This window comes from Crocuta crocuta, unplaced genomic scaffold (genome assembly GCF_008692635.1).
Source record: "Crocuta crocuta isolate KB4526 unplaced genomic scaffold, BGI_CrCroc_1.0 scaffold31, whole genome shotgun sequence".
In the NCBI taxonomy this organism is placed as follows: domain Eukaryota; kingdom Metazoa; phylum Chordata; class Mammalia; order Carnivora; family Hyaenidae; genus Crocuta; species Crocuta crocuta.
In genome coordinates this window covers 15,235,863-15,303,638 of record NW_027528362.1, presented here as the reverse complement: position 1 = coordinate 15,303,638, position 67,776 = coordinate 15,235,863, and the positions used below count along the sequence as shown (strand labels likewise).

The window sequence follows — 67,776 nt, the reverse complement described above, 5'->3', positions numbered from 1 at the left end:
CTCCCTCCTCCCCCCACCGGGGCCCATGATGCTCCACGTCCAGCGTTGCAGCCCTCTGTCCCAGGGAATCTGGAACCTGGTAGTGCTGCTCGACGGAAAGCGGAGGCGGCCCCTGGCAGCCTGGCCTTGGGTGGGTCTGGGAGGGGCGAAGGGTGGAAAGGCCTCTCCCACTAGTCGGGCAGCGGGAAGTTAGGGACCAGAGCACGTTTGGCTACATGTTCCTGAGAAATACATACACGTGCTTCACAAAGTACTTACAGCTATTATTTTCCAACGAAATCTGAACGTTTTATCAGAGAACAGCAATTACACCTCAGAAAAATGAAGGGGTTGGCAGACAGCACTAATGGATACTCGGCCTTTCCCTACGGAGTAGAATAAGTGCTTCGCAGTTGGGAGCAGAAAGTGACCGGCCCGGAAAGGGTTTATTCACCTCCAATTCCCGCATTCCAGGGACGAGTGCGCTACTCAGACCCATGGCACTCACAAAACTGGGCCTCAAGGATTTGCAGTAATTTTTACGCAATTGGTCGAAGCTATTAATGGGACAGCAGCCAAACCTGGTTCTCATTTTTTGAGAGAGGGAGACCGAGCACGAGTGAGAGACGGAGAGACAAAGAATCCAAAGCAGACTCCACGCTCTGAGCTGTCAGCACAGAGCCTGAGGCAGGGCTGGAACCCAAGAACCATGAGATCATGATCTGAGCCGAAATCGGACGCTTAACCGAGTTACCCAGGTGCCCTGTAAGGTCTTCATTTTTAAATGCCACGTTTTTTCATATTTTCTCACATTTTTTCCTTAATTTCATTGGCTGTATTTGTCATTCATACCATCTTTCTCCCAAGAACTTACAAGTACAGAGACTAGAGAATGAAGTAACTGACTTTAAGAGATAAACGGAGTCAGTGTCATACTGAAGGTAAGTTCAGGCCTAACTCTAGTGCTTTATCCTTAAACTACTCGCTACCAATGAACACACTGGAAATGTGACTTTTAAATGAGCCAAGACTCAAAAACCAGTTCCAAAGCAGTTTCCTAAAACCCCATGAAGGGGGCAAGGAGCAGTTGTCAGTATTTCATAAACCTAAAGGAATCCTATTAGAAACACACCTATGATAAGGTTGCCCAGACTGGCTCCACGGTTTCCTTTTTTATTTATATTTTTTGTCTCAAATCAATGTTAGGGTAAGATAAAAAATTTTGGTGTTTAAGGAAGCATTTCATGTGTCAGGAAAATTCATTGCTGTACAGTATTAATAATGCTCTGAATAAATGTCTCAGAAACCGCAAAAATGTAGGATAATAGATCTGGTGAAGTCAGGATGAAGGCTTGCAAGGGTTTCAACAAATGAAGCATATAATCCTATCCCTTTATTATATGACATATTTAAAGCTCTGAAAGAGAAACACTGTCAACCAAAAATTTTTCTGGCTAAACCCTTCCTCAAGAAGGAAGGGGAAATTAAGGCATCCCCAATAAAGAGAGGTTAAGGGAGTCTATCACTGGTAGACTAGTACAAGTGCCCTTTAAGAGATCCCGGAGGGAGCCCTTCAAGCTGAAATGAAGGAAGGCTAAACAACAATTTGGAATCCTATCAAGAAATAAAGAACAATAGTAATGATAACAACGTAGGTAAATATAAAAGCCAGTATCAGTGTACTTGTAGTTTTTGGTTTCTAACTCCTTTTTTCTTGCATGATTTAGAAAGCAAATGAATAAAATAGTAATTATAAATCAATGTTAATGGGAACAATGAAAAAAATGTAATCTGTGATAATAACTATTAAGAAAGGGAGGGAGGTGTATAGCAACAGTGTATGTATGCTACAAAAACTAAATTGGTATTACTCATATTAGTATGAGTATACTCAATTGGTATTACTCAAATTTACTCATAAATTTAAGTCATAAATTATAATCCCCAGAGTAGCCATGAGGGAAAAAAGCTTAAAAAAAAAAGAAAAGAATAGTAGAGTATCATAATGACACATCACACACACACAAAATCAACTATAAGGTAGTAAAAGAGGAACTGAAGAGCAAAAAATATGTAACATATTGAAAACAAATAGTTGTATGGCAGCTCAAGATAAATTTCTTATCAGTAACTACTTTGAATGTAAATGATCAAACTCTTCATATACGAACCAGAATGGATTTTAAAAAATGTTCCATTAGTATGCTGTCTATAGGAAACTTGCTTTAGATTCAAAGATACAAAAGGGTGAAAGTAAAAGGATGGAAAAGATTATTCCATGTAAATAGTAATGGAGAGAGCTGGGCTGGCAAAACTGTTATGAGAGACAAAAAGGACATTATATGTTGATAAAAGGGCCAAAAGCTGTAACAAATATAAATATATACATGCATCCAATAAAAGAGCCCCAAAATACACGAAGCAAAAATTGGCAGAACTAAGGGAGAAACACACAGTTCTACAATAATAGTTTCAGACATCAACACCTTATTTTCAATAATGGAATAAGTAGGCAGAAGATCAATGAGGAAATAGAATACTTGAAAACACCAAAAACCGGACACCTGGTAGCTTAGTTAAGTGTCTGACTTTGGCTTAGGTCATGATCTTGCAGTTTGTGGGTTTGAGCCCTGCATTGGGCTCTGGGCTGATAGCTCAGAGCCTGGAGCCTGCTTCAGATTCTGTGTCTCTGTGTCTCTCTCCCCTCCCCCACTCACACTCTCTCTCTCTCTCTCTTTCTCAAAAATAAACATTTAAAAAATAAAAAAACAATAATAAAAAAACACTATAAACCAATTAGACCTAACAGACATACAGACCACTCCACCCAACAAAAGCAGAATACACAATCTTCTCCAGTGAACAGGGTATATTCTCCAGGAAGGACCATAAATTACACCACAAGAAAAGTCTTAAACATTTAGAGTTAACTCACACAAAGTATTCTTTCCAACTACAATGGAATAAAACTAGAAATCCATAATAGAGGAAAAACTCGAAAGCTCACAAATATGTGGTAAATTAAAGAACGCACTCTTAACCAATGAGTCAAAGAAGATATCACAAGGAAAATTAGCAAATACCTTAACACAAATGAGAACACAACATAACACTTAGGGGATGCAGCAAAAAGAGTGCTCAGAGGGAAATTTATAGCTATAAATGCTTGTGTCAAAAATAAAATCTTGGGGTGCCTGGGTGGCTCAGTCGGTTGAGCATCTGACTTCGGCTCAGGTCATGATCTCACGGTTCATGGGTTTGAGCCCCACATCGGGTTCTGTGCTAGCAGCTCAGAGCCTGGAGCCTGTTTGGGATTCTGTGTCTCCCTCTCTCTCTCTGCCCCTCCCCCGCTCATGCTCGGTCTCAAAAATAAACTATTAAAATTTTTCTTTAAATCTTGTTTCAATAAAACTCTATACCTTAAGGAAATAGAAAAAGAATAGCAAACTAAAACCGAAGCTAGCAGAAGGAAATAATAAATATTTGAGTGGAAATGAAATAGAAACTAGAAAAACAACAGAGAAAGTCAACATGATCAAAAGTTAGTTGTTTTTTTTTAATGTATGTTTATGTTTGAGAGAGAGCAACAGAGAGAGTGAGCAGGGAGGGCAGAGAGAAGGAGACAGAGAATCTGAAGCAAGCTCCAGGCTCTGAACAATCAGCACAGTGCCCAATGCGGGGCTCGAACTCCTGAACTGCAAGATCATGACCTAAGCTGAAGTCAGATGCTTTAACTGACTGAGCCACCCAGGCACCCCAAAAGTAAGTTCTTTGAAAAGAGCTACAAAATTGCCAAACCTTTAGACAGATTGAAGGGGGGAAAAAAGGCTCACATTACTAAAATCATAAAATGGAAGGAGAAAATATTACAGACTTTACAGAAATAAAAAAGATTATAACAGGATACTTACTATGCACCATGGTTCCCCAACAAAGTGAATAACCTGGATGGACAAATTCTTGGGAACATACAAACTACCAAAACTGACTCAACAGGAAACAGCTATTAGCAAGTAAAGACATTCAGTCAGTAATCAAAAACTTCCCAACATGGAGAGGCCCAGGACCAGATGGCTTCACTGTTAAAGAATTAACATCAATTCTTCTCAAAAACCTGAAGAGGAAAGAATACTACTTAACTCATTTTATGAGGCCAGCATTACCCCAATACCAAAGCCGGACAAAGGCACTACAGGACTACAGAGCAATAAATCTCTTATGAACATATATGTAAAATCCTCAATAAAAAATCAACCAAACCAAAGTCAACATTCTATTAAAAGGATCACACAACATGACCAAGTAGGATTTATCCCAGGATCCCAAGGGTGGTTCAACATACAAAAATCAATCAACATAGAGGGCACCTGGATGGCTCAGTCAGTTAAACATCTGACTCTTGATTTTAGTTCAGGTCATGACCTCACAGTTCATGGGTTTGAGTCTCGCATCGGGCTCCATGCTGATGCTGTGGAACCTGCTTGGGATTATGCCTCTCTCTCTCTGCCTCTTCCCTGCTCACTCTCCACCTCTCCTCTCTCTAAATAGTTTTTTCTTTTTAATTTTAAAAAATCAGTGTAATATATCACATTAATATGATGAAGGAAAAAAACCTTCAAGACATTGTATAAATGAACCAGAGATGGCCCCTGCGTATTGAAACCTACTTTGTTTACTTCTTCACAGCAGGTGGGGATGGAGAGCTTGAGCCGGACATGGCCAAGTCCAATTTTTACACATATAATTGTTTTAAATATACTTAAACAAGCTTTCTTTAGCCATCTAGAGCCTGCCTGTTTTGCATACTGGGCAAATCTACACTCAGCATCTGCTACCTGTATGTAAGAAACCCTGGGACTATGAAGGACCACAGAGCCACTGCGCTTCAGACTTCTCTAACCTCTGCCTGCCATGCTGCTACCACATGGCCCCCAAAGAGCCGCTCAAATACACTCGCCCATGTAAAATGTGCTACTGCCACCTTATGGTCATGTTTTTCCCTCAACACTCCTGAAACCCAGAACTCAATACCCCTCATCATCACAACTGACCCATGAAAAAATTTTAAAAAAGCATTTGACAACATTTGCAACCTTTCTTGATAAGACAATGAAGCATTCGATAGAGTAGGAATAGAAGGGAACTTCTTCAACACTATGAAGGGCATGGATGAGAACCTGCACTAGCATTACCCTCAATGGTGAAAGACTGACGCCTTCACCCTAAGAACAAGAACAGGTCCAGGATGCCTGCTTCTCACTTGTATTCAACGTAATACTGGAGTTCTAGGCAGAGCAGTTATGCAAGTGGAAAGAAATAAATGGAATCCAAATTTGAAAAGAAGAAATAAAACTATCTCTTTTTGCAGATAACATGATCCTATTATGTAGAAAGCCCTACATGCACACATACACACATGCGACACATGCATGCACAAACTGTTAAAGCTAATAAAACATCCAGGATGCTAAGTCAACACACAAAAACCAGTTTTTTATACACTAGGAATGAACAATCAAAAAAAGGCAACTAAGAGAACAATTCCATTTATAATAGAACCAAAAAAAGAATAAAATACTTGGGAATAAATTTAACCAAAGAGGTGAAAAAGACTTGCACAATGAAAACTACAAGCACTGCTGGAAGAAATCTAAGATGGCATAAATAAATGGAAGACAGCTTTTGTTTATGGATCAGATGACATAATATTAAGAAGATACACGTATTCAATGAAATAAAATATGAAAATCCCAATGCAATTTTGTTTCGCAGAAATGGGGGAAAAAACTATTCTAAATCCATATGGTAATTCAAGGAAGCCACATAGACAAAACAATCTTGAAAAAGAACAAAGTTGGAGGATTCACACATCCCAATTTCAAAGCCTACTACAAAGCTACAGTAATCAAAACAGTGTGGTACTAGCATAAGGATACACATATGGACCAGTGGAACAGAATCCAGAGCCCAGAAATAAACCCTCATATTTGACATCAATTGAGGTTTGTTTGTTTTTTTTTTTTAGTTTATTTATTTTGAGAAAGACAGAGAATCGCAAGCAGGCCTGATGCTTTCAGCACAGAGCCCAACATGGGTTCGTGAGATCATGACCTGAGCCAAAACCAAGAGTTAGACATTTAACCAACTGATCAACCCAGGTACCCCTATCATCAACTGATTTTTGACATGAATGCCAAGACTATTCAATGGGGAAAGGATGGTCTTTTTAAGAAATGGTGCTGGGAAAACTGAATATCCACACACCCAAGAATGAAGTTGGACACAGCTTACAACATTTAGACAAATTAATTCAAAATGGATCAAAGACCTAAACTTAAGACTTAAAATTATGGAAATCTTAGAAGAAAACTTTAGTGAAAATCTGCATAACCTTGGATTTGGCAATGGTTTTGTAAATATGACACCAAAAATACCGTAAACAATAAAACAGTAAACTGGACTCTATTCAGTTAAAATTTGCATATCAAAGGACACTATCAAGAGAGTGAAAAGACAACTCACAGAATGGGAGAGGATATGTACAAATCACATGTCTGACAAGGGTTTAATATCCAAAGTCAATAAAGGACTCCTATATCTCAGCAAAAAGAAACAGCCCAATTTAAAAGTGGGCCTAAGGTGGCACTTGGGTAGCTCAGTCAGTTAAGCATTCGACTCTTGATTTCGGCTCAGGTCATGATCTCACAGTTCCTGAGTTTGAGCCCCACATTGGGCTATGCGCTGACAGTGTGGATCCTACTTCAGATTGTGTCTCCCTCTCTCTCTCTGCCCCTCCCCTGCTTGTGCTGTTTCTCAAAAATAAACTTAAAAAAAGAAACACGGTGGACACAAAATCTGAATAGACAGTTCTCCAAAGGAGACCTACAAATGGCCAGGAAATAGAATGTCACTAGTTATTAGGGAAACACAAATGAAATGAAACAGCTACTACCCACTGGAGTGGACTGTAACAAAAAAGAATTAAAAACCCTGGTGAGGGTGCAGAGGAATTGGAACCCCGTGCTCTGGTGGCAGGAACGTAAAATGAGCAGTTGCTGTAGACAGTTGGTTGGCTCCTCAAAAAGTTAAGCACTGAATTATCACGAGCCAACTCTCCTCCTAAGCAAATACCCAAAGGAACAGAAAACAGGGACTCCGATGTTTATATACTCATGCTCACAGCATCATTATCCACAATAGCCAAGAGATGGAAATAACTCTGTCCATTCATAGATGAATGCGATATACATTATGGAATATTATTGAGCCATAAAAAGGAATAAAGTCTGGTAAAAGCTAGAACAGGAATGAACCTAAAAAATATGCTAGGTAGGGGCACCTAGTAAGTGTCCAACTTTGGCTCAGGTCATGATCTCAGGGTTTGTGAGTTCGAGCCCCACATCAGGTTCTCTGCTGTCAGCACATAGCCTGTTTCAGATCCTGTCCCCTTTGCTCTCTGGCCCTCCCCAGCTTGCGTGCTCTCTCTCTCTCTCTCTCTCAAAAATAAATACTTAAAAAAATATATATACACTAGGTAAAGTCATACAGAAAAGGACAAACATTGTATGATTCCACTTACATGGTCTAGAATAGGCAAATTCAGATATAAAGTAGATTAGAGGTTACCAGGGGTGGGGGAGGGACAAGTGTGGCATTCCAGCCCAAATGGGCACAAAATTTATTTGGGATGATTAAAAAAAAAAAAAAAAGCCCTGAAAATAAATACCACTGAAACATACACTTGAAATTGATAAAAATGGCTACCTACCCATATTTATACCCACACATGCACACAATTTATTTCTTAGAGCACTAGGTTACAGAAAAATGGAAAAGCAAGCACAAGTTCCCACACGCTCCCCACCCATACCTATATCTACACCTTGCACTGGGATATACTTGTATCAGTAGTGATACAGATACATTATTAAATGAAGTCCATAGTTCATGTTACGTATATTTTACCAGAACAAAGAAAAAAGCCACAATTACAAAAACAGACGGGGATTACATCACAGGACACAGGAGCCAGGCTCAAGGAGCTCCCAATGGCTAAAGTTGAAACAATGAACCCCTAAAATAATATTGTGTAGGATTATAACTTAAAATATATGTATACTGGAGTCCACATATTGATGGTTGATATTACTTAACTGATGGCTGAATAAATGGGAGATGACACTAATTTCTGTTACAGAAGATTTCCGAATAATATGTGCAGACAGTCCCCCCTTCAGACATTGAAGCCCTTGGTCCTACTGAGGATAGGCTGAACTTCACGAAGTTTTTTTCTTTGCTTCTAAATCATACATTATGGACAGGGAAAAACAGTAACTTTACAGTGGAAAAACTTGGTAGGCATCATAGTAACCAAATGGTCAAGATTAACACCATCTATGATAAATCATGTTGTACTCTGACATGTGATGACAAAAGTACTTCATTCACATCTGTGTACTTTTTCCCCCAAAACAAATAACCCTAGTCCAGTATGAGAAATACCTCAAACTCCAACTAAGGGACACTACACAACATCTGACCAGTCTTCCTCAAATCCGTGGTCACAGAAGTGTGACACACGGTCACAGCTGAGAAGAGCCTAAGGATATGTGACAGCTAAGTGCAGTTTGGCCCCTGGATAAGGTGCTGGGCAGGAAGAGGATATTAATGGAAAAATGGTGAAATCCAAATAAAGCCTGGAGTTCCGTTACCTGTAGCATACCAATGCGTGCTTCGTTACGACAAAGTCCCACGGTCACATAAGATGAGAACGGAGGGAAACAACTGGCTAAGGCGTCTACGGGACCTTTCTATATGATCTCTGCAGCTTTTTCATAAACCTAAAATTAGTCTGAAAATACAAGTTTACTGAAAAAGGAAAAACAGACATAATATTCAATTTACCACTTTATTCCTCTACCTATAATTGTTTTGTAGGATCAGAAAACACCTGTTGCAAAGGTGTGCAGTCCAGTCTTTTCTGGCAGGTCCCCGTTCCTAAATGTAGAGGTGCAGTCTGGGTTCAGGTTAAGAAATGGGAAATTCTGAAGACAGGATAAGGGTGTGAGGAAACCCCAACCCCGCCCCCCAAGGCAAAATGGAACTGAAAGGTGTCTGCAGTCAACTACTGTGGTCTGACATAGAGGTCTCTAACATCATGTCACTTTCGTTCATTTCAATTTCAAAGGTTTCTTCCAAGGAAGGTCTGGGATCTGGAGTTTTCCTTGAGGTTTCCAGTGGTGCAAGCCCCGTTTCTTCTGCAGTTTGTTTTTCTACTTCAAATTCCCTGAAATCCCACGGAGGTGAAATAATGTTTTTTAGTGTCTTCATTGTATGCACATCAAAGTCATAACATTTTAATTTGTCTTTAATGTCTGCTCCTAAAAGGAAACACCACAAGGAGAATAAAATAAGAAACTCCATTATCTGTCATTTCCATCATTATGTAGCACTGCCTCTATCATTTAGTTCCAATGGTACTTTTTAATTTTTTAATGTTTATTTTTATTTTTGAAAGAGAGAGAGAGAGAGAGAACATGAGTAAGGGAGGGGCACAGAACCCAACGCAGGCTCCAGGCTCTGAGCTGTCAGCACAGAACCCAATGAGGGGCTCGAACCCACAAACCACAAGATCATGACCTGAGCCGAAGTTGGATGCTCAACCGACTGAGACTCCGGTACCCCTAAGTCCAGTGGTACTTTTATGAGCACAAGTACAGCTTAGAAGAAAAAAACATTCCAATCACTCTCCTCTTCTTTTTCTCTTTATTATCACAGGCAGTTGCTAGGAGACTGAGAAGCACATGCACTTCCAGTTCCATGTGGCAGCAGCGCCTGTCCCTAAAGCCTTCACACACACAAGCGAGCCAGCAGCGGGCACTTGCCCTCACCTGTTACAAACAAAAGCCACCTGTTGGCATTCTGGCATTGGTGCCATCGCAGCCTTGGGCATAAAGAAACACAGTGAAGGGAAATACACTTTCCATATATCAAAATCTTATGCATAATGGATAAGAGATTTCCAACAGATGTATTAGGTTCCATCATTTCTGACATAAAATAATTTTACACAGTTCAAACTAACAGCTTTCAGCAATAGGTGTTTTGACAGACAATGGCATGCAGGCCTTCTAAAGGAAAAATTGTACAGCACAGCGATTAGAGGTAATACCGTATTGCACATTTGAAATCTGCTAAGACAGTAGACTTTAAAAGTTCTCATCAAAAGAAAAATAATTTTTACTATGTATGGTGATGAATGTTAACTAGATTTACTGTGGTCATTTCACAATATATACAAATACTGAATTACATTGTATATCTGAAATTGATGTTACATGACAATTATATCTGAATAAGAAAAACATATAAATAGTCGGTAATGACTGATATACTTGGAAATCTCTGTAAGACCATTATCTTTGTGAGGACAGGCAAAATGTCTGTCTCGCTCAGTAACCTACCTCCAGACCTCCCCCAGCTTTATAAGGATTTTGCATTTAAGCCTCACAATCCTCCTTGAACAAAAGAGGAAACTGAGGCTCAGACTTGACCAAAGCCACAGGGCTCGGTAGCAGAACTGAGATTTCAACCCAGGGTCTTTAGGGTGCCAAAGCTCAAGCTTTCTGTTTTAGCTTAAAAAAACAAAACAAAACAAAAAAAACGAGCCCGAATATACACATCGTAAAGTGTGGAGAGCTGGGCAAATTCTCACATACACATATACCCGCATCACCACCACCACACCAAAAAGAGAACACTTCCAGCTCCCAGAAAACCACCTCATGCCCTTCCCAGTGAATACCTCCCCTTTCCAGGCCAGAAGGAATCACTGCTCAAATTTTTCTACCACCACTGATCAGTTTTGCTTATGACTAATTCTCACATAAATGGTATTTATCAGTATATATTCTTTTTGTCAACATCTGGGAGATTTGCCTACGTTACAGCATGACTTCCTAGTTAGTCCTTTTAACTGTATAGTACTCTACCACATAAGACTGCCACAATTCATTTCTCCATTCTCCTATTCGTGGATATCCAGTTACTTCTAGGTGGTGTGATTACAAACAGCCGCTGTGAACAACCCTGCGTGTGAGCGCTGGCTCACAGAGCCCTTGATCCATTGGGCACACACCTGGAGCACAACTGATGCAGCTTCTGAGCAGTACGGCAGGTCAGCACCCTAACACCCCAATGAATCACATTTCCCAGCTCCCACCCCTGATGACAATGCACTTGATCACATGACTTGTGCTGAACAGAATGTGATGGAAGTGATTTTGTGAAACTTCCAGCTTTCAAGCGGTCTTGAGGCATTAGTTCTTGTCGTTAGAACTCTGAGACCTCCGTGCTACGGAGAAGCTGGAGATAAAAGACCCATGAAAGGCCCAGCGGGGTTGGCTGAGGTCCCCATCTGTGCATGAGGCCATCTTAGACCTTTAGCCCGTCAAATGCCTGCTGACTGCAGCTGCCTTAGTGAAATGAGACAGTAAATGAGCCACCGATCAACCTAGAGAGCTGAGAGAGAGAATACAACCGCGTCGGTTGAAGTAGTTTGTTAGGCAGCCACAGATAACAAATTTGACAGGTCTGTTAAACTTCAGCAGATATGTTGAACAGTTTTCCAAAGTGGCTCATAGCCCACCAATCATCAATAATATAAAAGAGTACCAGGTGCTTCAGATCATCACCAACACTTGGCACTCCCAGTATTTTTCATTTGTAGCCATTTTGGCAGGTGTGCAGCCACATCTCGTTATGGTTTTAATTTCATTTCCCTGGTGTGCACTGATAGTACACACATTCATTTGCTTTGGTGGACAGCCTCTTTGGTGAAGCTCCTGTTCAAGTATTTTGCCCATTGTGGACCCATTTTTGATCGTACTTTTCCTAACTGATTTATAGGATTTTTTTGCATTCTAGACACAAGCTCTGACCAGTCTATAAATTCTAAGTTCTCCCAGTCTATGACATGCCTTTTTACTGTTAACAGTGTTCTGATGAACAGTAATTTGATTGAAGCCTAATTTCTTCATCCTCTTCACCTTACAATGTCTGTAACTAAATGAATGCCCAAGAATAGCAATTCTATCCAAATTTATCTTAACATTTGCTTATCATTACAAAAAATTATTTAAAAAATTACATAGAACTGTAATGTGAACGTAAGGCAACTTACTTTTCAAATGAGATGTAAAAATCAATATTAATATGCTATAAACCTCATTTTAAAGTATTAAGGCCAGAGCTTTTTCTATTTATTAGAAATTAGAAACTATTGGAAATTAAAAGTCTCTAAGATTTTTTTCCCATTATGCAATTTAGATTGTTTGTTAATACTTTTTTTTAAAAGATTTTATTTCTAAGTAATATCTACACCCAACATGGGGCTTGAACTCATCACTCCATGATCAAGAGTCACACGCTCTACCAACAGAACCCAGAGCCCCACAGTTAGATTGATTCTTCTATATCACAGCACTTTACACAAAATCCATAACAGTATTTAGCATATGCCAAGTACTCAATTATAATCTGAACAAACACTTAATGAGCCATTAATTCCCACAGCATTGTTCCAACAAATAAATGGAGTTCTTAACAATATAGGTAAATGGTTAGAAAGATAAAATCTTACATGAGATTTGAGAAACCTAAACAGAGATATACAACATTCTAAAGAATGGGATACAATGTCAATCAGAATAATAAAATTATAATCTTACCAATGTAAGCTTCAGAATCACCAATGTACATCTCAATGCAATGACCAAGCATTGTAACAGAAAACGTATCATCTCGCCTAAGACCAAGGGCCTGCCAGAAAAGATTCACCATGGTTATTACAAGAAAATGTATTGCCTTCTCTTTCACGTAAAAATATTCCTGTAGGACTCCATTCAAAACACTACAGGGAATCGGAAGCGGGGCGGGGCTACAAGCGTAGCCATGAGTTGATGTCTGTTGCAGTTGGGTGATGGGCACACAGTGGGTCATTACATCACTCTGTTTTATGTTTGAAATTCCCCTCCTCCAAAAAGATTTTCACAACTTTGTCTACACATAGAACCTTCTAAGTCTTCTACTTACTTATATCACAGAAGAGAGGTAAATTATACAATGTTCAAATACACACATTTGAACGATCACTCAAACCAGAAAAGCTGTTAGGTCACGCTTCTGCCTAGCTCGTTATTATCATAATGGCATCTTCAGGACTTGATCTCACCTGATAATCTCTGACCCTATGCATTTTCTAAGATTTTATCTTTCTCTCCAGATACCATTACTTCATTGATTCTAAGACCCACATTTTTCTTTGAATTCTAACATTTCTGAACTTGGGATGCCTTAAACTACTGGTGGTTCCTTACTACTGCTGTCAGCTGGCCACAGGTGTGATGTGGGTATCCAGTGTGGGCAGCCTGGACTTGGTGGCCATGGCGATGTACAGACTAAGCTTCAAACCACATGAACGCTCAAAGATACAGGAACTGCGGCTGTTGCCTAAAATCCTTGCAATGACACTTTCTGGCTGCATAAGATTCACAGAGCCAACGTCTTTGGGAAAAACCTGAGCCAAGAGCAGGGTATATGTGCCGGCCCCAAGAACACAGGGACACAGACCACCTGGTACCACAGTGATTTAAAAGAACCAAACTCTGAATGTAAAAAAACAGAGTATCTTAGGTATTTATCTCACTTACACTTTCTTTTTTATGTAGATACTAGAGTCATCCCTAATAAAAATCTATGTCCTAATATGTCCAAAAGGAGTACTTCTTCTAAGTACCAAGACTGAGAGATTGGAAAGAATCATATAAAGTTTAAAGGTTTATTTTTCTGTGTGTGGTGGTGGGCAGGGCACTCAACCTGCTTCTTAACGGTGTCTTAGGGATAGTGAGGCAGGACATGTGGGTTTAGGAGATTCTTTCCTTGTGATGAATACAGATTGTTTTGTTCACCAACTAAAGTGATCCAAGGGAATTAACTATAAGTCCTAAATAGACTGGAATTTCTTTTCTCCTGCCCCGACGTAATGCCCAGCTCAGACGAGGCCAACAAACCTCCTGGACACATGTTTGTCTCATTGCACACTTAAGACAAATCTCACATTTGTCTCTAATTTGGAATGTATTGTATGACACACACATGCTTTTCTCTGGAAAGGAAGGAGAAAACACAAAGTTGTCTGAAGAATTTTAAAATGGTAAATACAACACTGCCTAGAAAAGATCTTCTCAAAAAAAAAAAAAAAGTGGTAAATGTTAACTGGACATACTGTGTGGAAATAGTCAACAGCATTTTCAAAGTTGCCCATCAGACTATGGATATACCCTATGGCAGAATAGGTAGACGCGTTCTGAGGAATTAACACCAGTGCCTGACGGTGATAATCCAAGGCTTCGGCATACTTTCTGTGAGAGAAGAAAAGACAGGGAGTTGGGGGCAGGAAGAACGGGGAGAGAGAAAACAATTAGTGGTTACAGTGAAAGCACTGAATTTCTAGATCTAAGAAGAGTATCTGGTACATCACAGTAATGATTCAAAATGTTTATACTGCCTCTGTGTACCTTGACACCTCCCTAGATGGACCTTCCTGCCCTGCTCACCCAGCCAGCTGAGGTCGCTCCCACAGGGACACAGGCGGGAGACGGGAATAGAACATAACCTCTGGCCCTGGGTCCTGTGCCCCACCACACTGCAAGGTCTCCTTTAGGGCAAGACAAACCTCCCACATCGGGCGTGATTAAAAGCAACCAAAGGTTTCTGGTTTAAGAACTTCCAAAGAAGTTACTTGAACAGCATTTTCAAAGTTCTCTGCAATTCCTGCCCTGTAAAAATCTTTTGTGAGAAAAAGGTTCAATAAGGTTTGGGAAACACTACAGCTCATGATGAATAGTAAAGGTACCCACATATCCTGAAATAGAAAAACCTATTAAATTTTGAGTAACCTAGAGTTTGCCAAACATATTGAACTAAAGAATCTATTTTTCCAATGCTGTCTGTTTATCACATCATAAAACTGGTACCTTGAGAAAAACCATATGGTTTTAGCTAAACCCTGCTGTTCTAATTCTTCCAAACTAATTTTGAATACTCATTTTTTTAATCTAAGAAAATGACAGTTATTATAATTCTCTGTATTTCTTTTTTTGAGATATTTTAACTTTTTTCTTAGTTTATTGTCAAGTTGGTCTAACCCAGTGCTCATCCCAACAAGTGCCCTCCTCCGTGCCCATCACCCTAATTCTTTATACTTCTAAAATAAAATTATACCACCTGAGATAATAAAAATAAAGAGATAACAAAACCCACTAGAGATAATTATTTTGATGCCTGTTGTATCTGAGCAGCAAAGTACAAAGCTGGAAGATTTCAAAATAAAAATATGGAAAAAGAAGGGTGCCTGGCTGGCTCAGTTGGTAGAGCATGCAACTCCTGATCTAAGGGTTGTGAGTTCAAGCCTTATGTTGGGTGTAGAGATTACTTAAAAATAAAAAATCTTAAAAAACAAAAACAAAAACATGGAGAAGCCTACACAAAATTAAGTAAACTTTCAGTCACAAAGAATATTTCTGATCTGAAAACATCCGAGTTCACTTACTTAAGCTTCCTGCAGACGTGCCCCAAGTTATTCAACAAAGGCTCCCATTTGTCAACTGTTACCTGAAATACAGCAACATGGAACCCCTGAGTCATGTGCCACTTTCCAGCCGAGCCCACACCGCTGCACATGGCGACGCAGGCTGCCCTGTCTCTTGTACTTGTGGACTCTCCATCTTTCTTTCCTATTGGGAGAGACTTCCTGAGGATGCTGGTATTTTATTAGCACAACATTGTTAATGAGCCCCTCTATGCTGAAGTTCAAATTCCGTATCTTGAGCCCAAAATTCTCCATCTGTCTACTAAATATTCCCTCTTAGAAACCTCACAAGCACTGCAATTCCAGCATGCCACCCGCCCGACTCTTATCTTCTCTCCTGCCACCCCAGCTACCCTACCTCATGACCTTCTAAGCGCCTGCCTCTTATGCCTGGCACCCAGGTCATCCCTGACCCCCTAGCAGCTACCAAAGGCTTATTCATCGGCCACCCCAGCATTACGCCAACCTCCATGTAACGAGTCTCGTCTGGGCCCAACCACCTCAGGGTAAGGTACAAGGCCCTTGACGATCCACACTCAACCCTCCTGACCCATTTCTTGACATTCTCGATTAACTCCAACTTGGCACACACCATTCTCTCTACCTAATATACTCTTTTCCTCACTTTTGCTTGGCTGATGTCTACTCATCAGGACAGAAATGTAGGATAACTGTATCCAAGAGGTCTTCTCAGCCCATCCTCAAGTCCGGGTTAACTGCTCTCCTGCTTGGGTTCCTTTATTTCCTCAAACACGGCCCTTTTTGTGCACTGTATCATTACTGCCAATTTACTTATCTGCAATCCCCAACAGGTCTAAGGCCAGGATCTATCATGTCAGTTTCCTATTTCCTCCCAACACCCAGCTCACAGCTTAGGACACAGTCAAGACACGTAGGTCAGTCTGAGCTAACCATGCAACAGATCTGAGCCACAGTCTCCAGCTCCTATGAGCCTGACTCCAGGAGGCACAGCCCATGAGAATGAAAACAAGTCCTTCATGATTCTTAGGCACATGGCTTCCCTATGGCAGTTTTGACATTTGCTGCAGTTTACAACTGAAGGCAAACAATATTTCCCCATGTTCACATAACTTTTAATAGTATTGGGCATTTGTATTTAAAGCCATTACTGTAAATTTCTGCAAGGCTCCACAGTGCCCTCTGATCATCAACAAATATAGTTTTAACTCGAAGTGTGGTCTGTGACAGTGTACCTCAAGCTTCTCTGAGCATGAGAATCATCCTGGATGTTGCTAAAACTGCAGATGTGATTCAATAGATCTGGGATCCTATACTTCTAGTGAGCTTCCAGGTGATGCTGATGCAGCTGGTCCAGTTAGAGCAGCAAGATCCTAAGGTATTCTACTCTGAAAACCAGCAAGGTGGTATGTGGCAACCTCCAAATGAACAGAAACACATTTATCATCCAGGCCGCCCACGACTGAGCTCATCAAGAAACTATTTTTATAGGGGCGCCTGGTTGCCCAGTTGGTTGAGCATCCAACTTAGGCTCATGGTTCGTGTGTTGGAGCCCCATATTGGGTTCTCTGCTGTCAGTGCAAAGCCCGCTTTGGATCCTCTGTCTCCCTCTCTCTGCCCCTCCCTGGCTCACTCGCTCTCTCAAAAATAAACAAACAAAAATGAACCTGTTTTATATAGAAACATGTGCCAACACACAGAAATATAGTGTTTTTAAGTTCATAGGTATGACAAATAAGAGGCCTGGCAGGGAACCCAAGGAAGCTGTGTCTGTGTCAGTGAAGAGGAACAAATGCCAAGGAAGATGTGGGTCACAAGCAAGGCTGCCCAAGTAGGAACAGAGTGAAAATGGGAAGTGACAATCAGAATGGAACAAAACAAAATAGATGTGAATTTAAAAGAATCAAGAATGGGGCGCCTGGGTGGCTTAGTCAGTTAAGCGTCCGACTTTCGCTTAGGTCATGATCTCGCGGTTCGTGGGTTCGAGCCCCACGTCGGGCTCTGTGCTGTCTGCCAGCTCAGAGCCTGGACCCTATTTCAGAGTCTGTATCTCCCTCTCTCTCTGACCCTCCCCTGCTCACGCTGTCTCTCTCTCTCTCTCCTAGAAATAAGTAAAAATATAAAAAAAATAAAATAAAAATAAAAGAATCAAGAACTAGAAGAGTAGCAATATGCAAATCCCTTACTTACAGAAGTTGACAATATTTAAAATTATTATTATTTTAAAATAATACCCATGAGTACACATCCAAGCTAGCTGGCAGGTTATTTCACAAGCACAGGTCTTTCATATGGTAGAACCTAGCTAAGTATTTCACACCTTGAGAGGTCTAAATATGTAGTAAGTACAAGGTCAGGAAGAGCCATGATAGGTCTGAATAAAATGACACCTGACCTTATTCCTACAGAGAGGGGCACTGTATATTTACCCATTAATCCATGAGGAGGCTCTTCAGTTCTAGAGAAGAACATCTTATGTGAGATGCTAACAGTGCCCACTAGTATCCACTAACTGTCACATATTCCCCATATCAAAAAATCATCAAATATATTCCACATATCAAAGCCTCCTAGGAAGCAAACAGTTGACATCTACCTTCTCAACTAGAAACAAATTCATTTTTATAACTATGCAGCAAAATAAGTGCCTGAAATTCAAACATTAACAAGCCATTTGCCATGATAAGTATTAACCCGTTATCTTCTAGGCAAGACACTGTCCATATTATTATTTTCATTCAATAGCAAACACAAGAGAGACAGATATTACATAAGATACCTCATTCCCAATTGCTTTAATTTTTTCCAAAGCATCAAGAAACCATTTTTCAGCTGTTTTCCATCTAAAATAGAAGGAAAAAGATTGCAGATTATTCAAAATTACCAAGTACGAACATCTTAAGAAAAATGAGGTAAACTTCTATAAATCGTTTATTAAAATTCAATTTTAAAGGTCAGAAAAATGAATTCTATAGCATTAACATTATAGGAGTTCAAGATTTTAGGATATAGTTAATTCTCATTATTCTTGGTAAGTATATTCTATAAAGTCACTGTGAACACTGTTTTAGCAAATACTGAGCCACTGCTCCTGGCAAAAATACAAGATCAGATTCCTCCAAACTCTGGTCAACCATTCAACATATAATCTATTTTCTATGTGCTTCTGTTGATCGATACCTTAGTTAACATAAGCTGATTTACTGACACTGAACTCACGGCCAGCAACAGAGTTCATCTAACAGGCTCATCACAGCCTTCTGGTGCTTAGGGTCACTGACAGCACGTCAGCACCAGGCCTTGGGATCATTTCAAACAGTGAAATCACCAACGAAAAGTATAAAAATGTGAAAAATGTGGTACTGAAAAAAAACTCACAAACTCAGTTACAGTCTGAGAGCAGAAACAGGAAGGCAGAACATCATCTCTGACCTCTGCTGGGAACATGCACCCAAGTGTGAAAGTACTGTAGGCGTAGGCGCCTGGTTACAAACTAATGGCCTATATTACATCATTTTACAACAGCTCCAGACTTGCTTTTATAAATACTAGATAATCCTATTCTTAGAATATACACACAATGCCATAAAAAACACAGTAGTACTAATTTACTGTTTTTAAATTTATGTATAATTTAGTGCAAAGGACTACAGATTTTTCTCTTTAGAGTATGATACTGAATTATTCTACAAATATCCAATGTTACACTAACACCTCAAATGACCAGGAATTTGGGCCATTATAATTAGTTTAATTTTTGGATTAATTTTTGGCAACTACAGAAACAGCATCTCTGTTCCAGAGCTGCAGGCAATCTTTCTCCAATGTGTGACTCCAACTCCTAACCAACAGGGAGCGGACTAAGGTTGTGCAAGGCCTCCAGGCCACCCTATGGTGTTTGCTCACTGGTCAGTCAGCAACAACTGTCCAGTCTCGGAACTGAGTCTGCGGGAGCCCACGTGCAAGGGAACCAAAACCCCAGTTCAGTATTTTTAAAGAATTCCAACATAATACTTTCTATTTTTTTTTTAAATGTCTGCCTCCTCCTCCTAAAATGGTACACATTTAAAGACAAAAATCTACTGAAGAGTCACTCATCACTTAAACTCTAGTCACTGGTTTTACTTCATTTACAGAAAGAAAACAGGATTTTGGGACTTGCAGCACTTACTCGCCATTCTGAAATGCGACCACACCAACCTCGTGCATAACAAAAGGGTCTTCCGGTGCAATGCTTAGCGCTTGGCCAAAGAATCTTTCAGCCAATTTTGAGTTATTAGTCAATCCGTATTCTAATCCAATGTAGAGCATTGGCAAATGACACCTAAAAATATTGGAGAATTTCACATATTCAACACCTAAAACTTTGTCATTCAGCAGAAATTACCTTACCAATTTCAAACCCTGTCTGCAAAATAACTTAAACGTAGCCAAAAACAATGTGATTACTTTTTTCTAACACTTCATTTACTAATACATAATACATGTCTAATAGGTTTTCAATCCTATTAGAATCTATCACTTTCAGACCTCTTCTAGAATCTCAGCAAGCTGCTGACTTATCTTTATTTTTCATCATCCTACAGTAAAAACAATACAAAACAAAACCCTCCTGAGCAGAAGGGCAGGTCTGTGCTCCTGTCTTCTTTCAGGATGCTAATGTCATACCCTTGGCCTTGACTGTCTTCCCCTCCTCTACTGATTCAGCACCATTTATCCTCTGTGACCTGTTCAAGTGCCCCTTCCCTGCGGGAAATGCTTCTGACTTTCTAAGCTAAATGGCTCTCCCTTGTGTTGATTCCTCTCATCTCAATTACTATCAGTTCTATCCCCAAGGAGTTCAAAAGTCTGTCATGTATACCCCATTTTCACATCCTCTGAAACAGTTCTAGCTACAGAGCAAGTACTAACCACTTCTTAACTGAATCTCTTGCCAGACTGGTAATTACATTAAAACAAACAGAATAAAATAATATTTTTTTTGAAGATGGATCTAAGAAAGTCTACAAATACTAACCAACTATTTGGTAGGTGCTTTGGTTTTAATCAAGAATCAGCTCAGGTGAAGAGGATTTACCTGGAGAAAGAACTTCCAAAATGGCCAAGTAAGGACCTCCAAAACTCTACACCATAGAAGCAATATCAACACTGCCTAATTGTCAAAATAAACTTTTCCGAACTTCGGAAGTTAACTAAAGGCTTACAACAATCTGAGGGGTGTTTACTCTAGAAAGACTGAAACATGCAAAGGCCCAGGAAACAATCGGCAATCCAGGGGAGTAGGGTGGAAAGCAGGCAACAGAAAGCAGGGACAAACAACAGATGCTGGATGTAATAGACAAACATTTTATTATTTATTTATTTTTTAGACAAACACTTTAAATAAGCGATTTTAAATATGTAGAGGGGCGCCTGAGAGGCTTGTTAAGCATCTGACTCTTGATTTAGGCTCAGGTCATGATCTGATGGTTTGTGAGATGGAGTCCCACATCGAGGTCTGTGCTAACAGGCAGACTCTGCTTGGGGTTCTCTCTCCCTCTCTCTGCCTTTCCCTCACTCACATGTGTGAGTGCATGCACTCTGTCTTTCTCAAAATAAATAAACATTAAAAAAATACAGTATGAAAGCAAAAACAAATATAAAATCTCAAGTTGAAAAGTAAAATAATGAAAAAAAAATTTCAGTAGAAGGCTCAACAGCAGTTTGAACAGGCAGAAGAATCAGTTAACTTGGAGTTAGGTCAATTGAGATTGCCCAGTCTAAGAAACATCAAGATAAAAGAATAAAGAAAAATGAACAGAGCTTCAGAGACCTGTGGATGCCACCACACAAACCAAAATACACACAATGAGAGCCCCAGAAGGCAAAGGGAGACAGTAAATGGCAGAAAGAATATTTGAAACTAAAGACTATTCGGGCCAAAACACCTCAACGTTCAAAACAAACAACAAACAAACAAATAAACAAACTCCAAACAGGATACTCAGAGACCCACACTCAGACAAATCATAGTCAGACTGCTAACTTTTAAGCAGGAAGAAACTACAACTAGTAACGTACAAGAGATTCCCAGTAAGATTAACACCTGACTTATAATCAAATACCTGGAGACCAGGGAAGGCATATCAAGGACATTCAAGGTGCTAAAAGAAACAGAGCGCCAACCAAAAAATTTATGTCCAACAAAACGATCCTTGAAAATGAGGGTGAAATTAAAACTTTCTCAGAGAAACAAAAAATTGAGAAATATTGTTGCAGACAAGAGACAGTGAAGAATGCCCCTCAGGCTGAAACGAAAAGACACTAGACAGTAACTCAAATACCACATTAAGAAAAAGGAATTTAGGGACTCCTGGGTGGCTCAGCTGGCTGAGCGTGGGACTTTGACTCAGGTCATGATCTCGCAGTTTGTGTGTGGGTTTGAGCCCCGCGTCAGGCTCTGTGCTCACAACTCAGAGCCTGGAGCCTGCTTCAGATTTTGCGTTTCCCTGTTTCTCTGCCCCTTCCTGACCTGCACTCTGTCTCTCTCAAAAATAAACAAACATTAAAAAATTTTTTAAAATAATTTAATAAAAGTAACCACATAGGTAAACATAAGACAGTACAAATATATTTTGTTAGCAATTCTTTTCTTCTACCTGATTTAACAGATAACTGAGTAATACAACAATTATAAATTTGTGTTGGGGGCTTACGATGTGTAACATGTAATCTGTATAATAGCACAAAGGAGGTAGAAAGGAACAGAGCTGCAGAAGAATGAAGTTTTTAAATACAACTGGAATTAGGTTGGAGTGGTAAGTAAGAAATGTATTTGGTCTTCCTCTTGCACCTAAAAACCCTTGCAGTTTCGTTAGTGACAGGAGTCTCTTTGTTATTCACAATGACCCCTTTTGATCACAACTGAGTTTATTATACTAACGAAGGTGACCCAGGGTAATGCCTTAAAACAGCCTTATAGGGGGCTGGTCACTAGAAGGACCAAGTGAGAAAGGGTGGGGGGACACAAAAGTTTCAACTGACTTCCAAGGAAGGGAAAGGCTGGAGATTGAGCTCCATAAAACTTCAGAACAAAGAGATTCTGAGCTTCTGGGTTGGTGAACACAGTGCAGTGCTGGAGTGTGGCTTACTTGGAAAGGGTGTGAACCCCTTCTATCTGGGTATTCCAGAATACCACCTTTATAATAAGCCAGAAGAATTAAGTAAAATGCCTTCCTGAGTTCTGTGGGTTATTCTAGCAAATCATCAAATCTCAGGAGAGGGTCATGGGAACCCCTGATTTATAGCCAGTCAGAAGTGAGAGTGGTCTGGGACTTACCACTGGCATCTGAAGTGGGGAGGGGCAGTCTTGTGGGACTGACTGCTTAACCCGTGAAGGGTCTGTACTAAGTCCAGGTACTGTCAGAACTGAACTGGCTTGTAGAAACCAGCTAGTGTACAGATAATCAGAGAACTGGTTGTTGGTGCTGGAAAGCACCCTACAAACTAGATTGTTTTAAGATGTTAATTGTGATCCCCAAGATAACCACTAGAAAACCAAACCAAAACAAAAGGCTCAAAAAATATACTATAAGGAAAAGCCAAGGAATTAAAATAGTATATTTCAAAATATCTAACAAAAAAGGCAGTAACAAGGAAGAAAAAAGAAAACATAAAAACAGAGTAAATGGTAAACACATTATCAGTAATTACATAACATAATAACACATAAAATTCCATCAGAAAGTAAGAAATTGGCAGAATGAATGTAACAATGATCCAACTACATATTGTCTGTAAGAGACCTACTTTACATTTGAAGACACAAGTTAAAAGATGGAACAAGACAGACCATGCAAACAGTAACATGAGAGAGCTGGTGTGATTATACTAATATCACACAAAATAGACTTAAGACAAAATCTGTTACCAGAGACAACGAAGGACCTCCTATAATAGTAAAAGGCTCAGTCCATTGAAAACCTAACGGAAACCCAAAATACATGTAGCAAAATCTGCCAGAATTGGAGGAAAAAGAGAAAATTCAACAATAATAGTTGTGGGGGTTCAACACCTCACCTGCCATAATGGATAAAATAACTGGGCAGAAGATAAACAAGGAAACAAAAGACAAGACCAACACTAGAATCCAATTAGACCCAAAGAATTACAGTACAACACTGTACCCTAAAAGAGCAGATCCTCAAGTGCACCTGGAACATTCTATAATAGACCATGTGATGTCATAAAATAAGCCTCAATAAATTTTAAAGGACTGAGATATATAAAATATGCTCTCCAACCACAATGGAATTCAATTAGAAATCCTAACAGAAAGAAATTTGGGAAATTCAAATAAGTGGGAATTAAACAACACACTCTTACATAACCAGTGGCTCTAAGAAGAAATCATAAATGGAAACTTAAAGTATTTATACAATTTCAAACATTTATCCAAACACAGGGAAATCAAGAGAATGTAGTTGTTCTCATGGGGAAGAATTGAAAAGAATGTTTCTCTTGATGAGCCGATTTGAAAATTTAGTTGAATATAGTTGGTTACATTGAGCAATTTTGTCACTGGTTTTGATCTTAGGTAGAAACTAACAAACAAATAATAACTATTCTGGGTTTGTGAGCACCCAGAAAAAAATAAATAAATAAAAAAGCACACTCTAGCCTGGGTTCATAAGAAACAACCCACGGTAATTTATGGAGACCTTTTCTTTTCTGCCAATTGACCAGACTGATAGATTAGTGGTCTTGGTAGACACAGGAGCCAAGTTTCAGCAAAGCACTGGAAAAGAAAGGTCTCACACATCTCAGTGAATTAGGTGAAGAATCACAGACTGGGTACTGAGGCCCATTTGGGTGGATCAGTAACTGCTGGAACAATCAACCTGGTGGCCTATTTCTAATAAAACACTGGTATTAGGCCTGAATTATATGTTACCACCCCGACCAAATGCATATGTAAAGCCCTATCCCACTTGGAGAGGCCTGTGAAGAAATAGAAAAGGTAAATCAAACCGAACAACATGACGTTCAGTACAGATACATATATGATCCCACTCCTGAATACTACAAGCAAACAAATTAATGTAGGTAACTTCTACTGAGTGCTTTAAGCATGTCAGACCTTGTTCCAAGTCTTTAATTGGTATTGTCTCAATTATTCCCAGGAATAAGTGCTACAATTACACCAATTTTTCAAGAGGGTACATACTTGGCTAAGATCACCAGGATCACCAAAAGTCTGACTCCAGACCAGCCCTCTGAACAACTGCACTCCCACTACCTCTCCGGAGACGGACACAGCTCACACAAAAGAACACTGTGAGGTAGGGCCAGCGCAAAGGTTAGGCAAGTCCAAAGCAAGCTGACAGGAGAGCTGACTCCCCTCCCCAAAGTAAGATACTATTAGGGTGCACTTACATCACTTAATATCAACCGTTTTAATATGGATATAAATCTAAAACGCTGGATGGGTACCTGGGTGGCTCAGTTGGTTAAGTGTCTGACTCCTGATTTAGGCTCAGGTCAAGATCTCATAGTCATAAGATGGAGCCCTGCATCAACTTCTGCACTCACAGCGCAGAGCCTGCTTGGGATTCTCTTTCTGCCCCTCCCTCCCCGGATCATGCACACATGTGTGCACACTCTCTCTCTCTCTCTCTCTCAAAAAAATAAATAAATAATAAGTAAATAAAATCAAGAACACTGTCAAATACAGTCCACAAGGCCTACATCCAATACCTTTTGGACATACACAGGATACAAATAACAGTATTTGCTCACAAATACTTTCATACCTGCATGAGAGGGAGCTTCTAATCCTCCTGTCTTCCCTCAGCTCAATTTCCTAGTTCCCTTCTGTACTGGTGAAAGTGAACTGCTAGGCCAAAATCACTACACCAGCCTCTTTTCCTCAATGTTCATAGTTATTTTACAATCATAAGTTACTAAGCCACCGAAAAGATACAAGTAAGATATTTTTGTTTAGTTCAGTGACCAAATGGCAACAGCAGTAATAACGGAATAATGGAATCGTCATTCTGTCAGCAAGAGCAACCCTTCATGGATCTCACCACGCGCTCTACCATACCCTTTCATAAGCTGTGCCGCGGTGAAGTAAGCAGCCATGGCTTGGTCATGCTCACTCTCCACAGCAAACGAGTGCCCGTACGCTACCCACGCAGGCCCGTAAGTCTTCTCAAGTGTTGTTGCTTTGCTGAAACAAGAGATACTCATTCTTGTTAATTTTACATAAACTGATGGATTCAAGGATATTAGAATAAAATAAATACATGACCTCTTAACATTTAAATACTTACATAACAATTGTTGTTAATCTCATTTGAAATAAAAGAATGCTTAATAGTACAAGCAAAATTTTAAGACATTTTAAGAGAGGCCCACAACTTATCAGGTCCAACAGCTGAACCCACTGGCACTCTGCATTTACAAATACAAATACACTCTGCATTTACAAACAGTATTTAATCCCGGAGCTTTGCCTCACTAATTGTGGTAGCAACAACCGTTTAATGAGGGCATATTTTATGTCAGGCATCATGTGAGATGCTTTATATGTATCACCTAGTAACTTGCAAGATAAAATCATTGTTTGCATTTTAAACATCAGGATCCTGAGGCTGGGAAGATTAAGTGACACCCTACGGACGGTGGCAGGAGCACCCTGGTTCTGCAGACTGCACTACACAGTCTTCAGCCGTCATAAGCAGTCTTCAATCAGCAGACACCGGTGACCCACAACAAGGAATAAAGAGAACATACCACAAAACAAGGAAAATATAAAGGATGAGATTCCCATTTCCCAGCATTTTATTTTCAAAGTTTTCTATCACTCAAATGTTCCTTGATTCACGTGGGGTCCATCACTAAACAGAGAAGCACAGTTCAGAGGAACTATCACAACTGAAGTATCTGCCTGCTCTTGGAAAAAGCGCAAGCAAGCTCTTCTAAAATGCCGAGCACTCAGCTGACCAGAGAGCTCCCTGTTTCTATCCTAGTGCAGGATCCCCAGGTGTCGTCCTACCAATTTTCCTAACAATCCTGGGATACGAGTATCATATCACTCCCATTTTTAAAGAAGAGAGGGTCAGAGATATTAACTTGCCCAAGGAATTATAGCTAGCAAGTGGCAGGACTTGCATTAGAATTCAAATCTATGTCCAAAGTTTATACACTTTCTCTTAGATCCACTTTCTGTTTTGTTCACGTGGATGAAAAAAAATCACACTTTTAGTATTTTAAATCTCTAGTAATTAATTCTTCACATACTAGACATTTTTCTGTACTTGAATAATTGAATAAAGTAGCTTTATCAGGCTCTGATTGGGCTGTACACAGAAACTTATATAAACCAGTTCACCATCATAAGAATTCTGTTTTACAGTCACATTTAGTGATCCTAATCTCATGCAGTTTCATATAACTTCACAAGTATTAACAAAAGAAGTCCCAAAAGTAAAAGGTGAATAGTATCTCTGTAAATGAAAAACAGGACCTTTCAAATTACTTTCTATTATTATTTCATATTTCTTCTCACTTATAAATAATTTACACATATCATAATTTCCTTGAGAACAAGGTCTACACCACAGACTTTTATCTCCCCTCATGACATCTTATAAAAAGTATGTAACTGGGACGCCTGGGTAGCTGTCAGTTAAGCAGTTGACTCTTGATTTGGACTCGGGTTATGATCTCATGGCTTGTGAATTCGAGCCCCGCGTCAGGCTCTGTGCTGTCAGCACACTCTGACACTTGGGATTCTCTCATTTTTTCTTGGTCACCTCCCTGCTCTCATGTGTGCATTCTCTCTCACTCTAAGATAAATAAACATTAAAAAAAAAGGTACCTAATTGATGCAACTGAACTGAATCTGAAAACAATTATTTATTCTTTCATACTGCTTTTAAAGTACTTGAATATTGTATTAAAATGGATGAACAAGAAATCCCTTCCTGTAGGCTCATTACAGAGGGAAACAGACCACAGATGCATACCTGAGGTATCTTCTGGCATGTTCATTTTTATGACCAACCATGAGATAATAGCATCCCACTGCAAACCAAGACACCTAAAAAGTTCAAAATTTACTGTCACCAAAGATGCTTAACTTGGAACTGGAAATCTCTAACATACTAGGCCAAAGGGTGGACTAGACGTTCCTTTACATGTTCTAGTTCAAGTTATTCTAGTTCAAGTTGGAAACTTCTCTGAGACAGGTTGTCTACGAGGGGTCCTAACTGAAAAAAGAACAGATTCGTCTGCAAGGTGCCTTCAATGATATCCCTGCGGCACTCGATACAAGATGAGGTTCCCTCACACCTAGTACAAACACCAGCCTGAGTCGTGTCCTCTCTGGCTCGACCCAGGTTCTTAGCACTGAGGAGGCTCGACCTCAGTAGCAAACTTCTCTTGCACTGGTTCTGCCTCTTTCTAAATTATTTTCACTCTGGCCAAGGGCAGAGATTCTTGGGTGAGGCTTAGGCTTTGATCCCTGACTTCTGTCTCTAGGGACACCGTTCCTGATTCAGTTTTAATTTCTGGGTCCGGTCCCAGTTGTGTTCCAAGGCAGCCTGGGAGACCCAGTGACCCAACCAATGCACAATTCAGTAAGTTATCCTGTACGGGCAACGTGAGAAAGCCACCAAGTAATTATCAGCATCACCTATAAGAGGGGAGAGTATGACTTTCACTTTCAACATATTATTTTTTCTGTTATGTCAAGTATATTAAAATAAGCATATATTATTTCTATAAACAGAAAAAAAGGATTTGTGTTTTAAGCTATTATTTTAAGATGCTTAAAAAAATACTTTCATGGACTGAAGAGTTAATACTACTTCTATTTACTATAGCACTAGGAGGTCCTCCTATAACACCTTAAACTAAACATCACTTACTTGAACTTAAATATAAGTTACTACCTAAACACGAGTTAGGTATTTTTTTAAAGTTCAGGTAAGAAAAAAATACCATAAGACAAAAGGGTTTACATTTACTTACGGGATTACTAGGATACAGATCCACCAATTTATGAGAAAGATAGAAAAGTTCTACATTAGAGGAAAAGAAAAAAAAGAATTATATCCAGTCACTTTTAAGGTATGACTTTCCTCTAGTTACAACTCTTCACAATCATACAAATTTATTCTCACAGTAACGATTTCATAGCTTTCTATTACCTAATAAAATATACAACTACTCAACTACTATATTGTTTCATTCACAGCCCCCCACCAGCCCCTTACCCCATAAGTGGACAATGAGTGCTTCTTGAGTGACTGGAAAACCAGATGAGTCTCTCGTGATAAAGCATGTCATGGTGCTTAAGAAGTAATTTCAAAGCTCTTCACTTATCTTAATAACGGAGATCTCTGATTCTGTGCCCTTATTATGGACCATCTTAACCACCCACAACCAATTTGAGTGACGAAACTTTCAAGATCAGCAAGATGATTTCTTCTTGAGTAATATGTAAGTCCTAACACATCATGATGAAGTTTCCTACGTATAGACTTGGATTCATTAGACCAGGACAGCTGGAGTGGCTGCATTTCCAACAAGCTTCTAGGAGACAGGATGCTGCTGGTCCACAGACCACACTTTGAACAGCAAGGGTTTGGAATTGGGAGTGTTTGGCTTTTTAAACTCCTGACAGAGCTCACTCTTCAGTTTAAAAGATTTAAGGGCAAATACCATCCAAACTTAACTAAATTGTTCCTAAAATGTTAAGATATAGGAAGCACAAGCAAAAAATCTGCCCCCTTCCAGTTTCTAAACAGTTACTGCCTATTGTCTATTAGTTTTCTTAGGATTTTACAAAAAAAAAGAGAAAAACTACCCACCAATATTCTAAAGCTTATATAAGTTAAACCACAAACTACATTTGAGAAAAGGAAGCAAGGATAAACAAACACTGTTCTGTTAGGGTAACAGAATTGACCCTCAGTCACTTTGATATGCTTTTCTTAAACTAGCTGTTACTTTTGTTGGAGAACTCAATTATATTGTCAATTATCCAGGATTTGTGAGACAAAATTTCAAGAGTTACAGAAAACTTTTTTTGTCCTAACAATTATTATTTTAATTTTTAAAAATTTACCATTTGCTTTATTCAGCTCCACAAGTGTCCCTATATGTACAGGTAAACAGTTTGCATGGAAAGGATCTTTCTCCATTACTCTGAAAGTCAAAGCAACACATTCACTATGCCAGAAGCAATACAGAACAGAACATAACACATTAAAATTAGCTATGTTACACAGTCATTACACCATTATGAAAAATACTGTGGGTTAAATACTTTTTTTACTTTCTTCACCCATTATCTTCAGGTTGGCTCAGTTAAGGTAATGATTATCTTATAAATGAAAGGGAAATTTCTGGTTTATTTAGAAGGAATAAAAATAAACACTATCACACATACTTAATTTAAATCAAGGGAATTATAAAATAAGCAGTCTAATTACTAAGAAGGATTAAAAACAATATGAAATATTAAACAGATCGTAAGTATTTGTCATTTAATATTTTTGTGAATTCAAGGATGTTAAGCAATCCCCAAGATCTGTTAAAAACAGCATATCTGGGGCGCCCAGGTGGCTTAGTCGGTTAAGCATCCGACTTTCGCTCAGGTCATGATCTCGCGGTTCGTGGGTTCGAGCCCCGCGTCGGGCTCTGTGCTGACTGCCAGCTCAGAGCCTGGAGCCTGTTTCAGAGTCTGTCACTCCCTCTCTCTCTGACCCTCCCCTGCTCACGCTGTCTCTCTCTCTCCTAGAAATAAATAAAACATTAAAAAAAAAAAAAACCCAGCATATCTGATTTAGCTAAAAGACACGTGTGAATCATATGCACTGGAAAACTGGTATGGTAGCAGGGGTGGGGGATGGGGGGAGATGGCTTAGCTACTTAGTAAGACTGATTGAGCACCCAGCATCTACAGGATTTGAAGAGTCCCTATTTTAACAAAGAAAGGACTTTATGACACTATGTGCCAGAATGAGATTTTCAAATTTGCAAATTGTAAAACACTGAGATGAGGGACATGTCTATTCCCAAGGTAATGGAATAAACCTGCAAATGTCCATAAACCTGTGCCCGGAAATTGCTTTTTTAAGACAATAGTAACCCCCCCTAGTAAACTGTGCAAACGGTTAAGGCTACTTTAATTATCACGTTAGTTCAAACTTATTCAGAAAGCAGTCCTGCACAATTAGGGAAAATGGGAATGGATTCTATGCTCCTACACAGAAATGAATGGATATACTCACACAGAAGTAAGCTTGTAGCACATTTTAAAGTCACAGTTATAATAATGTCTTTCAGCCAAAGACACTACCACATCCAGATTCTCTTGCAGACCATCAACAGACTCGGGAAGGACAGTTTCACTGGGTTTATTATACTGCAACAGAGAAAGATAAACATGAACCCAAAGTGCAGCACAAATCAAATGGCAGACTCGATCTGGCCCAAGGGCTCAAGGGTTTACACAGGGCAGGTGTGAGCCTCTGGGGATCTAACTTCCTATCTTATCAGCCCTCCTCTCAATTAGCTGCATTCTCTTCTCAATTTTATCACAGAATTGCAGGGTAGGAAGTATTTTACAAATTAGAAGTTCAGGAAGCATAAGAAACAAATCCTCATTTTCAGACACGATCCCATTTATGTGATAGTTCAATCTTTTAGCATAAGGAATCCCTAGAAGAAAGACATGCTTCTGGAAGCTTTTTAAGGAATCATATCATATATTTCAAGTAATCTAAATCTATTCTTACAAACGTGCTAATAAAAATTAACTTTTAAAAATTTAACGAATAAAAGAATAGATGCCAAATTTAGTAAAATAGTTACATGAAGAAAATACTAACTTTGTGTTTTTACTCACCTTTTTTAATTTGTTCTCAAATAGAAAGCGTAGCAATTCCTGTTCTTCAGTACAGAGCTTGCTAAGAGGTAGTGACTCGAGTAGTTCTTTTTCTTAAAAATGTTAACAGAAAACAATGTCCTCACAATACTTATGGGGAAAAAGAGTCATCAATGAAAAATATTCTTCTAAAGTTCTTGGTCTAAGTAAATCAAACTCAAAAGAGAAAAATTAAAAAATCAGAATATACCTGAAAACCTAAGACACGGTTTCCAGACCCAAGTGATGAGCACTACCCGGAGGGCTGAGCCATGAAGCCTTTTAGGCGATTCTGGTCACCACCCGATACAAGAGCCACCAGGCCAGTTTCCACCGCAGCAGTGCTGACACTCTGTGTGGCTAATTCTCTGTCATGCTGGGCTCCCACACACCACAGGACGGTCAGCAGAATCCCTGCCCTCTGCCCACTAGATGCCATTAACAACCTCCCAGTCCAATCCCCAATTCATAAAAATCAAGTGTCCCTAGGGCACAAAATCAACCTGAGAACTACTGCACGAGACTAAAATGTGCTTGAACACCATTAATAATACGATATCCCCATTTTCTCGGTTTTTTGCATGTATCACATCGCGTTATTGCTGACATACTAGGTCTAAGGCTCTCAGCCCGAGTTACACCTTAGGGTCATCTGAGAACTTTAAAACATCAGATGCAAGGGCCCTACTGCCAGAGATTCCATGCCACTTCTCTGGAGCTGGGACCTACACACTGACGATTTTAAAGCTCCTTGGGGTTTGAGGTGAAGCCACGTTGGGCATCTCTGAATCAGATACTGAGATCTTGGTTTATACTACCTCAAGTTACTTCTCAAAAAGATGACCTCACCGCATCATAACCCCTAAAGATTCTGTCAGCAAAGGGCCCTGCACAATCCAGCACTGTCCTCTGCAATGTGCTTCAGGTCTGCTGAAACATGCATAGTCTGCTCTTGACTCTACAGATTTCAGAGAAAAAAGTCCAAACAATATTAATTGTGCTAAACGTGAAAACACCTGAGTTTCCAAACCTTCTTGGGCTGTCAACATGTGGTGTGATGTTAAAAGATCAAATGCTTCAAAACAGTAGGCATCCAGCTTCAAAGCCTCTTTGTAGCTATAGGTAGCTAGGGCTCGGTTATCCAGAGCATCATAGATTTTCCCTCGTAAAAGACAAATAGAACTCTTTATCTGTTGGAAAAAAATGAGTCACATACTAAATCAATACTTATAAATTTAAGTTTTTATCAGAATGACCTATTATCTTAAGGCTGAGACTTGTCTTTACGTCTAAAATAATTTGTTCCATCCCAACTGTCAGACAGTATAAATGAACAGAAACAGGAAAGCAAAGGAACACTTCTCTATCTTTCTTAGGCTCTCTTCACTTCAACAATCTTTATAACTGTAGCACCTGTCACTGATACTTGGTTCCTTATCTGTTCTGTCTCCAAGAGGGTACAAATATGAAATCAAACTCAGACAGTTTCATAGGCAGATCGCAATGAAAGGATCTTAGTAAACACGGAAAACTGGCAGCAACAATGCACAGTGGTTAGGGTCATAACTTGTAGCACTGGACAGACCTGAGATAAAACCCCAGCTCTGATGTTTACTAATGACCCTGGACAAGTTTCCTTTCCTCATCTAACTTACAGGGCCCTGTGGGAACCAGCGCTAGTTCTCTGCAAAGCTACTACATGTAGGTGTTCAAAGAGATACCACCTCACCACTGCCACTAACAAGAGGATGCAGGCGGCAATCCAACTTAGATTCTAGACTCTAAACCTCAAGAAATATGTAACTAAACCTAAAGATGATCCAGAGATGGGCAGCTAAAACTGATAAAGGGATGAAGAAGATTCATCATAAAATCCAAACCTAAAAATAATAGAGGATATGATGAGAGAATCTTACACCAATGCAGTATCTTACGACTTATAAAAATAAATAAATAGATAATTTCATAAAAAATAATAATGTATTACAAATAAATCATGCATTTCTTAGCAGGTGAATTAATGGTAAGCAACCCAAAAATAATAATGGTAATATCAAACTCCCTCACGAAAACGTTTATTAGCAGAAAAATAAATGTGCTTCTTAGCACATAAATAGATATCTCAAGAAGGCTGTTAAAAAAAAATAACAGTCCAGATTAGTAATCTGAGTGTGAATGTCATTTATTATGTTACATTATATAATCTCTGCTAACAAGGAATTTGTGATTTCAGGCAGATATGAAGTATACGAATGGAAATAAATAAAATAACATAAATAGTAACACCAAACCACTCCCTGGAAAGAAGCAAACTATGGTAATCAAGGTTTCCTGGGGGTAGGTATCTAAACACAGTAAGAAGGGGAAAGGTTATTCCATCTGTGGGAGTAATTTAAGGCATCAAATATGAGAAGAAAGATTTCAAGTCAGCCTACTTCAGATTCAAGCACATGAGGATGTAACTACAGCTTCCAACTAATGACTCAGAAATGTCTTGGAGTCTTCTTGCATTTCGATGGCAAATTAAATAAGGTGGCGACCAAACTGTTTTAACATGGTTATGCTCAAGTAAAAGAAAGTGGTTTATGTTTGGCATGTTGCGTGGGTAATTCTTGCTGATGTTACTGAAGCATGCTTACTGCAGCACTACTTACCGAGGACTGTGACATTTCCCAGTCATTGGAGGGGTCTTTCAAGCCACTTTCATCCTTCAAGTATTTCTCAAATAGCCTTTTGTTGATTGGCTCCTCCATATCGAGAATATCGAGAGCCTGCTGATGCTCTTTCGCAGCGTACTGTGTAAAACCAGAAATACTGTTTGTCATCTACCACTTCAAACACTACATGTACACGCGTATACTGTAGACTTTAAAAAGGTAATAAAATTTACCCGATCATTACTTAGATTTAAAATGTAGAGCTTAAAATTTAAAATTCTAAAGCAGAGTTTTCTTCATGCGTGTCAGATTCTGGTAAATGGAGAATCAATATTTTATAGCCCACAATACTAAAGAAGAAAACATTTCCTCATGAACTACTTTACTAATCTCCCAAGCTCCATTCTGTATAACAGCAACATAATTCAACTTTTACCAAGAAAATTAAAATGGAGAGCATACTTACATGGCACCTAGCTGCAAGGTAGCGACATGCTTCATACAGCTAGGAAAGAAATCCATCTATTAATGGGGTTATAGCAGGAAGATATAAACACAGTACTATGTAAGACATAAACTATATAAACTCCGAAAGAACGGCATAAAAAGTACTAGCTAGTTAAAGAAAACATGTGCAAGGGACAGAAGTGGAGGAGCTGGCCAGCATTCTAGGCACTGAGCATGAATACTCATCACATGTCTATGGAACTGCAAGTAGTCAGCATGACTGGGGTACATGTTACATACATGTTACATGTACTGGTGGTGGTGGTGGTAGGTTTGACACAGTCTGGAGAGAAATCATAAAGGACCTTTGGTGCCTATTAATGCATCTGATTTACCCTGTAGATGATAGGAAATCACTGAGTGATACTGTCAGTGCTAATAATTAAGTCTGTGTTTCTGTGTTTTAGGAAGACCACTCCTGTGATAGTTTAAAAGACAGTTAAAAAGAGTCAGGGAAAATAGAATTGGGAAAGATGTTATTAAAGAAAAGAGATAAGAGGCTAAAACAAAACAGATAAAGGCCTGACCTGTATGAGCAGTAATGAGATGGAAAGGAATATCCATAATTTCAGAGTTATTTACAAAACAGAATTTTCAAAACTGAGTGACTAGATCGGGGGACAAAAGTGACGGAGATTAGAAATAAGAAAATTTCTCTGTATATTCAATAAGAAAAACTGAATCCTTTTAAATAATTTTGACATTAAATCTAATGACACTTTTAAAAATTACTACCTTTTATTTTTTTTTTTAAGTTTATTCATTTTGAGACAGAGAAAGTGCAGAGGAGGGATAGAGAAAGAGGGAGAGAGAGAGTTCTGTTAGCGCAGAGCCCAATGCAGAGCTCCAACTCACAAACCGTGGGATCATTACCCGTGCTGAAACCAAAAGTCAGATGCTTAAACAACTGACCACCCAGGTGCCCCTGATCTAAAAACATTTTTGAAAAGCTTTGGGAGGCTTTAAAGTTCACACAATCACTTACTTTGTCCAGTTTTCGTGACCGAAGTGCATGAGCTGCTCTATGATACTGTGCTGTCAGGTAAAGACACTGAGCCAACCAATAAATGTCCTGGGGTTCCTCTGGAAGGAAAAATCACGTAAACTGTCAGAGGTACAAGGAAAAATAGAAAAGTTTTTAAAATATAGAAATCAGAAAAAAATTACAAGTTGTCACTTACCATGAGAGAGTGAAGCTACTTTATCTGCCCAAAATAAAGCACTTTGATACTGTTGCTGTAATAAAAAAAAAAAAAGAATAACTGTCCTGTTATTTCAATAGTTTTAAACAGATATCTAATATCATTAGAATGTTATATAAGTCAACATTTTAATATAATTTTTTACATGTAGCAAGGGTCTATCGATCACATGTCCATTTTACATTTCAATTAGGTGAGTTTTGGTTCAAAGTGACAAAAACATTATTGTAAGTTCTTTTATACACACAGCTCAAGAAGGTAGGATTTTTTTTAACTTCCACCTTGTAAAAACGTATGAGCAGGTATCTAAAACAGCACATAATTTAAACAATTATTTTGCAGTTATCTCCTCATTAGCAATGGTTCTCAGCCTTTGTACAGTTCTTGAATACAAACTGGGAACTCTGTTACCAGTTAATCTGGGAAAAGGAATGCTTATGGACTGGTTACAAATCTGCCCAATGTAAGTGCCCCTAAGGTAGAGACCGGACCGGTCTCATTCCTGGGTGGCTCAAGGTTCTGTTGGTGGTTTCAAGCCCCAGGCGGGGCTTTGCGCTGAAAATGAGGGCCTGCTTGGGATTCTGTCTCCCTCTCTCTGCACCGCCCCCCCTCCGCTAGCGCTGTCTCTCAAAAAATAAATAAACACTAAAAACAAACAACTTCGCCTTGTGGATAAAGTAATGCTGATGATTCTGGAAACACTTCCCAAAAAGCTGTTGTTCATTCCTGGGCAGTGCAGGAATACAGATAAAATTAACATGAACTTTTTTATTAAAAAAATTTTTTTTAAATGCTTACTTAATTTCGATTGGGACAGAGGGCGAGCCCGGGAGGGGCAGAGAGAGCAAGGGAGACACAGAATCCGAAGCAGGCTCTAGGCTCTGAGCTGTCAGCACGGAGCCCTCCCTATGCAAGACTCCCAACTCTCGTGACCCGAACGAACTCACGAACTGTGAGATCATGGAAGTCCAAGGCTCAACCGAATGAGCCACCCACGGGCCCCAACATAAATTCTTTAAAGTACTGATGTGACACAACAGGTTTATTTGTATCTTTATTCACTTAAATTCTGCCAAATAAGAATTACAACTAAACTTATAGAAAATTTTCCATTAACTAAACAGCCACTCTGAAATTCCCCTCCTAAAATAATCCTTCCACTTCCAATGAGCACTAAGTTTGTACTGAGCAACCACTCTGCGCCCAGCAGTTAGGACGCTGCAGAGCCGGACTCAACACGTGCAAGGCTCGCGCTGCGCTTAGGCGGCCTGCGCTCGGGGTTCGGCACCCTCCTAGACGCGGAGAGGGCTGGGGCACTGCGTCCCTCTCTTCCGGGGTTTTCCCCAGAGCAAAAGCACAGGCCCCGCAGGACAGTGCGCCAGCAAGACCCTGACGACAGCTACCCTGCGGACAAGGGCTCGAGCGCGTTTGCCTCAACGAGCCCCGGGGCCTGTGCTCCCCGGGATGGGCCGCCCACCTGATCCAGGTACTGCCGGACACGCTTCCGCAGCCGCTCCAGATTCATGGCGGCGCGGCCGGGGAGTCTGGCAGAACGTGGTCCAACGCCCCGGTGCGTGGTCCCCTTCCCGCTGCCGGCCAGGCCCGCCAGAGCCAGCAAAACAGCCGCCAGCACCGGGTCCGGCGCTGCCCGGGATCTTCCGCTCCCTCCTAGACCCCGCCCCGGAAGTCCTTTGCAAAGGCGTTCCCTCCGGCTTCAGAGACTGGGGGCGCGCTGATGGTTCCGAGGCTCTCCCTTGGCCCATGGGTGGCCGGGGTTTGGAGATCATGGACCCCTTTCCCCAGACTGGAGGGCTCTGGTCGCGCAGCCGGTTGTTGGGTCCGGCGCCGTTCGCTCATCAGCTCGTTCTGAGGGGCGGGACGCTCAAGGCCGGCAACCGGGTGGCAGCAGAGGGGCCAGCCTCCCTGATCGCCGCGGGGGTCGCCCCGCTGCCCCGTCACGTTGTCTTGCGGCGGAACCCCTAGGCAGAGGAAGCCGTGACCAAAAACGTAAGAGCCTTAAAATGGCTGGCCAGTTAAAACTGTGAGTCCGTACAGTGGAGTGGGATTCGTCAATGAAAGGGAAGTGCTGACACCTGCTAAGTAAGGGACGCCAGCCCCAAAGGACCACACACCCTGTGATTCCACTGGCGAGGGTTCGCCCACTGACTGAACCCTACTCAGGCTACCCTCAACCCCCTTTTTTTTTATTTTTAAAAAATGTTTATTCATTTTTTGAGAGACAGAGCATGAGCAGGGAAGGGGCAGAGAGAGAGGGAGACACAGAATCTAAAGCAGGCTCCAGGCTCTGAGCTGTCAGAACAGAGCCCTGTGCGGGGCTCAGACCCACGAACTGCAGATCATGATCTGAGCTGAAGTCAGATGCTTAACCGACTGAGCCACCCAGGCGCTTCTCAACCCCCTTTCAACCAGACCTCACTGTTGGACTTCCATGTTCTGTTCTACATTGTCCCATTTTAACAAGAATTCTCATGTCAGTTTAGCCAGAACCGCCACCCTCCATGTGTGCTCACCCTTGATTTATGACCTAATTCCGCGTCCCCTGCATCCCCCAGTTGGTGTCTGATCACCCTGGCTTGTCTTCAGCAAGAGTCCTGTTAGATCGGTTTATCTTCTTAATTTTTACTTCGTTAAGTTTATTTATTTGAGAGACAGAGTGAGCGGGGGAGGGGCAGAAAGAGAGAGAGAGAGAGAGAATCCCAAGCAGGCTCTTCACTGCCAGCACAGAGCAGGACAGCGGGGCTTGATCTACCTCAGTGACTGACCCTAACAGTGAGATCTTGACGAGCTGAAACCAGGAGTCCAGGGCTGAACCCACCAAGTCACCCAGGCGCTGCTGCATGGCGGGGGGAGGGGGGGGCGGTTAGACAGAATCTCCACCTTAACTCCGATGTTTCCTCTTAACAATTTTCTATTCAGAGACCCCCACTGCTCCTTGGCTATAAATTCCCACTTGGAATACACTATGCTGTATTCACAGTTGAGCCCAATCTCCATTCCTCACCGCAGATTTCCATCACAGGTCCCTATACCTGTGGTGATAGTTTCCCAGGCTTGAATAAAATCTTCCTTATCATGCTTTGACAAATATCATTTAAATATTTTTTCTTTAACACCATTTATATGAAATGTCCAGACTAGGCCAATCAATGGAGATAGCTGCATAGTGGTGGTGAGGGGCAGGAATGAGGGATAGGGTGGGGAAGCTGAGAAGTGATCACTAAGGGGCATGGTATTACTTTTGGGGTAATGACAAGAATCTAAAATCGATTGTAGCGATTGCCGCACAATTCTGAATGAACTAAAAGCCATAAAACTGTACATTTTAAATTTCACAATATGTCAAATATAGCTCAATAAAGCTGCAAAAAAAGTCTTTGACAAGGTGAATGCAAAAATAAACATTATTTGACAAATAATTTTTACTTGACTCAATGCACATAAGATGGAACTAGCAATTAGTGCACATAGATGAGAACGTTCTGTGCACTACCTCAGAAAGTTACCTCAGAGAACAACCAGGAGTAGCACACAGAACTTTTTCAACCTACCAGAAGGAAACAGGAGTATAAGTAAGTGCAGTGAACAAGTGCAAAGATGCAAGACTCAGGAAGGAGTGGAAGGACCATGAGGGAACAGTCAATTCTACCCAAGAGAAAATTGAGTAACATGTAAGTGATGAGAACAGAGGTGGTATAGGCTGAGACTTCCTCATAACAAAGTTGAAGTTTCTAAATAAAGACAATGCATTCTCAGGGTGCCTGGGTGGCTCAGTCTGTTGAGCATTTGACTCTTGATTTTGGCTAAAATCACAACTTCTTGGTTGTGAGATTGAGCCTTGTGTCAGGCTCTCCTCTGAGTGTGGAGTCTGCTTGAGATTCTCTCTCCCTCTCTCTGACCTACTCTCTCTCTCTCTCCTTCAAAATTCATAAATAAACATTTAAAAATTAATAATAAAGACAAGTCATTCTCATCACCAAAAAATTTTAATGTAGATGGACAAACTGCAAATGAAGTCAAAAGACAAGTAAGAGACAAATTGGAAACCTATTATAAGATGCGAATTTCATTTAGTTATAAAAAGCCAATATTTCCTTTAGATGTAAAGCCACTATAAAAGGACCAATGGCTAAAGATATAAAATGGGCAAATAACTGAAAATACAGTTCACAGTGAAAGAAATACAAATGGATTGTAGACATATGAAAGAAAGCTCAACTTTATTCACAATAAAAATTAAAATTACAGTAGGGTTCCACCTTTTATACATCAGCAAAGATCCAAAACATTGGTGATCCTTTGTTAGCAAGAGTGTGAGGAAATAGGCTCTCTCGTATATTATTTTTGAGGGTGGTATTGGCATATTTCCAGTTGGACTGGCTTCCAAAACTAAATATGTATGTAACTCTGCCCTAATGCTTCCAATTCTGGGAAACATGGAGATACATTTTGCACATATGCAGAATCACTTCCTTTGTAAGATAGCCATTATAGCGTTGTCTATCACACCAGAAGGTTAGGGACAATTTAATAACCTGATAGGTAGGAAACTGATTAAGAGAGTCACTGTGTACTCACATAGAGGAATGCCATGCATCTGTTTAAAAGAACAAGGCAGTTTTATGTGTACAGATATGGAAGAATCTCCAACATATATTAAGGGGGGAAGCAAAGTATAGGAAAGTGTTTCTCATATGCATCCATTTGGATAAAATAGAAAACTAACCAGAGAATAGGTAGGAAGATCCTTAAACTATCCCTGGAAGGACAAATTGGAAAACTGGCCACAGTGCGATGCCTTCTGGCATGAGTACTATGAGACAGGAGGTGTGAGAGAGGATTTTTCCTAGGTATCTTTTTGTGCCTTTTGAATTTCAGACTATGTACATGTATTACCTTTTAAAGGTAGATAAATCCTTTATAAATAAGAGGCCTAAAAAAGAAAGAAAATGCAGAGTAACTAATATAAAACTACCCATAAAAAACCCCACTCACTCAAAAATTCTTCTCTTGGGGCACCCGGGTGGATCAGTCGGTTAAGTGTCCGACTTTGGCTCAGGTCATGATATCATGGTTCGTGGGTTCCAGCCCCGCGTCGGGCTTTGTGCTGACTGCCAGCTCAGAGCCTGGAGGCTGTTTCAGATTCTGTATCTCCCTCTCTCTCTGACCCTCTCCTGCTCACACTGTCTCTCTCTCAGAAATAAATAGCACATTAAAAAAATTTTTTTAAATTCTTCTCTTGGGGCACCTGGGTGGCTCAGTTGGTTGGGCGTCCGACTTCAGCTCAGGTCATGATCTCACAGTTTGTGGGTTCAAGCCCCGTGTCGAGCTCTGTGCTGACAGCTAGCTCAGAGCCTGGAGCCTCTCTTTGGATTCTGTGTGTGTCTCTCTCTCTGACCCTCCCCCACTTGCATTCTCTCTCTCTCTCTCTCTCTCTCTCTCAAAAAAAAAAAAAAATTCTTCTCTTAACGCCTCTGTGAGTAATCTGCCATGTCCTTTTCTATGCATGCACATATACTGGTAACATGTAAGGAAACCAACGATCCTAATTTGCCTAAGATATGAGAATTTCAGTGCCCAAACTAAGAATTTACTATAGTATATAAAATGTGTAACTAGTGGTCATTTTCACTTTGCCATAGGATATAAAAGAATTTTCGTGTCCATACCAAACTACAATAAAATATGGAAATGAAAACAAAAAAAAAACGATCCTCAGAACCACCTCGCAAGGCCACACCATGGAGAGGCAACAGTGTGCTGTTCAGTGAAGAAGGGGGTTTGGAGTTAGACTCCCTTGGTTCAGATCTTGGGCAATTTCCTCAACCTCTCTGTGCATCAATTTCCTCATTTGTAAACTGGATGATAACAGTTCACACTTCACATGATTGATGCATGTAAAGACTCAATGAGATGATTTATGTACGGTGCTTACAATCATGCTGAACATATTGTAATTATAATAAATATGTATATCAGTGTATATTGTATCACGTTACATCACATTGTGTTTTAATGCCATTTATTAGTAGCAGTCTTGCTAGTAAGTCTGAAGGACAGAAACTTGCAGCATGGAAATCTCTCTGAGCCACCTCTCAGGTCTGTCCCCAAACTGGACGGTCTGATCCAGTGCCATTTGAAGTCTGTTCTCCCACTTACCTTTGTGCCTATTAAGCTCTATGTAGCAGCTGAAAAGCAGTGAGTAGGTCACCAAACACATTTTTCGGAACCTCAGATAGGCCTGGAGTTTCTCTGTGTAAGACTGGCCAGGTGACTTGTCATACCTGATTTCATGGTTAGAGTCTTTATGGAATATTTTCATTAATATATATATCCTAGTTAAAGTTAAATACTTGAGATGAGTAATTAGCAAAATCACAAATACAGTCTAAAATTTTCTCTCTATCAAACTCATTTTAAAAAAGACAAAATAAAATAGTGAATTCGGTTTGGATTACAAGCCCTTTGTAACTAAATCATGTTGCTATTTCCCAGATATGTTGAAGTGCACACATCTTCTTCCATTCTGTGCGGCCAGGCTCTCCCACTGTATTCTTGTATTAAATGCTTTGCTGCAAAGGGACTTCACTGAGTAAATACATACCTTGAAAGTACAGCTTATTACTTTCTTCCATCTTGTTCTTTCCTGGTCTTGATGGTAGCTACAGAATCTACTCCACTGTATTTTTTAAGTTTATTTATTTATTTTGAGAGAGGGAATATCAAGTAGGCACTGCCCTGTCAGCGTGGTCCAATCCCACAAACCATGAGACCATGACTTGAGACAAAACCAAGAGTCAGACACTCAACTGACTGAGCTACCCAGGTGCCCTCCACTTCACTGCATTTAAATCAAGAGGATTTGTGAGACATTGGACTATCTGAAGAATCTGAACCATGGACATTCCATTTCAAAGTCCTGAGAATCTTTAAGTAATAACCAGCATCTATATGAGACATTTGCATTTTCCAAGTATCTTCCACACAGCATGTTATTCACTTTATACCTTCCTGTGTTGTGAGTGCATCAGCTTTGTTGTGGAGGATGGGCTCCGAGCTTCAAGGATTGGATGCACCTCATGTGAGGGGGCGGACTCACTCTGAATCCTGTGCTTGCACAGCACTCCCCTGGAGAGCCAGGCAGTGTTCTCACTATGGTACATTTCTGTTAATGAGTCCCAAAATGTTAATACCATTTCTCATTTCAAATACTCTTGCTAGAAATATTTATAAGCCATATCAGTTTACCAAGTTAGTAAGTGTGATAAGGGAAACATAATGGTGGAAGAAGTTCTAACCTAAGGAGGATGATTATCGGATCAGTGAGGATGATGTGGCAGCGGGCATAGATGGAGAAAAAGCACAAGCATAAACTAGGTGTCAGCTACAGACTGGAGGTCTGTGTCCTTCCGTCAAAATTCATATGTTAAAACCTAACATCCTAACACCTGCTCCCTACCTGCTCTTGGGTGGGTGGCTTGTTATTTGCATAGCAACTCCAGGCCAGCCTCAGCCTGGCCAGATGGCACACTTGTCAGCTATCCAGGATTACACACCTTCCTTTCCTTCCCCCTCCTGCTCCTCTTCCCCCTCTTTCTTCTTCCTCTTCCTCTTCTACTTCCTCTTCCTCTTCCTCCCCTCCTCCACCTTCTTCTTCTTTTTCCCTTCTGCCACAGTTACAGTGATAAGGTGCAAAGCTTTCACTCACCTCAGATGCTTCATTGCTTAGTAGCCAGGCATGCAGCTGTGAGCCCTCATGGGCCCTGGGGTACCAGCTGCTGTGTGGCAGGTTGGCTACACTGGAATCCTACCACAGAAGGAGCAACACTTTTTTATTTCCATAGTAACAGCTTCATCAGGATTTGAATTTGCTTCCCTGCCTTTCATGTTTCATCAGATGACCACCTGTGGACTTTGTAACCACCACATTCATCTTCATGATTCTAACCAAGCATGTGAAGTAAAATGGTAGTCAGTTCCCATGGTGCTTATCAGATTCACCATATTCAGTGAGAGTAGCAGCAATTGAAAAAGATGTACAACCAGGATGGTATGTGTATGTGTTAGGCACAATCTTTCTCCCACTTTCTTCCATGACCTAAATGCACCAATCAGGTGTCACTGCTTAGGTGTCTGAGGGGGTGGTAAAGACCAAGAGACAGCTATAGACTGTTTCCAAGGGCTAGCAGAGTGACGTGGGGCAGTGGGGAGGATGACTTTATGCCTTCAAAATGGGACAATGAAGAATCATGTAAAGAAAGAGAACAGGACATTGAGATCATCAATCAAATCACAAATTATATTAGATAATAAATTTTCAGTCAAGGGATTCTAAACCCCTAACCCAAATTTTTTTCTGATGTGTAACTACTCTGAAGTCAGCCAAATACTGGGAACAACTGTACATTGTTATTTTTATGCAATACTAAATTTTATGAAATTGTATATGCATTAATCTCTGTTTTACGATTCTTTCCTGAAACTGTCCATGAAATATAGACAAGGGGCACCTGGGTGGCTCAGCTAGTTAAGCGTTTGACTTCGGCTTAGGTCATGAGCTCATGGCTCATGAGTTCAAGCCCCACATTGGGCTCTGTGTTAACAGCTCAGAGCCTGGAGCTGCTTGGGATTCTGTGTCTCCCTCTCTCTCTGCGCCTCCCCTCCACACACTCTGTCTCTCTGTCAAAAAATAAACATAAAAGAAATGCAGTCAGTAACACAAAGCATGGATTCTCAGTATAACCATATTAAACATCTCAAGTAGTTTGTCAAGAATTTAAATTACTCTGGAATGAGAGAACAATAATCTTGCTCGTGGGATTGTGAAGTGTTTTGATATTGTTACCACAGGAGAGTAATTAGAACTGGTAGACTCCTGTTGGCTGAAATTGGGAAAATATTGAGGCTTTGAAAAGACATAAATAATTATTAAAAAGTCAATGATTTGCAAAGATCTCTGTTGTCACTTTACATGACAATTCTATAAATTTGAAATTAACCAAATATCAACTCTCCATTTACTGTGGATTTTATAGAGTAGGCAGTTAGTTAGACATGAGCTGGTGGCAAGGACGGTGATAAGTAGATGACACATTAGAAGCCTGAGGACACAACGTCTTGACTTTGTGGCTTCCTGGCCTTACAGCTTCCAGCACCCGGGCCAAGAATCTCAGGTGTGGAATACTCTCCTCCTCAACCTCTGACCCAGGGTCACCTATAGCTTCATTATAACATTTTTACATTGTGGTTTCCATCCAACCCCTTGGGGGAAGATGGTCCTGGCAATTCCTTAAGAACCTTGTAGGGCCAAAAACTCTACCTCCCCACCAATAGGAGAAGTCCCTCAGATGACTGGAAACAACCTCAGTGCCTCCCCCCCCCACTGTGACCCACACCCTGTACAAACAGGAGAAGAAGAGACTCGCTGACCACTGATCTGGAGTAGCTGCCCCTCTGCGGCTGCTGGCTCGCCCACCTGGAGAGTGCACTGTCCTCAACGGACTGCTTTGTGCTTGCTACCTTCCTCCCGGCTGTTTTTATTTGAATGCAATCCTCACGTAAGTCTTTCCTGGAGAATCCAAGAACGGAGTCCTCCAGTCACGCAAGGTAGACTCTCCTACCGAGGACAGATTTTCCTGTGTCCTGCTGTGTTTGCTGCAGGCTTGCTAAGTGTCTGCACCCAACACCTACTTAGACACAGGTCAGTGACCCAGTTAGGGTCTGATGGTCTGTTAAGCATCTCCAGCAGAGCTGGGCAATGGTTGCCCAGATACCAGGGCCCCGGAATGTTCTTTTACAAGGCTCCTGAGGAAAAAACCAAAATCTTCTTGATTAACAATTGTCTTTTGAATTGATAGCCTCCACATAGATAAATGATGTTTGTTAATATAAATTGAGGCTTTATGATGGTTTATAAATGTACAGCTTTGTAATACCTACTCTGAAGGAAAACGGGACCCTGCCAGGTAACTTAACCTATGCAAGGTCACAGAGCTGATCAGCACAAAGCCACAGCTAAAACTTGGATGTCAGGACAACAATGACTTCTGCTGTTTTATCCATTAGTAATTCTAAGTTTGGGGTTTTAGGACAAATGCAAGTTCTAGGGGAAACAGTTTAGGGTAAATGATCATCTTGGAATCTTTAGAGTACTGGTGTTTGTTTGCTTCTGTGACCCCATGTTCACCTGAGCACAGGGAACCTGATTACTTCTTCATTTTGCGAGGCCTCTAACAGTGGAGTGTATGTGGTATGGTGATTTGAGCGTTTTTCTGTTATGGAGTACTGTATTTATTATTCTATTTAGGGGGTCAAAGTCAGGGATGTGATTAGGGGTCACATCACATACCTGTGTCTGAGGGAGTTAAGGTAACTCATGCCCACAGGAACTTTATAGGGAATTACTGTCTGCTGCTTGGGGACAGTAATCTGTTGGGGAGCAGGGTTTAAGGCTTAGGGAAAGGAGCGTCAGCATCACCACACTTGCAGAAAGAGAGAAGATCTGAACCGCCAGATCCTTGGACAATTTGGAATTCCAAATTGTGGTTTGAGCCTACAGTGCCTCCTGGCGTTTCCACTCAGGAGCTGGAGCCACAGTTCCACGGAGCACCACTAGTGACCGCCACTTCTCCACACATCCACTGGTTTTCCTCAAAGCATTGTGGGAGGCCATGGCTGGCCCAGGACTTCATGTCGGTGCAAGTCTCTGGCTGGACAGGAGATTGGTCAGGCTAAGGAAATTTTCCATGAGGTCCAGGTCATAGAGCCTGAGAATCAATGGGGTGGGGGTGGAGGGGCAGGTTAATAACCACTAGGAATTCTTTCTGTTTCAGCCACTGTCTTGAGGGTCAGTACTATTTGTGGTTACCTTTAATCTGCTTGAGTTACATAAAAACTTTACTCTGGTCCCAAAATAGACCTCAGGGTTTCTGGCAGGCCCATGTGCCCCTGTCTTTGAGAAAGGAGAGAGTGGCCACTGCATTGTGCAGCTGTCACTGGAGGCTGGGTGATACAGAGGAGGGGCCCAGGGATCCATCCTCCACCCTGCACAAGGCCCCTCCTCGCCTCCCCCAGTGCCCGCCTGGGCCATGGCACCCCATGCAGCACCTCCTCTCCTGCTGTTCCTCCGACTGTTCCTCCTGCTCAGCCCCCATCTCCCCCAACCCATCACTCTTCCCATTCTTTATATTTACGGTGATTTTAAAGCATTTAAAAGTTCTACATATTTAAACTGACTTGACGCGCAGTGTAATATGAGACAAATACATCTAAAAACACACCTGGTACCTAAATTTTTCAAGTTATCTTCAAATTCAGAGCTCCTGGATGGCCAGTTTTCACTCTAAGTGGCATGTGTGAAATAAGACCCACTCTCCCACTAAAGACTCTCTGAGCTTTGCTCAGAGAAAGAGCAAAGGACTCACCTGGAATGAGAAGGTCCCTGATGTTTCCAAACCAAGAGTTGCTTCTTGACCGTGTGGAGTCATCTGGCAGTCTTCATAGACTGGTTTTCTGGGAATGGAGGCAGAGAAATAGAGCAATGTTGTCATGACCAGAGAGCGACACTTGCAATTCTGTGGTAGATTGTTTAAATTTCACTGCATTGGGGTTCTTCAGGACAGGGCTGCAGAGAACATGCTACTAAAACACAACTCTGGGAATAATGTCGTCACTGGGACGAGGACCGAGGCACAAAAATCAATGACTGTACAGAAGGTGCAAATATGAAGGCTTGTAAATCAGGTATACTATCATTACCAAGAGACCATTTTCCTATCAAATTGAGCACTAGACCTGACACAGAATTGTGCCTGATTGGAGGTTTCATGATAGGAAAGGGAGGAATTCTGAAGACTGCACCTATCTTGCACAGAAAGCCTAATAATGAACAGGCATGAGCTGGCTTCCTGCATTACCTTGCTCTGTAGATGAGGGGTTCAGAGACATTGAGTAATCTGCTCAAAGCCACTCAGCAAATCAGTCAAAGAGTCAAAATTCACATCCAGGTCTGCCTAACTCCAGGTCGGTGATTTTAAACACCACTGCAAGGAGCAGTTAAGGATCTGGGGTGATTCGGTTAAGACACAGAAACCTGTGGGGTGCCTGGGTAGCTTAGTCGGTTGAGCGTCCGACTTTCGCTTGGGTCATGATCTCGCGGTTCGTGGGTTCGAGCCCCACGTCGGGCTCTGTGCTGGCTGCCAACTCAGAGCCTGGAGCCTATTTCGGAGTCTGTGACTCCCTCTCTCTCTGACGCTCCCCTGCTCACGCTGTCTCTCTCTCTCTCTCTCTCTCCTAGAAATAAATAAAACATTAAAAAAATTAAAAAAAAAAAAAGACACAGAAACCTGAAAACAGACTCACTATTGATCTTCAAGTATGCTTTAAAGGGTTTGTGCATAATGGACTGAAATTAGCTCATTTCTCTCTCTCTCTCTTCTCTCTCTTTTTTTTTAGTAGCGAATTCAACCTCAATCTATACTATGAGTTGAATATGGTGAAGAGTGATTATGTCCTGTGACCTCACCAAGGGGTCCAGCTCTATGAGGCAGGGTCTACATATGTCTTCCTCATCTTGACTCCAGGTCTACCCATGCCCAGCACATCCCTGGATGCACATCCACATTGTCTAAAATTAATCATATTATTTTCTTAAAAATAGCAGCTTCATTGAGGCATAATTTCATACGATAAAATCAGCTTTTCAAAGTGTATATTGAGTGGCTTTGGTATTTTCAAAGTTGTGCAATCATCACTAAATTCAATTTTAGATTTAGTTTGTTGAATGAATGAATGAAAGTGTGAGGCTTTCAATCCTTTGTTTTAGGCACTGACACAGGATAGATGTTCTCTGTTATGGAACAGCATGAGCATGGTCCTCTGCACCTGACAGAGAAAGTGAGTAGTTTCCAAGGCATCCTGCCACACTCTATCCATCTGACCAATGCCTAGGGGTCCCTTTCACATCTCTGTATTATGTGTTCTGGAATCAGGTCTAGTTTTTTCATGTCCAAGAGTTTTAAACTGATTTAATTAGATATTTGTTCTAGTAACAATCACAGGTTTTTAAGGTAAATTAGACAATCCACTTGAGAATTATAAATGCACAATGGCACAAATATGGTGACAAGTTTTAGAGGCCAGAGAAGAAATCTCATTCAAAGTCCTTTCGCTCCCAATGCTATTTCTCTGCATAACTGATTGCCAGTTACCAGCCCAGAAGCACAAAGAATAGTTTTGCTGCACCAGCCAGTCAAGCACACTGTGTAAACACATGCGGTTCTGGAGCGCTGTCTCATGCACACGTGCAGCTGTCCTCAGTGTGACAGCGGTGAGGAGGGCCTGGCCAGCCTCAGAGGACCAACGCTGTTGTGGCTTTGGGGAGCCCATGGCCACCTCACCGTTTCCCCCACCACACTTCTCAGACTTGCCTTCTTTTCCCACTTTGCGTTTTGAGTTCTCCCCTCCTCCTTTACTGTTGGAGTTTGGGCTTGGATGTGGCCTTGCTAAATCCCAATCTCAGCTCCTGCTGGACCAGAATTACAGATCAGAAATACTTTCCTTAGGGAAAGACAGAAAAATATCTATTTACTAGAATTCAAGGGAAGTGGGGTATTTCAATTTACTGACAATTCTTTTCATTTAGAATCAATCATATAATCCTTTTTAAACATAGCAGCTTTATTGAGATACAATGTTATATCGTATAATTATTCCTTTTAAGGTATATATTTGAGTGGTTTTGTTATATTCAGAGTTGTGCAATCATCACCAAATCCAATTTAGAAGACTTTTATGACCCTTCCCCACCAAAAGAAAACCACAGTGCCCCTTAGCTGCCACCCCTCCCCTCCCCTCCCCTCCCCTAGACCCTGGCAACCACTTAATGCACTTTGCATCTCTGCTGGTTTGCATATTCTGGACATTTGATCTAAATGAAATCATACAATATATGGCCTTTTGTATCTGCCTTCTTCACAGAGTCTAATGTCTTCCAGGTTTCCCACAAAGAAGCACATATCCACGCTCTATTCTTATGGTTGTGTAATATTCCACTGGCTGGTTCTACCACCTTGCTTACCTGTTTATTGGTTGATGGACATTTGGGTTGTTTCTACTTCTTGGCTATTATAAATAACATTGCTATGAACATTCTTGGACCAGGAGGAGTATCTGACCTTGGCCAAGAAGGGCTCCTGCGAGTTCTTGGACCATTTTCCAGGCTTCTGGTCCTCTAAAACAGCTCTTTCCTCCCTAACTCTACGGCTTTCAAATAGTTTGATTTTGGTTTTCTTTCTGGAGGGAAGAGCCCTTCCATAAACAGTGTTCTGCTAACCACCCCCCTCATGCTGACTAGTCCCTTGGGTCCCAAGGCTGGGGGGCAGGGACTCGTTGGGAGAAAAGCACAAGCACACCTTTAGGGAAAGTTCTTCTGCTTCAAAGCCGTCAGACCCAACAGGAGGAAAGGGATTTTTGACTGAGGGGTCCTATGCCTGGGGTCCTTCCTTCTGCCCCGTGTCTGTCACTGACTTCTGCACGTACAGACACAGAAGCTGAGGCCCTGGGAACTTAAAACAGGGCATGAAAGATGCTTGTGACAACAGAGCCATCTTTTGATTTGGGACACTCAGATAATAATTGTTTCTGATTTGGGATCTAGAGGCAAGGAGTTGTTTCCTTAGGCCATCCATGTCTGTCTTTTCATGGAGAACAGGGATAACCTCGCCAAGGGCCCGGATCCCTAGGGTCTGGTCTTTGTCAGAACTGTGAGTGCCTTTGTGCCAAGGCACCATTTCCTGACCGCACCAAGCTGGTGCATCACGCCAACACTTCAAATAAAGTGCAGTCTCTGGGCTGCAGCTGCAGGAAACAAACGGTATTTCTAGGAGCTTCTGTTTTCCCTTCCTTTGTTTTACTTTATCTTAACATCTCCTTTTGCTCTTGGGCTTTATCTGTTTCCTGTTTTGTAAAAGAGGAATTTCAAGAGTCAACGTAAATAAGTGAAGGAGGGATTTGAAATGTAGGTTCCAGCATTTTCTTGACATTTGCTAAAGAAAACAATATAAAGGAGGAAAAAGTAGGGAAACAAAACAAAGAAAAAAAACAAACGAGAGCAAATACAGTATTTATGTCAATAAACAAGTGGATAAAACTGAGGGGAAAAAAGCCTCTGGGACTTGATTAAAAAGTAAATTTACAATATTCTACGTAAAGACACAAACCTGAAATAAAATGACACAGATATGAAGCATACAGTGATGTCAAAGAACAAATTTGCCTGAGAGGACAGAAACCAACTGAAGGAGGCAGCAGAGGTGAATAAAACATGAGGTGCAGTAGATTGGGCCCAGTATGCAGAGAACTGGGGGTAGAGACCAGCTTTCCTGCCCCGGAGGAGGAGGCAGAGGGGCCCCCCACTCCATGCAGTGATGCCGGGAAGGGAGTGGGGACATACGCTATTCACCTGCTGGGAGCAGAAGCCTCCAGACAGCAGCTGGTGTGAAATAGGAAGAGTATGAAAATATTTGATATTGAAAACTGCTATTTTTTAACTTGCAATAAATTTGGAAAAAATGAACTTTGATCTCTAACTTACACAACATACAAAAATTCCATATTTATTAAATTTTATATTAATTAAAGGTTTAAAGCAAATCAAGAAAACCATAAGAGTATTAGGAGAAAATATAGGAGAATATTTTTCCAGTCTGAGCTTGAGAGAGCCCTTTTTATGGAAGGCACTAGAACTAGATGCCCTAAAAGAAAAGAGTGGCTGAGTTGGCTACCCTAAAATAAACTTAGGTGAAATGACAATAATGGAGCAAAAATATTTGTGACATTGATAATAGAAAAAAGTATCGATAATATATAAGCAGTCACTACATATTAACAACTGGAAGAGACACACCAGTAGAAAACGAGTGGACAGTTAATAGAGATTGGTTAGAATGAGACCCTAAAACATGTATAATGTCACGTGCTGGCAGGGCTATGAGGAAACAGGGACTTAAAGCCACTGCAAAGTGCAAGTTGCTAGACCATATAGGAGGGCAGTGCGGTAGTATCAGAAAATTAAATGTGCGTACCTTTTGGTTGAACAATTTTAGGTATATAAGTTACAGAAATGACATGTAAAGACACATATGCGCTAGGACTACTGTCTGTTTCCTCTAGAATAGTGAGACCCTGCAAACACCCTACATTTCTACAGTTACAGAACCCACTGAATGAAGTAGGGCACAGCTCTACAAAAATTACCTTGTAACTGCTAAGAAGGCATGGAGATCTTTATGTACTGACATGAAACTATTTCCATGATACATAATAGATGAAAATGAGCAATTTACAGAAAACTGAGTGGACAATGATCCCATTTTTGTTTAAATAAACAAATATATATACATAGTGGGTAAAAGCCAATGTTCACCAGCAAGTTAACAATGATTACTTCTAAGGAGTTCAAGCCAAGAGAAGTCTCACCTTTGACTTACACACTCTACTCTTTGACATTTGATTTTTCACAATAAACAAATATGAGTTTGTAATTAAAAATAAGGATTTGAAATGAAATATTCAAGGCTTTGATGTAAATTGAAAAATAAATTAGATTTTCCAAATGCCTTGGTAATTAATAATTGTTTATTAGTTATGCGTCTTTGGGAAAGGTGCTTATTCCCTGGGTGCCTTCACACTCTGTAAGAAACATCCCAGGCAAGCAGGCAGGGAGGCTGGGGCTTCTCCAAATCCCTTCCAGTACCAGCTCAGATCCCTGTGAGGCCAGCGGCTACCTGAAGGAACAGGCGCCTTGAATGAGGGGGTTGGTGGTGCCTATGGGGCCTGGGGCATGCTTGGGGACAGGGTCTTGGAGCTGCGGGGGTGTTATTTAAACTTTGGTGTCTATGTGATTTCTTACGATGGACTGGACTTCTAAGTAAAGCAATCTGCTGAAATGTCCCACAACACAGTGGCTGTATATACAGGTAAGGGGAGTAAGTACAATGTTACAACTCCTTAATTTGATTCACTAGGGACATTAATAAGCAAATTACTTTAATTACAAACGACATTAATGACAAAATTAAATTCTTATCTTTCTTTATTCAGGATTATGGTTTTGTCAGTAACAAGGACAAGATGAAGAGGGAGAGTTTAGATTTTAAATTATCTGACACACGTTTTCAAATTATTAATTTTTTTTGCCTTTCTGGACACAGTGTGCTACAAGTAATTTGGGGTTGTCACATGATTTCCTAGTGATGTTTTCTGCATACCATCCTGCTAAGTTGCTATTTTTCACCAAATCTCTCTCCTTCACCATATAATCAATCAGCTGAGTTCATTTTCATCTCCTTATAACTTCTTCGTGTGAGGAAACAGATGAATTCATCAGTTGAGTCATTGTTTTGAGTCTTAATAATATTAGGATAAGACCATTTGGCAAATGCTTGCAGACAATAGAATAAAATGACCTAAAGCAAGAATCAGTGAGTCCATATGCATAACTCCGATGAAGCGAATCGGAACTTGCTATTTGCTAAATTGCAAATAGCTATGGATTTATAGTAAACAAGAAACCACAGGCACCTTGTCATGGTGTGCATCTGCAGTTTCCCAGGAAACGCCTGCCAGGGCCTCATGCCCGTCAGTCCATCCTGGTCTTCTGCCACCTCTGGGCTCTGTGTGACACCAGCTCTGGGTTTGTGATCCTTTCCACAATGGTTTTCTTTTCTCTTTGAAATCTTCAAAGTTCCTGTTTCCTTCTCCCCCTGCTTAGCATAGATCTCAGAATACTGACAGAGTTAAAACCAACGAAAGCCCTCCTGCATTGGAAAGAATGAGCTGGAGTGCTCATAAGGCAGAGAGAGCTCCCAAAGAGGGCAAGTTTGCTCTTGCTCACTTGTTTCACAAATGTTTGGTAGCCCATCCTGCTGGAGGTACCAGATTTGGGACGTGCTGGGCTTCAGAGATGAGCAGTGACGTCATGGCCCAGGTAAGGGAGAGGGCGCGCAGGCACAACAAAGAGGAGGAAAGGCAGCACAGTGTTGTCAACGTGCTAGGGGCACAGAGGTGGGGATGTTCAGGGCTTCCTGAGGACAGAGGGAAGACAGGGCAATTAGAAGTGATGCTGGGAAATGGGGCGCCTGGGTGGCTTAGTCGGTTAAGCGTCCGACTTTCGCTTAGGTCATGATCTCGCGGTTCGTGGGTTCGAGCCCCGCGTCGGGCTCTGTGCTGACTGCCAGCTCAGAGCCTGGAGCCTGTTTCAGTCTGTGACTCCCTCTCTCTCTGACCCTCCCCTGCTCACGCTGTCTCTCTCTCTCTCTCCTAGAAATAAATAAAAAAAAAATTAAAAAAAAAAAAAAAAGAAGTGATGCTGGGACAGAACCCTGAAACGACAGAGGTGCCAGCAGGTGGGCAAGGAGAAGGAGGACTTCCCAGGTGGCAGGTGCATCCAGGTTGTCAGAGGCTGGACTCTGGAGGGCCAGACGCAGCCAGAGTTCTGACTTACCACGAAGGCAATGCAGAGCCACAGAATGGCTGTAAAGCACATTCTTGCATTTTGGAAGGATCATTGTGGAGAAACGGTGGAGAGCATTTGTGGGAGAATGGGAGTGGTGGAGACATAGTGGGGAGCCCACCGCAGGGACGCAAGTGAGGGATGAGAAGTGCAGAGGCAGGGCTGGTGGGGACGGGCGGGTGCTACTCAGAGGAAGTAGCAAGAGCAACTGGCTCCGACAGGCTGTGAGACAGGCAGAGGAGCCAGGGGTGGAGAGCGGAGCACAGGCTTCAGGTATGTGGCTAGGGGCATGTGGGGAGCGGTGTCAAAATAGGATGACCAGCGGAGCATCATTCTCACCACTGTCGGAACACTGATGCGCACTGTGTTGACTGATAACAGCTTGCCGTCCGTTGTTGTATATGCCACCGAGAAAGGAAAATTGCCTTCAGCAAAACCCTGCCATGCTGGACCCTGTAAGATGCATTCCCACTTCAGAGCCCTTAAGGGGTATGTGTGCATGGTGGGAGGGGGTTGTATCTTAGAGTCTAGGAGTATGTTTATCTCACTTAATCCTGAGAGCTAGCTACTCTAGCACTAGCCTTACTGAGGCTAATGTCACAACATCAGACGGAATGGGTAGTGGCACTAGATTTGAGCACATGATCTACTGGGTGGGACACAGGTGAATCATCTATTAGGCTGATGGCTGGGGAGGCAACGGGGCTGAAGACATGATGTGTGAAGAAACCTGCATCAGGGGAGTGATGTGCAGTGAAGGCAGAGAGATAGGAAGGGCCCAGCACTGAAAGGAGGTCAGGAGACTGGAGGACATGACAGGGCAGAAGGAAACAATCAGGAGGGAGAAGCTTCAGAGGCTGGGGAAGAGCCACAACTAAACAGGAGTGGGCCCCACGCTGCACACTGCAGGAATTCGATCAGACAAGGTGGACACTTTTGTAGATCAAGAACAGTGAAAAATCAGCAATTTCATTCAGCAGCATCAGAAAAATCTGCAGGAAAATTAGTGCATAAAGTGCGTTTCAGCACTGTTTATAGCAGTGAGGATTCTGAATTAACCTACAGGCCTACTACTAAGGAACTGATTGTGGAAATGGTGGTGCTGGGCCATGAGAACATGTGAGTAACCCGTGAAGTGGTGTTCAAGAAAATATTGTAATGAGGTGTAAAAATCCTTTTCACTTAATGGTAGGTGAAAAAACTCATTTGACATTAGGTGCATAAATATAAGATTATGTATGTGGAACAATTTTAATTGTATTTAATATATTTCTATGTGTGCAAAAGTATAACAGTAAGAAAAGCAGACAAATATACAAAAATGTATCACCTCTAGATGACGGAATTATACATAATTTTAATTTTCCTTTCTATTCTCTGATAAAAATGTATATTACTTTCTAATTAGGAAAACATGAAAATTTTTTTTACAACTTTAAAAGAAAGCAAATAAATTTGGCATCTGGGAAGTCACTGGTGAGTTCATTCAATTGGTTGTTCAGCAAACATTTACTCAACCCCTGCTGTGTGCAAGGCACTTGTGTTTGGGTCTGCTCTGATGAACAGTGTAGACAGTCCTCTGTGATCATGAGGCTTGTGGTGTGCAAAAGACAGGAGTAAACAGGTTAATTCACAAATAAATGAACGCAATGTCACACTGTGGTACATGGGAAAAGGGAAAGAACATCACGGTACAGTCAGAGCGAGTGTCAAGGAGGACACCATTTAGACTGGGGTCAAGCCTTCCTCAGGACATGCCATGTACACTAAGAAAGAAGGCTGAAGAGATACGAGGTCTGCAAGAACATTCTAGATTCCTATCCACACACCAGGACCCTGAGACACCCTGGGAGGGAGTGTTGTGAGTGAGGCGATGTTTTCATGGACAACGCAGACCCTTACTTTGTACCTGGTCTTCTTTTAAGAGACCACTGCTTGGATGGTTGTGTCAGTGGAGGAAAGCCTGAGCTTTCCTTTCTAGGTTAAAATGTACACATACAGATGACATGTAGCTACTTGAGGCTTGACAGGCTCATACGCCTTTCACATGTGTCAGGTGCAGACAAGAGAAATGGAGTACATGGCGAGGGTGTGCGTCTGGGCTTAGACTGATGTGTGAGCTCAGGTCTCACTGTCGCCTATCGTGCCAACATAAAGCACGTATTTCTGGATTATCCCTTATTTGTGTATAAGCTTTACCTTTTTCTCCTCTGTTTGCATGAGTAACTGGCAGCTGGTTTCATGTATCTTCTTTCCTTCTTGTGTTTTCATTTATCCAAATTCTACCTCTCAGGTTTTTAAAAGCTCCTTGTATATTAAAAAACACAAAGGAGTCTTATTTAAATTCATTGAGGGATGAGGTCATCAATGAGCTGTTTACCTGCTCATTCAATTTGAATACAGCAGGGAAACTTGTTCCTTGAGGTATGGCAGCCCAAAGGAAGGGGTTGTCTAGACCACTACATAGAAAAGTGGACAGACACATAACAAGGTACTGGATGAAGAAGGTGCCCAGGGGTCCATATCACTTCCTGCCAGAACCAGGTTATGGAGCTGCAGGCTGGAAGATTTGGTACAGAGTGGACCTGAGAGAATCCAGTCCAGGGAGTCATGTAGAGGGTTAGGAGTTCTCTACAAATTCTGGATATTAATCCCTTATCAGATCTAAGACTTGCAAATATTTTCCCCAAGTCTGTGAGTTACCTTTTTACACTGTTGATCTTTTGATGTACAAAATTTTTCAATTTTCATGAAGTCCAATTTGTCTAGCTTTTCTTTTCTTATCTGTGCCTTTGGTGTCATATCCAAGAAATCATTGCCAAATCCAATTATAGGAAGATTCTTTCTGTTTTCTTCTAAGAGTTTTATTGTTTTATGTTGTACATTTAGTTCTTTGATCCATTTGTGAATTTTTGTTTATAGTTTAGCTAAAAGTCCAACTTCATTTTTTTTTTTTTNCCACAAAGGCACCCTTTTTTTTTTTTTTTTTTTTTTTTTGGCATGTGGGTGTCCAGGTTTCCCAGCGCTATTTGTTGAAAAGACTGTCCTTTCCCCATTGAATGATCTTGGCATCCTGGTCAAAAATTAATTGACCATATATGTAAGGGTTTATCTCCAGGCATTCTATTCTATTCCATTGGTCCATATGTCTGTCTTTATGCCAATACCATACTGTTTTGATGACTGTAACTCTGTAGTAAGTTATGAAATCAGGGACTGTGAGTCCTCCAGGTTTGTTCTTCTTTTCCAAAATTTTGTTTTGGCTGTTTAGGTCCCTTGAGATTCCATATAATTTTAGGATGCATTTTTCTATTTCTGCAAAACTGTCATTGGGTTTTTGATAGGCATGGCACTGAATTTATAGATCACTTTGAAGAGTATTGACATTTTAACAATATTAAGTCTTCCAATCTATGAACATGCCATATGTTTCCACTTATTTATGTCTTCTTATATTTCTTTCAGCAATGTGTTATACTTTTTATCGTACAAGTCTTTCATCTTCTTAGTTAATTCCTAGGTATTTATTCCTTTTGAAGCTATTGAAAATGGAATTATTTTTGCAGTTTCCTTTTCAGATTGTTTATTGTTCACATATAGAATGCAACTGACTTTTTGTATTGACTTTGTGTCCCGCTACTTTGCTGAATTCATTTATTAGTTCTAACAGTTTGTGTGTGTGTGTGTGTGCGCGCACACACACGTGTATGTGTATGTAAGTAATTATTAAGATTTTCTATGTGTAATATCATATCATCTGTGACCAGACATCATTTAACTTCTTCCTTTCCAATTTGGATGCCTTTTATTTCCCTAGACTAATTGTTCTGGCCAGAGCTTTCAGTACCATGTTGGATAAAAGTGCTGAAAACAAAATTGTTCTGATCTTAGAGGAAAAGCTCTCAGTTTTTCACCATTATAGTATTCACTATGGGTTTTCTTACATGGCTTTTAATATGTGGAGGTATATTCCCTTCTATTCCTAGTTTATTAAATGTTTTTATCATGAAAAGATATGGAATTTTGTCAAATGCTCTTTCTCATCAATTGAGATAATCATGTCTGTTTTTCCCCTTCATTCTGTTAACGTGGTTTACTTTTTTAAACAATTTTTTAAATTTTTTTAAAATTTTGACAAAGAGAGACAGGGCATCGGTTGGGGAGGGGCAGAGAGAGAGGAGACAGAGTCCAAAGCAGGCTCCAGACCCTGAGCTGTTAGCACAGAGCCCAATGCGGGGCTCAAACTCACAAACCATGAGATCATGACCTGAGCCAAAGTCGTACACTTAACCAACTGAGCCACCCAGGTGCCCCATGTTAATGTGGTTTACTATATTGATTGACTGCAATATGTTGAACTATCCTTGTATTCCAGAAATAAATCTCACTGGTCATGGTGTATGATCTTTTTATTTTTTTTTAATTTTTTTTTATGTTTTATTTATTTCTAGGAGAGAGAGAGAGACAGCATGAGCAGGGGAGGGTCAGAGAGAGAGGGAGTCACAGACTGAAACAGGCTCCAGGCTCCGAGCTGGCAGTCAGCACAGAGCCCGACGCGGGGCTCGAACCCACGAACCGTGAGATCATGACCTAAGCGAAAGTCGGACGCTTAACCGACTAAGCCACCCAGGCGCCCCGGTGTATGATCTTTTTAATATGCTGCTAATTGGTTTGCTAGTATTTTGCTGAGAATTTTTGCATCAATATTCATAAGAGATATTGGTATATAGTCTTTTTTTCTTGTGGAGTCTTTATTCAACTTAGGTATTAGGGTAATGTTGCCATCATAGAATGAGTTAAGAAGTTTTTCCTCTTCTTTATGTTTTTGGAAAAGTTTTACAAGCATTGGTATTATTTTCTTTAACAATTTCGTATAATTCACCAGTGAAGCCATTGGGCTGAGAGCTTTTCTGTTAGGGGATTTTTTTTTTTATTGTGTACATCTTCTTACTAATTACAGGTTTGTTCAGATTCTTTGTTTTCATAATTTAGTCTTGGTAGGTTTTGTGGTTCTATGAATTTTCCATTTCAGCTAGGCATCCAATTGATTGGCATATGATTCTTCATAGCATTCTTCTATAATCCTTTTTATGTCTATAGAATTGGTAGTAATGTCTCCANCCGACGCGGGGCTCGAACCCACGAACCGCGAGATCATGACCTAAGCGAAAGTCGGACGCTTAACCAACTAAGCCACCCAGGCGCCCCTTAATGTCTCCACTTTTATTTCTTATTTTCATAAGTTGAGTCTCTTCTCTCTTTTCCTTAGTGTGTCTACCTAAAATTTTGTTAATTTTTAAAATGCTTTTGAAGAACCAACTTTTAGTTTCATTGATTTTCTCTATTGTTTATCTACTCTTTATTTCACTTATCTCTGCTCTATATTATTTCCTTCCTTCTGCTAGCTTCAGATTTAGTTTGTTCTTCTTTTCCTAGTTTCTCAAGTAGTAAAGTTAGGTTGTTGTTTGAGATATTTCTTTTTTTTTTTTTTTAATGTGTGTATAGCTATAATTTCCCTCACTGGCACCAATTTCCTGAATGTCACATAAGTTTCAGTATGTTGTGCTTTCATTTTCATTCATCTCTAAGCAGTTTCTGTTTTTGGTTTTCTTCTTTTACTTATTACTTGTTTAAGAGTATGTTATTTAGGGGCACTTGGATGGCTCAGTCAGTTAAGCATCCAACTCTTGATTTTGGCTCAAGTCGTGGTCTCATGGTTCATGAGCTCAAGCCATGAATCAGGCTCTTTGCTGACAGTGTGGAGGTGGCTTGGGAATCCTCCTCTCCCTCTCTCTCTGCCCCTCCCCCATGTGCTGACCTTTGTTCTTTCACTCTCTCTTTCTCAAAATAAGTAACTAAACATTTTTTAAAAGAGTATTTTGTTTTTAATTGCCAGAATTTTGTGAATTTCTCAGTTTTCTTTCTTTTACTGATACCTAATTTCATCCTGTTATGGTTAGAGAAGATACTTTGTACGACATCTACCTTTTTTAAATCTATCAGTACTTACTTTGTGGTCTAAAATATGATCTGTTCTAGAAAATGCCACATGTACACTTGAGAAGAATGTGTATACTGTTGTTGGGTAGAGTGTCCTGTGTATGTAAGATCTAGTTGGTTTGTTGTGTTAAGTCTTCTATTTATTTACTTATCTGCTGTCTGGTTGTTCTGTCCATAGTTGTAAGCAAGATACTGAAGTCTCCAATGACTATTGTAGAATTGTCTATTTCTCCCTTCAGTTATGTCAGATTTTGCTTCATATATTTTGGTGGTCTGTCCTTAAGTGTACAAATGTTTATAATTTTCTATCTTCTTATTGTATTAAAACTTTTGTTAACATATAATGTCCTTGTTTGTTCTTATAAACTTTTTGTATCTAAAATATATTTTGTTTCATATTAGAAGAGCCACTTCTGCTCTATTTTGGTTGCTATATGCATGAGATTTTTTTTTTTTTTTACCATACTTAAACTTTCAATCTATTTGATTTTATCCATTCTGCCAATTTCTGTCTTCTGATTGGAGAGTTTATCCATTTATATTTAAAGTAATTCCTGGGGCACTGGGGTGGCTCAGTTAGGTAAGTGTCTGACTTTGGTTCAGGTCATGATCTCATGGTTCATGAGTTGGAGCCCTGCATCAGGCTCTCTGCTGTCAACACAGAGTCTGCTTAAGATCCATTGTCCCCCTCTCTCTCTGTCCCTTCCCCTTCTCAAAATAGATAAGCATTAAAATAAAATAAAAAATTAATTACTAATAAGGAGGGACTTTTGCTATTTTGCTATTTGCTTTCCATATGCCTAATAGCTTTTTGTCCTTCATTTTCTGCATTGCTGTCTTCTTTTGTGTTTAGTTGATTTTTTTGTAGTGAAACATTTAAATTCCTTTCTTGTTTCTTTTTGGGTATATTCTATAGCTATTTTATTTGTGGTTACCATAAGGATTGCATTTGACATCCTAAAGTTATAACATTTTAAATTTAATTGACTTCAGTAATATATAAAAACTGTTCTTTTACAGCTGTGTTCCCAACCTTTTTAGTTGTTGATTTCATAAAATTACATTCTTATACATCATGTGCTCCAAACATAAAATAACAATTCTTTTAAATAAAGCAATCTCTGAAATTATGTATAAAATACGATTTGGAGTTCCAAAGTTATGGTAATAGTAGTTTTGATATTTGCCCATGTATTTACTGTTATTGAAGTCTTTATTTCTCCATATGGCTTTGATTTACTGCATAGTAACTAGTAATTTCACCCTGAAGGACTCCCTTAACCATTTCCTGGGGAGAAGGTAGAGTGGTAATGAACTCCCTCAGTCCTTATTTATTTGGGAATGTCCTGATATCTCCTTCACTTTTGAGGGAGATTTGCTGGATACAGAATTCTGGGTTGACATTTTTTTTTCTTTTGGCACTCTGACTATATCAGACCACTGTCTTCCAGTCTCCAAAGTTTCTGATGAGAAATCTGCTAATTATCTTATTGATGATACCTGTATGTAAGATTTGCTTCTTACTTGAAGCTTTTAAGATTCTTTGTCTTTGTCTTTCCAAAGATTATAATATGCCTCAGCATGGATCTCTGAGTTCATCCTACCTGAAGTTCATAGAACTTCTTGGATGATATCTGGGAAGTTCTTAGCCATGATATCTTCAAATATTCTTTCTAGCCCTTTCTCTCTCTCTTCTCCTTATAGAACTCCCACAATATATTTGTTGATCCACATAATGTTGTCCCACAGGTCTTTCAGGTTCTGTGCTTTTCTTCAATCTTTTTTCTTTCTGCTCCTCATCCTGGATACTTTCCATTGTGTTATCTTTAAGTTCACTGATTCTTTCTTCTGCCTGCTTAAATCTTCCTTTGAATATCTCTAGTAAATTTTTAAATGTCAGTTATGGTACTTTTAGCTTCAGAATTTCTTTTTGGTTTCTTTTTAGGTTTTCTATCTCCTTGTTAATATTTCCATTTTGTTCATACATCATTTTCTTGTCTTTCTCCACATCTTTCTTCCTTCAGTTCTTTGAGCATCTAAAACCATTGTTTTAAAGTCTTTGTATTGTATATCTGACATTAGGTCAGTTTTGGTGACAGTTTCCATTGATGCATTTCCCCCCCTTTGATTGGGCCTTTCTTTCCTGTTTCTTTGCATGCATTGTAATTTTTTATTGAAAACTGGACATTTGAATCCAGTTCTGTGGTAGCTCTGGAAATAAGATTCTCCCCCTTCCTCAGGGCTAGCTGATTTTTAATATAATTAACTAATATATTTATTTTCTTATCTCCAGAGGCTGTCTCTGTGCTGAGGATCCGCCTGAGGTATAAACCTAATGCCTTCTTATTTCTTTCCTGAGCTTTTTTGTGAGCATTCAAAGGACACCTTGTAATTTGCCACGTACATGCAGTTGTTTTTGTATGTCCAAGTCTTTAATGTCTGACTCCCGAAAGGGGAAAAAGGGAAAAACGAGAATAAGTGGGTAAAGGACACTAGTCCTTTAAATTCCCTGGAAGTTGCTTCAGCAGGAGGAGGATGGTGTTGCAACAGTGAGGGAGGTGCAACCAGAATGGCTGCCACCTCTTCATCTGCACGTTTGTGTTCAGAAGCAGCAACCAGAGATCAAGCATTGACCTGATATTTGGAGGGTCTTTTGTTGCCCACTTTGGCTATCACAGACTGCTTTAGGAACGTGTGTACAGCTGCCCATCGTGAATCTGTGGGTGGGCAATGGGTAGATGCTACTTTGCTAAGAGCTGATATTGACTGAAATCAACTACAATTTAATGCCCAAAACTCCCTCCTGGAAGTTACAGGCTTTCAATAGATTCCAAAATAGCTTCAGTAGAGTCCAAAGTAATTACTTCCGATGGATTTTGGTTGTACAGTTGTGTTGGTGGAGAGACAGATTCCTGGTGCTTCTTACTCTACCATCTTCCTAGCAATGAGCTTTATTTAGCCTTTTAAGGCCTGTTCTCTTAAGATGAAAAACTCCTTCCTGATCCCATACAAATGTCTTGGATATGTGCAAACACCAGCATAGTCAATAGGAACAGTTTCATCGCCCTCAAAAAGAAACATTGTACTCTTTAACTATCAACTCACTATCCTAACCCTAAGTGACTACTAATCTACTTTTTATTTCAATGGATTTCCCTATTCTGGACATTTCAAATAAATTGAACCATATAATATATTGTCTTTGGGGACTAGTTTCTTTCTCTCAGCATAAAATTTTCAAGGTTCATCCGTTTAATACTGTTTTAAATACTTCATCCCTTATAATTGCCAAATAATGTTCCATTGTGTGTGGGCATACCAAATTTTGTTTATTCGTTCTTCAGTTGATGAAAATTTGTATTGTTCCTACCCTTTGGCTATTATGAATAACACTGGTGTGGATATTCATATACAAGTTTTACTGTGGGCATATTTTCATTTCACTTGTGTATGTGTCTAAGAGTGGAATTACTGAATCATATGGTAACTCTGTGTTTAAACATTTGCAAAACTGCTGACTGTATTCTAAAGTAGCTGTACCATTATACATTTCCACCAATAGTGGATGAGGGTTCCAATTTTTCCACATCTTCACCAACATTTGTTATTATCTGCCTTTGATTCTAGACAACCTTGTAGGTATAAAGTGAAATCACATTGTGGTGTAGACATGCATTTCCATGATGACTAATGATGTTGAACATTTTTTTTCATGTATTTATTGTCCTTTTGTATAATTTCCTTGGAGAAATATTTATTCAGATCATTTGCCTATCTCTTAATTGGGTTATATTTCTTTTTATCATTTGGCTGTATTATAAGAGTTCTTTGTATATTCCAAATATACACAAGTCCCTTATCAGATATATGACTTGCAAATATTTTCGCTCATTCTGTGGGCTGTCTTTTCACTTTCTTGATACTTTCCTTTAAAGCACAGAAGTTCTTAATTTTGACTAAGTCTAATTTATCCAACTTACTGTTTTCTCTTTTTTCGTTCATGCTTTTGGTGTCATATCTAATACCATTGCCAAATATGAGGTCAGGAAGATTCACTTCTATGCTTTCTTATAAAAGTTTTTATATTTTGTCTGAACTTTTTTTTTTTTAATATTTATTTTGGGGAAAGCACAAGCAAGGGAGAGGCAGAGAGAGAGGGCCAGAGGATCCAAAGAGGGCTGTGCAAGGACAGGCCAACAGCAGCCAGCCTGATGTGTGGCTTGAACTCATGAACCATGAAGAGATCATGACCTGAGTAGAAACAAAGAGTCAGTTGCTCAACTGACTGAGCCACCCAAGCGCCCCTGTCTTTCATCCATTTTGAGTTAATTTTTGTATGTGGTGTGTCATAAGAGTCCAATTGTATTCTTCTGCAGATGAATATAGAATTATTCCAGAACCATTTGCAGAAAAGACTATTCTTTTCCTAGTGAATGGTCCTGGCATCTTTATTGAAAATACATTGATATAGACACATGGGTTTATTTCTGGACCCCCGATTCTATTCCATTGATCTATGTCTGCCCTTACATTGGCACCACATTGTCTTGATTATCATTGCTTTGCAGAAAGTTTTGGAATCAGGATACATGAGTCTTATTTGGTCTTCTTTTTTGAGGTTGTTTTGACTTGCAATTCCATATAAATTTTCAAATCCATTTGACAATTCCTATAAAGAAGTCAACTGGGATTCTGGTAAGGATTGCACTGAATCAGATCAGTTTGGGGAGTACTGCCATCCTAATAATATGAAGTCTTCTGACTTATGAACATAGGATTTTTTCCCATTTATTTAGATATTCTTTAATTTCTTTCAACAATGTTTTGAAGTTTTCAGAATATAAGTTTTGTGCTTTCTTTATTAAATTTATTCCCGAGTATTTTATACTTTTTGGTGTTTTTGCAAGTGAAATAATTTTCCTTATTTCATTTTCAGATTGTTAATAGCAACTATATAAAAATACGATGGACTTTTATATATTAATCTTGTGTCCTGCTACCTTGCTGAACTTGTGTATTAGTTCTAATAGTTTTGGGGTTTTTTCTTACTGGTTTCCTCAGGATTTTCTGTATGCAAGATCACATCATCTGTGAATAGAGACAGCTTTTTGTTTTCCTCTCCAATTTGAATGTCTTTTATTTCATGTCCAGTGATGCTTGGAACCTACCACTCTCTGCTGCAAATGAAGTCAGTTGCTTTGAGGGAACATCAGGAACCATTTGTTTCACGGTTTGCATCTCACCCTGGACAAAATTCAAAGTTCTGGAGCTCAGAATGGCAAGATTCTGTCTGTGTGACATGCTCTTTCACTGTAGTGGGGGAGAACACATAGATATTTATGGCTTGACTATTCCAGAGCCAAACCATTGTTTTATGAACTTGGCCAAGGGGACCAGGCTCCAGTATTCTCAGCAACACCACCCTCAAGGTGGAGCCTCCATTTTCTGGGTGGGAGCTGGGCAGAAAGAAGCCTTCACCTCTGGGCCACTCTCACCTGAGACATGGTCTTAGTAATAGGCAGCTGGAGACAGGATGACAAATGCTGAAGTCCTGTCTTTTCCAGGAAGAAAGCTTCCAGTGGGGAGTTAGAGAGAGATGGAGTCCTATGTTCTTGGCTTCACAGCCTTGAGCAGAATCTCTGCTTTGCTGAGCTGGGAGGGAGGGGGAATGGAGTAAGTCTCATTTCAAATACCATGGAATCTGTCTGTTCTTGCCACATCACATTTTAGCAGATTTTCTTGGATATATGTTTCTTCATATGGTGGATATCCTTAGGACCATTTCCATAGACTTTAAAGGGTTGTTTTAAAAATAATTTTTATCAGTTTTACTGGAGAGTGGGTCCAGGGACCTCCTTAATGCTGTCGTGCATGGAAGACTTTCTCTGTGTGACTTATATTTAAGATTCTTCATTCATCATTTAGTTGTCAGTCTTGGGCAGATACCGGTTTTTTATTTTTAAAAAACATGAATACTCATTTCAGCCTTATTTGTAATAGCCAAAGACTGGAAATAATCCAAATGCTCACCAATAAGTGAATGGATAAACAAACTGTGATAGCTCCTTACAATGAGTACTACTCAGCCACAGAAAGGAATGGTCTATTGATTCACTCAACCATGATATTAGTTGGAGCGAATGGCAGAAAAAGGCAGACACTGTGTGGATCTACTCACATAAAACTCAGAAAATGCAAACTTGTCCATAGGGACAAAAAGCAGATTGTGGATGCATGTGGCTGGGAGAGAGGAGGGGTGGGGTAATTATTCATGGTAACAGGAGACCTTGAGGAGTGATAGATGTAATTATCTTGATTGTAGTGATATTCTCACAGGTGTAAAGCATGTCAAACTTATCAAATGGTACACTGAAAATATATAGTTTACCATATGCCAATTAGATTTCAATAAAGCCATGCAAAATAAAGTTAAGAGTTAAAGCCCAATTGTTTTTCATATAGTTTCTCTTACAGTGTTGACTTGTGCTGCTGAGTAGTTAGCTGGCTGGGTACATCTATACTAATTGAACCAACTAGTTTGTAGTGTTCTGGGAACAGCCAAGGTGTCCCTGAAAATTGGCTGCTTCTCTTCCACCACGTGGAAGTGTGTTTTATTAAATAAAGTGTGTGTTTTATTAAATAAAGTGTGTGTTTTATTAAATAAAGGACAGAGAAATGAAATGGCCAGTTATCAGGCCCAAACTGATGCATTCTTGACAGAAATCATTGACTTTTATTCTTGCTGGGGCTCCGTTAAACTAATCACAAGGAGACACACCATTTCTACCACTACTTTGTGAGGGGTCACTAGCTGAACTAGCTTGATGCCTCCTACTTCAACACTCCAAATGTCAGAGCTGCGCGAAGCTGAATTCATTTTGAGTTTGAACATGCAAAGCAACCACCCTTTGTCCTCAGCATACGGCCCAGAGCAGAACAACGAGAAATATGTAGGGAAGGGGCAAGGAAGTCTTCTACTGGTTTAAAATCCAAGCAAGACGAGGAGGCGGTATGTGACTTGAAATGCCGGCCAAAGTAATTTCCTGGCGTGGGAGGAGCTGGGTCGGTTCACAGGCCACCTTTGGCCCCTCACATCCTTTTCATGTTTCCTGAAGTCTGGCTCTGTCTGGCTCCCTTGTTCAAGCCCAGGGACTTCCTGTGGGCCTCTGACTGGCTGGTACCTCCTGAAATCACTTCTGCTTCCTCTTTTCTCTCCTTCTTCCCTTATTTCCTGTGTGTGACAAATCAGGCAGGTTTTGAGGTGGGGGGAAGGCATTTGATTGTGTGGATTTCCCTCCAGGCTGCTAGGGACTTGCTTTATCAAAAAGAATCCAGGCAGCAGGTGGGAGAAGCTC

General features: G+C 40.4%; 2 protein-coding genes across 2 annotated transcripts in view; both read right to left on the bottom strand.

The window, feature by feature from the left end:
• Positions 1-8,873: 8,873 nt before the first annotated feature.
• CDC16 (cell division cycle 16) lies at positions 8,874-37,552 on the bottom strand. Its single transcript, XM_077753949.1, has 18 exons — positions 37,370-37,552; positions 35,872-35,926; positions 35,676-35,773; positions 34,650-34,688; positions 34,181-34,321; positions 32,557-32,716; positions 31,509-31,600; positions 30,892-31,025; positions 29,724-29,803; positions 28,625-28,674; positions 27,619-27,692; positions 25,692-25,817; positions 19,779-19,931; positions 18,387-18,450; positions 15,590-15,651; positions 14,264-14,399; positions 12,708-12,798; positions 8,874-9,359 (listed from the first exon to the last, which is right to left on the bottom strand). The coding sequence occupies exons 1-18, from the start codon at positions 37,415-37,417 to the stop codon at positions 9,100-9,102; spliced, it is 1,863 nt and encodes a 620-aa protein (XP_077610075.1). The 5' UTR covers positions 37,418-37,552; the 3' UTR covers positions 8,874-9,099.
• A 24,886-nt stretch (positions 37,553-62,438) lies between these two features.
• Positions 62,439-67,776, bottom strand: part of CFAP97D2 (CFAP97 domain containing 2) — a 70,776-nt gene continuing 65,438 nt past the window's right edge. The window contains exon 7 of the mRNA XM_077754016.1: positions 62,439-67,652. Coding sequence (XP_077610142.1) covers positions 67,646-67,652 — 7 coding nt within the window. The 3' untranslated portion in view covers positions 62,439-67,645. The remainder of the gene's footprint in view (positions 67,653-67,776) is intronic.

Coding starts and splice junctions, on each gene's coding strand:
- CDC16 (XM_077753949.1), bottom strand. CDS start 37,417: ATGAATCTGGAGCGGCTGCGGAAGCGTGTCCGGCAGTACCTGGATCAG. Junction 32,717..34,180: donor GGGAAATGTCACAGTCCTCG/GTAAGTAGTGCT, acceptor TTTTTCCAACAG/ATAAAGAGTTCTATTTGTCT. Junction 27,693..28,624: donor ATCTGTATCCTAGTAATCCC/GTAAGTAAATGT, acceptor TGAACTTTTTAG/GTGTCTTGGTTTGCAGTGGG.